Source organism: Thermobia domestica, chromosome 14 (genome assembly GCF_964235325.1).
Source record: "Thermobia domestica chromosome 14, izTheDome1.hap1.1, whole genome shotgun sequence".
Lineage (NCBI taxonomy): Eukaryota > Metazoa > Arthropoda > Insecta > Zygentoma > Lepismatidae > Thermobia > Thermobia domestica.
The window spans coordinates 70384118-70442485 of NC_137467.1; the positions used below are offsets into that span (position 1 = coordinate 70384118).

Consider the following 58368-nt stretch of genomic DNA (forward strand, 5'->3'; position numbering starts at 1 on the left):
GATTTTGCTTTGAGGGCGGGGCAAGACCTCTTGATATAAGTAAAATTTCGCATTTTTCACTGGTTTACTACTATTCTAATGATAAAATCTATATACATCTCAAACTCACGGGTGGCAAATGCCCCTCCCTGCCCCCCTAAATGACGCCCCTGTTTTAAACCCATTTTCAAAAAGAAATCCATTACCTAGGAAAACTTCACAAAGAATATGGCCCGCTATAAACAATACCAACTCCACCCCCCTGGTCTAGTGGCTAGCACGCCTGCCTTCTGTGGTACCGGGTCCAATTCCCGGTGGATTACTGTTGAACGAGAAAAGTGGTTCGGATTCCACTATAATTAGTATCCACATCTCCCTTGCCCATTAAGGCATAACCGTGGAACGCTAAACTCAAGCAAACAAACAAACAATACTTAATTCCCGGCACTCTTTATTCTACATGCCATCTCTCAATTTTTCGATACAGCCCCCTTAGTACTATGAAACTCTCTTCTTCCATAGTGAAATGGAAAAAGATCATATAATTGCCACTACTTTACAAGAATATAAACCAAAAACGTCAGTAGAAAGCACATTATAAAATTTACTTTTTGAGGCTCGTTTTGGTGCCCCTCTTTCTCTGGCGCCACGGGCAGTCGCCCGGCCCTTAGTCCGCCCTTGAAAGTACGGACGCATAACTAAGGACTGCGGAGGAGAGGTTAACCTTCATGTTATGCCACTGGTTTGACGTGTTTGAAATGTTCAGTAAGTGATCAGTTGGTGAAATAATTTCGACGGTTACTGATGTTTAAAGTTTAGCTAAGACAAAGCTACCTAATCAAATACATTTGATATCGCGATGTCACAATTTGATTTTTCCTCACATAAAAAAGATAAAAACAATAGTAATAAAAACCCTTACTCGTACTGGGCTCCTAACTAACTAACAACCTAATTCTTACAGACTAGTTGCTCTGACCAACTGAGTTTCGATTTCTTACGCGAAAGAAGTCTGTTATATTAAGAGGCATGCTTTTCATTATCAAAAGTGTTCGAAGTAATACGAACATGGCTTAAGAACAGAGACGGAACTGAATTACCACTCGATTGACCTTGAGGGCAAATCACCAAAGCGTAGCTATAAACGTAAGTTCAGCATGCATTTCTCTGGAGTTGTGTTCAGTATTCCTATCTGCCAGTCATGCTTGTTCGTAGGAGTAATATGTTACAAACCTAACCATTCGATAGAGCACAATGACAGAGAATCAAAATTAATGAATTCTTGCCCTTGTGAACTTAGGATACCACCATGTGCAATAAAACTGTCGCGTCTTCTGAAGTGATATTTTATCGAAAATAACTCGTTTTCCTTTATATATCCGAAGTTTTTGAGGGTTTCAAAATGAGGAAACGTTACTGACAAACAAGGACGCATTTAGGGGTGGGTCCAGGTGGTCCGGACTCCCCTCTGAAATCCCAACTTCTCTGTAAATTTAGCCTAAATTTAAGGATTATCTTTTAAATTTTATTATAATTTATCCTAATATTGAAGTCGGACTTCTCCCGAAATAAATTACTGCATACGTGCCTGCTGACAATTTTCAATATATTCCTTAAATAAGTAAAATAATTAAATTAGGAGCAAAAAGCTTCAACACGGGCTAACTTTTGTCCACTGCCAATATTGTTAGAAGGGATATTAATAGCAAAACCTGCTAGGCAATGCTGAACCTTGGAACTTCACTCCGAACAGCAAGCTTATTATTGAGAACTACATATGAAACATTTTATCAAAACTTATCTAGCTTTTACCTGGCATGAAATTATTATATACACCAAAATTCACTCTCCTAAAATGTGTATCTAAACATTGCTCTACGTATCTACGAAGCAATGAAAATTATTTATCGAAATATGTGAGCAGGGAATTCTAACAGCCAGCCATTTTATTTAAATCGTAGTAAACCCTGTAACCGGGCGTTAACGTGAAGACAAAGCTTGGTCCATTGGTAAAGTGTTGGAAGAATATAAACTCAATGTTCGTAGGTTCGAATCTATCCACTCACCATAACATTTTGTTCTTATGTGTAACGATGAAATAAGAAAGAAAAAAATTATAACCGTTAAGACAAAACTTCAACCAAGTCTGAAGAGAACAATACTAAAATAGTAATACAATGACGTCAACCAAAAATTATTTCATGTAGCGTTTGGACGAAATTACAGCTGTTAACAATTGCAGAAATAAAAACAGGCTGTAATGCAGTCTAGACTTCTGAATGCATTTACTTCCTGAAAACTTCCGTCTCGTCATTGGTATGCCGTTAATCATTGTAAAACCTTTCAATTGGAAGTGAAATGACACAAACTAAAACAGTTTTAAATCAATAAATGTCTATGTGTAAAAGTAGGTGTCTTTTATCTGTAGTTCTGAGATCCTTTTACTTTGAAGTGACAAATGAGAGAAGAAAGTATGGTGTTCGAAAAAAAAAATCAAATTTGAGATTTCAACGAATTTACACGTATTATAGCCCCTAACACCGAAAAAGTTATTTTTCGATACATGTCCATTAGTTCGTCCGTCCGTTCGCTACACTTTTCTGTGCACTCGCCTAAAAGCCATACCTGAAGCCATACCTCGCCTAGAAGCCATACTTGAACATACCGTAAATTAGTTGAAAAATTTACGGTATGTTCAACTTATCTGCACCAAATTTTAGTTTAAGATTTTCATAGTATTTCTTATAGTTTTTTTATTTCCCTCCTACTCCTAAAACAAGGGTAGTTTCCTGTACGATGAAAATAGAAAAAAGATATTTTCTCATAACTGGCTCTAACGATCTTGTTTTCTTTCTTTTTTTATAAATCAATATTTAATTAGCAACCCTATTTTGTGGTATAAGGCATTTATCTGAGAAAAATCTACAAGGGGTAGTTTATACTAAGGGGGTGAGTTTTTTCTGTGATTTTCTCAAAATGGACTCAAATGTTTTCGTTCATATTTCATAAATAAAGATTTCATTAATAACTTATCAATATGGCATAACTCGTTTGTCCTAAAAAATGGGAGGGGTAGTTTATTCTTGGTGGAGTGTTGTCTGGGCGATTTTCTCAAAAACGACTCAAAAGAGTTTATTCATATTTCAAAAATAAATATTTCGTTAATAACCGAACAATATGGCAAAACTCGTTTGTCCTGAAAAAATATGCGAGGGGTAGTTTACTCTTGGGGGTGTTTTTCCTCCACGGTTTTCTCAAAAATGAGTCAAGCAATTTTGTTCGTACTCAGAAATAAATATTTCATTAAAAACCTAGTAATATGGAATAACTCGCTTACCCTGAAAGAATCCTCAAGAGATAGTTTCTTCGGGGAGTTATTTTTCCCTCACGATTTTCTCAAAAATTACTCGGACAATTTTATTGATAATTCATAAATAAGTATTTCATTAATAACCCTATATTTTAGTATAAGTCATTTCTATGAAAAACAATTACAACGGATAGTTTATTTTTGGGGTCAAGGTTTTTTCCCCGACAATTTTCTCGAACGACAGGCGATTTTGTTCAAATTTCGCAAATAAATATTTCATTAATAACCAAAAGTATATCTTAACTCATTGTTCGAAACAATTCACAAGAGGTAGGTTACTCCTGACGTGTTCTTTTGAACGACTTTCCCAAAGTGACTCATTTGATTTTTTCATATTTCATAAACAATGATTGCATTAATTGGTCTATTATATGTCTAATGAAAATGTGCTCAAAGTGTGAGTTAGTTTTGTAGTATGGATTTTCTTCAATCGAAGTTTTTTATTCGATAATCTGACATTCGATGTATTTGAATAATATGATAATTTTATTCGTATTATCCAAATACACACTTCAGTAACAACTGCGGCCTAACACAGTTAAGAAATTGAATTGAAAAAGTTTAGTGCGGTGGCCCTGTAATTGAATATTTTTTGAGAAACTCCCTAGCTTTTTGTGGTAAACTCAGGCTTTTCTTTTTCGAGCGATAAAAGAGAGAAGAAAATATAGTGATTGTGAAAATAATATCAAATTCAGATTTCAACGGATTTACATGTTTCATGGCGTCTACATACCGAAAATGTGACTTTTCGACACCCGTCCTTCCGGTCCGTCCGTTCGGCACACTTTTATATGCACTCGCCTAGAGGCCATACCGTTCAACTTATCTACACCAAATTTTAAACGTAGGGTTTACTTAGTATTCTTACAGGAGCTTTTCCATTTTTTCCTACCACCTAAAACAAGTGTGGTTTACAAACAGCCGAAAATCGAAAAACGCTATTTTCTCAAAAATGGTTTTAACAATTTTGTTTATTTTTCATTAATCAATATTTAATTAACAACCCTATATTGCAGTATCAGATATTTCTCTTAGAAAAATTTACGAGGGGTAGTTTATTCTTGGAGGTGACTTTTTCTCGACGATTTTCTCAGAAAAGACCCTGGCGAATTTTGTACACACTTCATAAATAAATATTTGACCTTACAACATGTTATAAGTCAATTGACCTGAAAAATATATGAGTAGTAGTTTATTCTTGGACTTGAATTTATTCCCAGTGAGTTTCTCAAACACGACCAGTTGGCAACCCTGTATCTCGACAACGAAGCTGAATTCGAAAACTGCAAGAGGACCATTTGTCTCCTTTTGATGTCACGAATCACCTCCCGAAGTTTGTGGACATCTTTCAGGTTCACCCTTAATAAAGCTTCTTTTCGAAAAGTTAACTATTAACTTTAGGCATTGTTTATCTTTTTTTAAATCACAAATGTCGTTATTAATTTTAAGGCAGAGAACTACTTCTGAGAGAATAGATCTTGAAAAATAATTTTAAAACTTAGACTTTTGTTTTCGAGACATTCCAGACAAGACGAGACATTTTACAAGCTATCTCGTGTCCAAAACATTTGCCTCGTATTATCTTGGATGTCACAAAGCGCGTCTTGTATCTTTCTCGAGACATGTCTTATCTCGTGCGCATTCGTTAACACTTGGGAAGGATTATCTTTCTACTCAAAGCATTGTTTTTATAATGGTTGCATATTTATGATAATTGCTGTCCACATAAATTACAGTCCTTTCAGTTGAATTAATTTTTATTATTATTATTATTGAAATTGCAATATCTAGTTTAACGTTGGACGATTATGCACCTACGCAAAGGGAGAATGATGATGAATGAAATGGTGAAATGAAGAAAGTGGGAGGAAAATGGAAAATCTCAAGAAAACACATACCCATGCACACGGTATTTGTCCACCTCAAATTTCACTTGGCACGAAGTGGAATCGAGCCACGGACCCCCTGCACCAAAGGTCCCTGCAATGCTTTATTATTATTATTATTATTAATAATAATAATAACAATAATAATAATGTAACGTGGGTTCCTGTCACCACGGCATGGCGCGTCCTCAGGTTGCGGATCGAGGAGAAGGCCTCTAGATATAGAGGTTAGCTGCGAATATACTGAATAAGCAGTCGCGGACAGACGATTAGGAGTGGTCCTCCAGCTTGGGGGTTTGGGTAAGGCTAACACCCTCATCCTGTAAAAAAAGGTACTTGTTCAGAAACATTCACAAAAGCCTCGGACAAGGACTGATAACTTGGCACGACCTCGGCAAAAGAAAATGGACTTGAGATTTGGAACATGGAATATTAGAAGTCTTTATAGGGCAGGCGCGTTAAAATCTGTTACGAGTGAGTTAGAGAAATACAGGATGGACCTAGTAGGAGTTCAGGAAGTTAGATGGGAAGGAAATGGGTCTGAGAATTCCGGAAATTTTACGTTCTTTTACGGGGAAGGAAATAAAAATCACCAGTTAGGAACAGGGTTTTTCGTTCACAAACGAATATTACCAGCAATTAAACGGGTTGAATTTGTTACTGACAGACTTTCTTTTATTACTCTCAAGGGACGGTGGTGTGATATTATTGTTTTAAATGTACATGCTCCAACTGAAGATAAGGGTGACGATATAAAAGATAGTTTTTACGAAGAAGTGGAACGGATATTTGACCAACTCCCGCGATACCATATGAAGATTCTATTAGGGGATTTCAATGCCAAGGTAGGACGAGAGGATATTTTCAAACCGATCATAGGGAACGAAAGTTTGCATAAGGAAAGTAATGACAACGGTGTTAGACTCGTGAACTTTGCAACATCCAAAAACCTAATCGTAAAAAGTACAAAATTCCCACATCGCGACGTTCATAAATACACTTGGACATCACCAGACGGAAGAACACATAATCAAATTGATCACGTTTTAGTAGATAGAAGAAGGCAATCTAGCATAATTGACGTCCGGTCGTTTAGAGGGGCTGATTGTGACACTGATCACTACCTGGTAGTAGCGATAATACGGGAGAGGTTATCGTTCAATAAAGGTAATATTCAATGTCCGAAAACGGAGAGATTTAATTTAAAAAAATTAGAAGCGAGCCATGTAAGAAAGGAATACCAGATTGAAGTTTCGAATAGATTCTCGGTTTTAGAAGACTCGGAGTGCACTAGTGTTGAGGATACTTGGATTGAAATTAGAGATAGCATTAAAAGTTCAGCAGTAGAAAAATTGGGACACGCGGAAATACGTAGAAACAAACCATGGTTCGACCAAGAATGCATTAAACTAGCAGAGAAGAGAAAACAGGCAAAATTGCGGTGGCTACAAAATCCGAATGAAATAACTACACAAAATTTCGCAGATATCAGGCGGGAAACTTCCAAAACTTTTAGAACAAAGAAACGCGATTTTTTGAAAGCTAAAATTAAGGAACTTGAAGATAATAGTAAAAATAAAAATATTCGGGACATGTATAAGGGGATTAACGAATTTAAGAAAGGCTATCAACCTCGTGCTTATATATTAAAGAAAGCTGACGGAACAGTTCTCACCGATACGGATAGCCTCTTAAATAGATGGAAAGATTTCTTTGACGATTTGCTGAACACGCAGCCAAAAACTAATGCGCGTGGTGAAAAGGAGATACACACCGCAGAACCGTATATTCCAGAACCCAATCGAATAGAAGTAGAAGCCGCTATAAAGAAATTAAAGAAACACAAATCTCCGGGTGTGGATGAAATTCCGGCTGAGTTAATTTTAGCTGGAGGCGAAAAATTGTGGAACAAGATACACAAACTCATTCTCCTTATCTGGAACAAGGAAGAATTGCCACAAGAATGGAAAGAATCAATCATTGTTCCAATTCACAAGAAAGGCGACAAAACTGACTGTAATAATTATCGAGGCATTTCTCTTCTGTCAACATCCTATAAAATCCTTTCAAATATTCTATTAGCAAGACTGACCCCATACGCAGATGAAATTATTGGAGATTATCAGTGCGGATTTAGACGAAATCGATCAACTATTGACCAAATATTTACCATTCGCCAAATACTCGAAAAAAAGTGGGAATACAATACGCCGGTACATCAACTATTTATTGATTTTAGAAAGGCTTACGATTCGGTTAGGAGAGAAACATTGTACAACGTTCTTACAGAACTTGGAATACCGAGAAAGCTAATTGGATTAATTAAGTTATGCTTAAGTGAATCCCAAAGTAAAGTCCGGGTAGGAAAATTTTTGTCCACGAGCTTTCACGTCGAAAATGGCCTGAAACAAGGAGATGCGTTGTCGCCATTATTATTTAACTTTGTGCTGGAATACGCTATAAGGAAAATCAAAGATAGCAACCAGGGCCTAGAGTTGAACGGCATTCATCAGGTGATGGCATATGCTGATGATGTAAATTTAATAGGGGATGATAGGAGAACAGTAGAAATAAATGCAGAGATCTTATTAAATGCTTGCAGGGACATGGGTTTAGAAGTAAATGCAGAGAAAACTAAATACATGGAAGTGCGTCGGGACCGTAATACTGCAAATTGTGGAGGCGTTAAAATATTAAATAATACTTTTGATAAAGTGGATACTTTCAAATATTTAGGATCAATATTAACAGACGAAAATCATATTCACGAAGAAATTAAATGCCGACTAAAAGCAGGGAATTCGTGTTACTATTCGATTCAAAATCTCTTGTCGTCGCGAATTCTGTCGAAGAATTTGAAGCTTAAAATATATAAAACGATAATCATGCCTGTTGTTCTGTATGGTTGCGAAACATGGTCACTTACTCTGAGGGAAGAACATAGACTGAAAGTATTTGAGAACAAGATCCTGAGAAGAATATTCGGACCCAAGAGGAACGAGAATGGGGAATGGCGGAAACTTCATAACGAGGAACTACATAGTTTATACGGTTTACCCAACATTGTTAGGGTCGTCAAGTCTAGGAGGCTTAGGTGGGCAGGCCATGTAGCTAGAATGGAAGAAAGTAGAAACGCTTTCAAAGTCTTGACTGGAAGACCCATAGGAAAACGACCATTAGGAAGACCTAGGCGCAGATGGGAGGATAATATTAAGATGGATCTCGCAGAGACAGGAATACAAAGTAGAAACTGGATGCAGTTAGCTAAGGATAGAAGTCAGTGGAGAGCTTTTGTGAACGCGGCATTGAACCTCCGGGTTCCATAGGCCATAGAGTTAGTTAGTTTTAATAATAATAACAATAATAATAATAATAATAATAATAATAATAATAATAATAATAATAATAATAATAATTGAAGCAAGCTTAACGAGTTTCAACCGTACGACTCAACCAACGTTTGGGTGTCTGTTCGTTCGTCTGCTCCTCTCATAAAAGACATTTCATTTTAATGAAACTAGTAAGTGCCTTCTTTTAGCTCTGCGAAGTAACTATTGCTTGGAATATGAATCTGCAAAACATAAGAGGTAAAATTAACCAAATGGTGCAAGTTTCCACTTATATATACAAAACAATTTTGCAATATCAACTACGTGAATCTTGTCCCATAAAGAAGCCGAAACCCCTACACCGAAGAGCCCTCCGAGATTTGATCATTGTCCACACGGACTGAAATTGTCATTTGAAGCCAAGACTTTAATATGAAGCCAATAATTTCTTTAAAATAGACGGAAAATTCGGAAGTTATAAGCATTTTCATATTTTTGCCTTTTCCCATAAGGGACCCGTAGCCCCCTATACTGAAGACCCCCCCGGAGATTTGATCATTGTCCACTCGGACTGAGTTTGTCATTTGGAACCAACACTTTAATACGAAGCAAAATATTTCTTTAAAATAGACGAAAAATTCGAAAGTTATAAACATGTTAATAATTTTGCCTTTTCTCATAAGGGGGCCGTATTAGCCTACACTGAAGAGCCCCACGAGATTTGATCATTGACCACACGGACTGAAATTCTCATTTGAAACCAAAACTTTAATATGAATCCAAAAATTAAACTTTTATATCAATTTAAACAGACTGGGTTCCAGTTCCCCCCACTATTGTTTAGTTTAGTTAAGTGGTAATTTGTGACAGCTTCACATCATCAAAAGAATGTTTCACTTCCCCTCCCCTCCCCTTCGATTCCCGGCAGGAGCTCAAGTGGTTCGGAGTCCACGTTAATCAGTAGGTCCACGTCTCATATAGCCTCGCTGCTGAACGGGACGTTAAACTCAAAATCATCATCAACCCCTCCCCTCCCCCAGGAGTTCGTGCTGGATCCACCACTGGAATCAATAGACACTCTTCCTATTCTTTTTGTCACCCTTGATTGTGTAGGGGCTCCCTCGTACAAATAAAGAAGCGGTAATATTACAATCAAGGGGCGCTATATATTAGGTATTTTTTTAGTTACCTACCCCTAACCGCACAGGGCCATCTTTCGTAGAATAAAAAATATTACGTGATATTCCAATCATGAAAGGGGAGAGGATGCTGTAAATATATTTCTTATTCATTTTGTCTGTCCTGCTTATCAAAAATTACTTTCTGTTGGAAGGCTACTGAAATGAGAGGGGCAAAATAAAAAGTCGTACCCCCTCCTACATGGTTGCTCAAATAAGTACTAAAGAAAGCATTTTAAACTAAGATATTTAAGATTTAAACTAGGAAACTAAGATATCCTACATTATGTAAGGATGGCATATTCAGGATTATTATTATTATTATTATTATTATTATTATTATTATTATTATTATTATTATTATTATTATTATTATTATTATTATTATTGTTATTATTATTATTATTATTATTTGAATGTTTTTGGAGCACCGAAATTTTGTGAGACGAACAATGATATGTAGAGGTTTAAGATGGGTGGTCATAGAGGAGGAAAGACCAGGATTTTTCTCTGTCTGACTCTCTAACGTAAAGATTATGTGCTGAAGGTAAGAAGCATCATCATTCTACAATAGGTTGCTTTTACGTAGAATATCAATTACTTGAGTTCTCCTCCTTCGGTCTACTTACCTTATGTAGTAAATTCAAAACAATTTCAATTCAATACAAATACATTGTAAAACTTTTCCGTAATTAAACATCTAGGGAAAATTAAACATTTAATAGGGAAATCTGTTATCAAAATATCCAAACACGTAGATAGAAGACTATCTAGTGAGAAATATTGTGAAACTTTATAAAATTCTCCAAATTAGAATTAACATTTACTGGGAAACATTCGTTATGCGCCAGCGAGCATATGGTGAGCAGCGAGCACAGGGGAAATAATTACGAAACTGTTTGCAAACAAAATTAGGGACGCTAATGCAAGTGCGACAACAGCATTTTTTCTTTTTTTGGTATCGTCATGAGTTTTACACATACGTTACAATTTGATTCTTTCCCAAATAAAAAAATAAAAAAATAACCGTAGTGTAGCGATAAAAATGATAACGGCACTTCCACGGGATCGAACTCGCTACCTTCAGCATACAGATTCGTTGCTTTAACTAACTGAGCTATTTGTTTTTTTACGTGAACTGAGCCTGTTCCGGTAAAGACGATATTTCATTACGATCGTCCTACCAATTCGTCCTTTTCAATAGATAATTTCCACTATTTGCTCTATCTTTATGTTAATACTTAGCATATATTCATATATTTGGAGTTTGCAGATAATGCATATAATAAGACATACTAGAAATATTTCGTTAAAATTTTCGTTTGTAGATTTAATCCACATTCCTCTCAATGACATAGATGTCGCTGCTTCGTGTTGAAATGCAGAATTCCCTCGTGTTCTTGAAAATTTCCCACTTTAGCAGAGTTGGTAATTCTCGAGATTTCTGTCGATTTAATGTTTTTTGCTTCTAATTTCTTTATTTTAAGCTAATATCTAACACAAATATTAAAAACGGGTTTGTTATTAACCTGTCCTGTTGGGGAAACCTTCCGAAATTTTGAACATATAAAGAAAACGGAGATATTTTCAAAAAACTTCAAAATAAAGAGACGCGTCATTTATTTTGCTCATGGTAGTACAGTATAAGGGCAAACTTATTTTAATGAAAGAAGTTTAATGGAAATTTTAAAAAATAATCGTTAAATCACTTTGGATCTAAGGGCAAATTTATTTTAATGAAAGAAGTTTAATGAAAAATTTTAAAAAATAATCGTTAAATCACTTTCTGAATATTATTTTTAATATTATTTTAACAAAAGAAGTGTTATAAAAAGTTTTAAAAATAATATTTAAAAAATTTCCTTAGGAAACAGGGTTTCAACCCACGGTAAAAACGATTTTCCTTACTAGTATGTTGCGCTACCTCACTCGGCCACGAGTGCCGATAGCAGCTGGCGTTTACTTTGTGCTATACGTATGTCATAACTCGTGATGTATCTGTATCGGCCAATCAGATCAGAGGATATCTGAAGCTCTTGGGATCCGCGAAAATGCCAGCTGCGAAAGGTGTGAAAATTTTAAAAAGTAAACCCTGCTTTTCCTTGATTTTGAGCACTTTTTTATTAATTTTTTCCTTTTATTTTATATATATGCACATGTGTTTCAAACCTCATTTTTTCCTCTTTTTTCTTTCCTTCTTTTTTTTCCTTTTTCCCTCCTGAATTTTGCGCCCCTTACTTCGGCGTCCGGGGCCGTCGCCCCGCTTGTCCCTTCCCCATGGCACGGCACTGAGCAGGATCTTCATCATCTTCAATAGCAATATTTCACTTATATACTACAATTATATTGATAAATTCTATAAATCTCTAACCCAGGAGGGATAACTGTTCCTCCCTGATCCCTCTAAATGACGCCCTCTGAATCTCATCCTTTAACTGACTTATTTTTAATTAAAGAAAGTGTGTTTACTTTAACAATCGTAAAACACATTTACGTCTGTTACTTCCGATGGGAGAAATGGGATTTAGGCGCTCTATTTCAAATAATGCAAGAACTGTACATTTTCAAGAACTGAAGTCTGCTGACATCAGAGATCATATGGAATGATCGAAAGATCTTCCCTATCTTTCCTTTCCTATCTCAATCTGTGCTAGTGCTACCTACTAATATAGAGCGAGAGTATAGTATTTACTAAAATACAAACCTTACTTCAACAGTTAACAATTTCATGTTCTGCCAAACTCGATCATAGAGTTAAAAATACAAGTTTTATTGACTATTTGGTATTCTATTTAGATGTTACATGTTTACTATTTATATAGAATGAGTCTGCGTCATTTATATGTATATTGAGAGATCGAATTTCGTCTGCATGTCCACGGAAAGAAAAGCAAATAATTGGGTGAAGTAATTTCTACATTTTGTGAATGAAATTTTTTTGGTTTCTCCGGGGGGGAATGAATTTTCTTCGGGGGGGAGATTCCCCCCGGGCTACCCCCTGAATTCATCCCTGCTCACAGGTGTGCTACCTACATAACTTGAACTATTTTTCCTTTAAGATTTAAATTTTATCTCAAAATCAAATCAAAAGAAAAAGATACTGTTTCTAATCTGCTGCATTTATTATTTTCTTATTTTCCGTTACTTTTTTATTATTATTTTAACAAGTTCATAAAAGTTTCTTGCGTTTGTTGCATGTGGCACGCATTTTACCATTGTAGTTGCTGCATGCCATATTTACACTTCACCGAGTAGAATTGAGCTTCGGAGCATTACCTTCAACATTTTTGACACAATTTTAGCCTCACCCGAGGTGTAGCTAGACAAACCAACCCTCAGTGTTAACTGTACCTGAGGGATCACTTTGGAAGCTTTGTGCAATGCATAGTCAAGGGGAAGGTTGCGGTATCCCACAGGTACGGTTCGTCTAGGGGACCCCTACGGGCTCGACTATGCATATGGCCCTAAGTGAACGTGGTAATTCCAAATTTAAATGAAATAAAACCTTATCTCAAAAATATGTTGACATACTTGCTAATCCTAAAATTAAATGCAATGTAGTGTGTATCGATGAACTTTGACTAACTCCTTTATTACACTGGAATTAGTTGAAAAACAGACGTAAAACCTTAACTTGCAGAGTATTTTCTTTGTTTTGTTGTTTGTCTCTTCTTTGTGGGAAGCATTTTCTTGAGTCTTACAGGTTGAGACCCAGTAGTTTACCAAGCTAAGCTGCATGAGGGTACACTAGTGGAGAGAGACCAAACCATAGGTTATGAACTAGACCATCACCTAACTCAGTCCAGTGACCGATCGAGGCAACTACTGAAAGTACCAGAGCAATCCTAGACTATAGATCCAATGCAGAGAAGAGTTGCCACGGAGGAGGAAGATCACTTGCCATCATTATGACTACAAGTGACAAATCCTTCTTTCCACCACATTCTTAATGTAAAATCCCATTTTCTCTTAAAAACCAATTACAACAAGAAAGTTAATCCAAAACCCTCATAAGAACTGAAAGAACAAAACCTATTTATCTTTATTCTGGAAGGCTATATACTTTTTTACTATTATTGAACACTAGCATTGGATACCACTATTGAACATGATTTGGACAATCAGAATGATGCCCTTGGTGTACAACAGTAACTTAAAAACCATTTAACACTGTCGAGAATCTCTTTTAATCAATCAGAAGTAGTTTCTTATGTATTGAAGGAAATTCAAATTAAACAGTTATATAGGAAAGTTAATAAAATCAGCGAATAGAGAATTATTCATTAAAATAGCAACATTCCTTCTTTAACCAGATTTAATTAATAAATTAATTTAATGTAAATGAAGAACTTATGTTTCTAAGTACAGTAAACCGTTCCCGGAAATTAGTTGTAGAATAATAATTACATATCCTAGACATTTTGATTATATTTAAATTCTTTGCCATCTGGTTCGAGAAATAACCAATTAGATTCGGAGTTAAACATGTACGAAACGAGACAATAGTTAAATTATTAATTTATATGAAATCTTCTTTCCTTAATGAGATAAACGTAAAAGAGGAAAGGAGCTGTGTAACCTAACAAGAGAGAGGAAACACATTGCAATACATGGATGCTCCCCCAATAAAATGCAAATTCCTTATAAAAATGAAGTACTTTTTGTAGACTGGATTTGAACCCATGACAAAATAAACAACGCGTACAGCTCCATGACGGTAGCTACTACACTAAGAACTTATAACTCAATTTCTCCTACATTTGTTTCTGTTACTGTTGTGTTGACGATGTGCCCTCTATAGCTTTGAATCTTTCATCATCCACTATGCCAGTTGCTAACTTTTATCCCTTTTTGTCGTATTTTATGATTGTTTTCCACATACCACCTGTATATTTACTTACCAATTATGTCCAGATGGTCTAATTATGTTAAAGAATATACATGTTGTTCCATAACAGAATGGATGGAAAATAGATTTTCCTTGTAAGCAGATCCAAGGGACGTACAGGTTTAACTAGGTTTAACTTTTTGGATTTTGTCTCTGGAAGGCAGTTCAGGTTTCTGTGAACAGAAGTTTACCTGTAGTATAACCTCTTTCGAGAAAAATCTGTTGATTTCCAAAAAGGTTTCTATTGATCTTCATACCGTTCAAACTTGCCTTTAATGAATCGAAGTTCAGATATGGAACCTACGATTTCCTAACGACAATAAATATCCAATATCCCGCAAAAAGAAACCTTGTTATGCTTTTCAGGTTTTAGGAGGAAGATTCATTACAGCCTCCAACTTAGTGTCCATATGATGTTAGTTCCATCAACTATAAAGCCTAAGTATTTAATTCTTTCTTTAAAAAGACAATTTCTTCTTAAGGAATTAATTGCTCTTCCTTACTCCCAATGAGGATATCATGTAAGTAAACAGACACCATGTTTTTCTAGGTCTTCTAAAACTTCCCTCATGATTTTTTTTCTTTTCAAAATACTAGATCCCACTCTAATACATGAGAGTAATTTTTGTACTGGTTAGTACCTATTAGTGAACTATCCTTGGTAAGTCCTTACTACTTTCCTCAAAGTTCGAATTGAAAGTAGACCTTCTTCAAGTCACCATACTCATAAAAGGAACATCCAGAAATAATGTTAGAATATCGAGATGTTTGTTTGTTATAGCAGTTCAAAAGGGAATGCGGAAAATAACTGCCATGTAGAGGGTGCAGAAAACTTGATAAGTTTGCGCTTTTTTCCATAAATCTCATGTTTGTACGTATAATACTTTTGAAAATACAGCCTTTTGAAATAAAGTGAACTTTGTGGTGGACAAACACCGTGTGCGTGGGTTTTCTCGGGGTTCTCTCATTTCCTCCCACTTTCTTCATTCCACCATTTTTCATTCATTACTCATCATCACCGTCTCTTTTAGCCTAACCGGCATAATCGTGGGACGGTAAAACTCATAGATTTCATTTCATTTCATTTCCTTTTGAAATAAATTAATCATTTATAGTAGCCCTGTACTTTAAAGCTCTCACTTCCATTCAGATTTGGAAATGTTTTAAGTATAGCATTAACAATACTGCTTATTATTATCATTATTTTAATATTTGTTCGCAAAAGGTTCTAAATTCCTTTGCAAATAGCTGGTTTGACAAAGAAATACAACTACCGTATTTTATATTTCACTTTAGCAAACTTCAAACTCCTTTCACATTTTTGCACAGGTTAACTTATTTCTTAGCTTTGAATTAATTGTAAATTTATTTAAACTTTGACCTTTAACACGGTTAAGTTTAGACCACATTCATTGCACTGTGATTTAACCACATAAATTATCGACATTTTAACTTCTCGAAAAGCATAAAGCACTATTAAATCTACTTGATTTAAAGCTTCCGTTTTAAAGGAAATTTTAATTTCAGAAAGCAAAAGGAGAAACTTGATTGGTGAACATTAAACAACACTTTCAACTTTAGAATGTGATTAATTTGATATTTATACATAACTCTGAAGAGCTAGTATTTGAACTTTGTGACGATCCCTTATTTTGCCTCAAACGCTAGTTTTAAGATTTTGTAGCGATCGCATGATTTAGAAACTACAAAGTCTTGTAGCACTCCTAGCAGTCTACTTCGAAAGATAAATATGAGGAGGGCATATACGCTTCCAGCTAGTAACCTGCAGGTGATAACTCGTGAGAAGAAAAACTTTGCTTACATTTGATCAATGTTAGAAAACAAAACGCTGTTCCAACATTTTCGTTAATAACATTGTTATTCCTTAGCGTATGTTCAAGAAACAAACACCAAATTAACTATTATAGCCTCTACTTTGTAGCCATTGCTATAATTCATACCAAAACCCAACAGAATTTTTTCCTTTCATTCTGGGAAAATGAACACTTTGCAGAAAGATTACTTTAAAAAAAAAAAAAAAAGTAAAAATTCATTTCTTCCCGGTGTAATAATTTCATGGATTGTTACAGTGTACATCCCAGATTTAGACATGTTTAAGGACTACTTAATGGATCACTCAATTTGTGACAGGATGCAGAGGGTCAAAATTTAGGAATAGCGTTCGATAGTGGTGACCCACCTACCAAAACGGTAGAAATAAACTATTTCCGATTTTAAAATTGACCACTCTAAAGCAAAAACGATAATAGATAGCGAGAAGTCGTTTATTATAATCGATCCCAAGAATACATTTCATCTCCATCCTTAATTGTCTACTAAAACCTTGTTCCAATATTAACATAAAACTTAAAAAACGACAATGAGATAGGTTTTTTTTTTTTTTTTTTTTTTTTTTTTGAATCGCTTTATCGTACTTAGAATGGGTACCATCTTCTCTCTTGACCCTTAATTCAAACCGGAAGTGGGAAAAACAATCATTCCCAGTTTTAACGTTGATTGCTTTAAGAATAAAAACAGTAATCGGTAGTATGAGGCGATTTTCTACAATCTGCAGTCCCAATATTTCCATCTCCATTCTAGTATCAATATTATAATGATCGCGATAAGTCGTGAAGCTTAACCTAATTTAGCAATTTCACCACCCAATAGAACGCAAGGGTGTATCCTGGTCGTCAACCCTTATCCATGATATTTTGCCCTTGTGGTCTCTCGCGCTATACGGAGAACATTTTCTGAGGTGCAGTGTTGTTGGGTTGCCGCTAAGTTCCGTTTTGTTGTTGTTGTTTTATATTTTTGCTATTATTACTGTTACCGTATAATTCGAATAACTGTTAATGTTCGTGTTATAATTCTTTTCGCTAGTTTGCCATATCGTTTAAGTTTGGCAACTGTTGGTTCACTTCCGCTTTTTCACTTTTTTCTCAAGTGTCCATTCAGAAAGCACCTCTACGAATCGTACCGAATTCTTCCGATGCGCCACACGTGAGGGAAAGCAGTTCTATGATTCGATGTTCTTTACGACTCGTCGGCATCACTATAAAAATGGAAGCAGCAAAAATTTACTACCACTTACGATTTCAATATTAAGAAAATATCACTCTATTAGTAAATCTTTTAAAACATAATACAAATCAGTAGTCACGGCAACTCTGAACATTTTGAGTGGAAAATTCACGGTGAGGGGAAATTGGGAACGTGCAATTTAATTTGTACTGTCGCCTCCAGCTCTTCTCAATCATAGTTTATGCCTGATATGTGATGGGCAGAAAGAAATATGGAGAACTGTTGACGGGTAGACAGTAGTGGTGTAACTCCCATTATTGTATCGCTAAAAGATTCAAACTTCAATTCTCATTGTATGTACTGTGAGAAACCAAATTCCTTTACGTAGCGTAACAATGAGACTTGCTGTTAAGCTTCTGTCATGGTGTGGCACGCCATGAGACTTCATGCTTATTCTCCATTTATCTTCTCGCATATATAAAGCATCATTTAACACAATTTTCTTGTCACACTTGACTTTATACTTCCTGCCACTCTTACAATCAAAATTCTGCCGCGTTAGGGAAAACACTGAGTTCTATAATTCTAAACCAATCTCTCACTATCAAAACAGACACAAAAACTGATACCCTCTTACTGCTAAAATTTTACTAACTATTAAATTAATTCGGTCCAAATTTTCACTACTATAAAGATACCAAAAGAGTTCTGTCGCTTTTCCACCCACCAACTTCGAACATTCATGTCAACTAAGACGTACCTGGGAGATCAGAAATAGTCCCCATCAACATCGACGACCTGTCAACGTTCTGGAATGCCATGGATTCAATAGTGATAGAACTTGATGGGCCGTGAAGCGAAGAAGGTATCAAGTGCATTTTGCACCTCTACTAGGGATTTGAACTGGCGACCTCTAAGGTGATTGTCCAAGGAATGGAACAGGTGATAATCGGACGGTGCAATGTTCGGGGAGTATGCCGGCTACAATAGTGTTTACCATCCAAGATGCAGAATGGTGTTTCAGGTCATCCTAGCCACGTCAGCCTTAGCGTTGTATAACAACAGGAGGACCCCTTTACGATTCACATGTGCTGGCTCCAAAAGTTTCAGTTTTTCTTGAACACGGCTCAACTGCTGACAGTACACAGTTGCATTGATGCTCTGACCAGCTGGTAGCAGTTTGCAATGCACAATGCCGCAAACAGTCCACCAAACACAGAGCAGGACCTTCTTCTGGTGCAGTACTAGTTTTGGCTGTTTTGGAACCGGTTCATGGGATGCTCACCAAGGATGACGGCGGCGTGGAGCTCCGTACAGGAGCCACTTCTCATCACGTCAACACCCTCCTTTCTCAGGAAAAATGGCTCCTTCCTCAGACGAGACAGCAAAGAAATACAGATGTCTGCTCGCGTTGCCTTCTGGCCCGGAGTCAAATCATGTGGGACCCAACCTATAGTGCTTCCCAAGTTGATGGAGGTGCTGCCGAATGGTTTCTCCACTAGTCTCAGTTCTTTACATGTCTGGCCACTGTTCACCTCAATTGCTGTCTGAAGATCTTCATTTTATACATGTGTTGGTCTTCCGGCACGTGGTACGTCTTCGAGTGTTTCGTCACCTTCTCTAAACTTGTTAAACCATCGCTGCACTTTCCGCGTAGTCACGATACCCTTACCAAAGGCCTCGTATATCTTTCGCCCTGCTGCAGCAGCGTTTGACCTCAGTTTGAACTCGTACAGCATGCACGCCCTTATGATGCTCTGTGGAAGTTCCATATTCACTCTGTCCTTACGCACGTTCACGGTGTAACTGAACTGCCACAACCAGGTAGTATGTTAGATATACCCACACCAACAACTGACCGCCATATCTTCATTCGCATTCAACTCACTGTGTGAGGACCAATCGAACACAGACCTCCACAAAAATGAATTTCTGGAGCGCAATTGGTTTAGATCTACTGTTCGTTCGTATTTTCTTGCTTATATTGATTAGTAATAGCTTTTGTTTAACGAATATTCTATCTCTAATATGTTCTCGATCCATTTCTAACAATGATCGTTATAATAACTTCAAATATAATCGAATATAATAGAAAAACATAAGCTCACTTCGCCAATAAAGACATACAAAGTATCAAATAATAACGTTTAATCAAGTTCATATTCTATACATAACTTAGAAAGTCAAATTCTGGAAACATACGTACATGTATAGTTACAATTAAGCAGTATGTTTTAACACCGTAATTAAATTATCGCAGTGTAGTATTAATTTAATAAAAAATAATAAAAATGTCTCCAATTCTATCTGCTGTAACTATTTATACCATTAAATGTAGAAATGTGGTCAAAAAAATGTTCAACAATATTTATTCTTTTCTTATTAGTTCACACTGAATATTCACAAAATACACTTTTATTTTTTAATTTAAAATTTATACAATATGTCTTCTGCAATCTCGTGTAAATTCATTCACCGTTCCAGTACTTTTCTTTGCATATTATCAGTCAACCAATAATATTACAACGAACACCGAATTACTACGCACTTCTTATATCACATCATGTCCTCATGTGCGTGAAAGTCATTTCTTTCCCGATCCAAATCCTGAGAAACCCATGATAGCTGCAAGTTCAGAATTCTGATCACAGGTCTCGGTTTCTTCATGTTTTCTTTTCTTCTCTTTCCTTTTCTCCTTCCGATATTCCTTCAATTTCTCCTCCTACAGAGAGAGGGAGAAAATAAAAATAAAAACTTTTGTATCACTAACAAATATTTTAACATTTTGAAGTCTATTCAAATTTTTAACAATTCGTTAACTTTTCTTTAATGTGTTGTACAGCTCTTATGATGCGATTAACCCTGGATTCGTATACGTATGAGCGCAGCGCTAACTTGCTGGAAAACTCGTTCATTTCTCATATATTCTAACAGTAGCATGTGAAATTATTTCTAGTTGTCTTTTTTACTTTTTGTAGTCAAAGGGTATAGCCACTGTGGTGACGCAACCAGGTCAGCTGAAGATCAAGCATTTTTAAAATTGCATGTCGTAAACGTGAGCGTGGCGTTCACACGTATACCAACGGGGAGAATATTTTTTTCTAGACTCACATTTTGTTATTCTTTTCCCACTTGTGTAATTTTGCACTTTCATGGGATATAAGCAATCAAAAGGAAGTCCTACCATGGGTAAATGAAGTCAGTAAAGTTTAACGTGTCATTTTCAACGGGCTTAAGTACTGTCCTTTAAACTAAGATTTCTACATATAATTGCGCTTGAGTGTTTGTTCTGTTTTCTTCCATGTATCAACAAAGCGTTTGTTAGTATTATTTAGATATTCTCTGTCTTAAACTACAAATAAGTCTAATTCCTAATACAGAAAACAATGATCAATAATAATACAAATAATATTTTCTATAACATTAAAAATATTTTTGTGTTGTTAAATATAATAATTATATGTCTTTAAAAGGAGCCTGGGTATATTTACTAAGAAAAAACTATTATTTGGTTTTATCGAACAAAAATGTTGGACTACCGTACGTTATGCTGATTAATTTTTTTGAGTGAGCATGTGCTGCTAAGTCAATATAACAGTTTTTGAAAAGTTAAGTGACTTTTTGAGGTTGTGAATATATGGTAACATCATTTATTAAAAAAATAAAGTAATATTGTTAAAATACGATTCATTATTATTATTATTAATGGTTCTCATGTCTTTCTGTAAATACCATGGTTGTCAGAATCTTACAACAATACAAAAAAGAAAAGAAAAACAGATGTGAGCGTGGCGCTCACACGTATACCAACGGTATGACATCAGAGACGTATACTAATCCAGGGTTGAGTAAAGCTAGTCTCTGACAAGTAACTCCACGAAGTATTACGGAAACACTGACACAAAAGTTGCTAAAACTTGGAGTCATAATACTCCCAACACAATTAACTCTATAAAGTACTTAGATTATACTTTTTTTTTATTTTACTTTTTTAATGAACAGAAATTAAAAGTTCACGAAGGAAAAAATCTAACACCCACTTCACTTTCAATTCATGCTTCTACATCTAATGGGCTTAGTACCGGTACTGCTGTGTTACTTGTGCCTCTCTATGAAAGTTGTGCTATCTAAAGGACACTTAAAATTGGACTGTTCTTTGCCAAAGGACAAGGAGTAATAGAAAATGAAGAGGGATTACGGAGGGGTGGTCATGCTGTATACTTGCTGAAATCACCGTCGTTTTCGCTGGTTAATACAAACAAAAAGAAAGAAAACAAACATACATCGAAATTGCCTCGAACTAACAATGCTTGATTACAAAAGTTGTTTCCAGCACAAAAGTCAGTAGATTTGCAAGCCACGAAGTCGACATAAAAAACATCTCAAAAGAGACCCTAATCGTAAGTTTTTTTTTCTTTCTTTCTTTGTTGAAAGTTTATCAAATTTTTACCCGAAATTAGTAACACTGATTGCACGTGCTTCAAACAAAATGAAAGGGAAAATTATTTGCTAATGACTGCAGTATTCTTTCACGCTGTTCCTAGGTAACCAAGGTCAATGACTGCGCTGTTGACGGTACTTAAATGTTCAATCTTCTATCAATATTTCAAGTACAATTACTTTTGTTATTTTAAAATTATATACGATACAAATAATCCCGTTACACTATTACCATTATACATTTATGACTTGTTGGATGTTCTAAGTTTGCTGTCAATACTCTTGCCTATCGTTACAGAGCCGTTGGCAACAGTGCCTCCAATGCTCCACGTGCTGTACCCAACTGTAATAGTAATAGTCGAGTAGCAGTAAGTCAGATCTCGTATAAAGAATTCAAGACAAGCTGAAAACACTCTTATCAACACTCTGCTCTAAGCCATAAATAATGCTCATGATTATGTCTTAGTTATAGGGCATACGGATGAATAAAAGGAAGTGAATAATGATAGAAGAATTTGTCGAATGAGAGAAAATCGAGAAGCATCGAGGAAAAAACAAGCTGAAATGATGTTTCCACCAGAAACTCGCATGTCCTAGATTGAGGCGCGAACACCAGACGTAAGTGCTTTATCACTGAGTCAATAACCTAGCAATATTAGGCTCTAGCAACAATATGTTTACAAACTCCAAGGCCTATGGTCTTGTCTCTAAGAAACTGTGGTTAAGAGATTAGTCGGATCAAAAAGCAAGATGCACCTCAATTTAAAAGTAGTTGATTGCCTTTCATTGCATCTATCATTTTTTGTTGAAGCAAAAATCATAGGCAACCCTGCTAGTACGCTACACAAAGACAATATGGTGTCAGTGGGAGATCAGATTTCAAACAGAGAACAAATGTCAAGATTACTTGGAAGAAAGCCTAAGAACTTACCATATTTATATAAACGAAGCATTTTCACTCTTGTAAGCACCCACAGGAAAAAATGGCTATCTTGACCGTAAACATTTCAATGAAAGTGTGTCATCTTCTTCAGTAAAACTTCTTTGAGGAAACAATGTTGCTAGAACAATTATATTAATTTCCTTCCATGTTTAAACAAATTAAATCTAAAGTGTATGTGCTTCTTTGTTATGGAAATCAAATCTTAATGGGTTAATGCAGCACAATTCTATGTAGTCTGTCTTATATTTATGCTGCTTCCTCTTATGTGTGTTAAAGTTCGCTGAAAAAGCAGCCAATATATTATATCTGTCCCCTTAAAGATGGTGTACTGGACTGTCATTGAAACGTCTATGGTCAAAAGTGCCATTGTTACCTGAGTATACTTACGTGAGTAATAAACTTTGTTTATATTAAATGTGCACCCTACTGATACAGTAGGTAATTACTACACTTATACCTCTCTAATAAAGACAGTATATTTCCAATAACAACTCAGATGAACTTCTGTCTCTTCTCTTCCATTTTGGACATTAACAAAAAGGTCAAATTGACATTCAAATTCATAGTTGAATATCTCTGATAGAAACAATCCACACAAAAGAATACGACAAATTAAATCTAGCTGAAATTCCCGTTCTTTACATGAGAGAAATACGTTTATAAAATTATTCTCTGCAAAAAACTTAAACTCCTTTCTCCTTTAAGGTATGCATTTCAATTGAAGTGAAATTATAAAAATCAAGGTCAACCCAAGTGCTAACAATATTTAAAAATTCATTTTAAACGGTTGAAACGTCTCCTTGCTAGTAATACGCGTATCTTATGAACACAAAATGTGAAATTAAGGTATTTTAACACAAAGAGTTAAAAACTGACTGGATCGGGACTCGAATCCGGAACCTCCAGCATATCGTGCCGATGTGTTAACCACTATGACACCTAGTCCTCTTCGCAAAATAGCCACCTACTCTCTCACTCTCGAGGTCGGTGCTCTCATCTCGGACCACGTACATCGTACCACAGACCCCTGGTGTGATTGAACAACCCTACGGCCGTATACCGAGTACCTTACGACGGTTGTGATTTCATATATACTAATGAAAACACAAAATAGTCAATAGAGTCAGTCACTTTTTACTCTTTGTGTCAGAATTCGCACCTAAAGAGGATCTAGTGGGTTTTAAAAAAAAAAAATGTTTCCTCTTTTTATTAGTATGTATGAAATCACGACCGTCATTAGGTGCTCGGTATATGGGCATAGGATTGTTTAATCGCAGCAGGGGTCTGTGGTACAATCCACATGGTCCGAGATGAGAGCACCGATCTCGACAGTAAAAGAGTGGGAAGCGGACTGGGTGGCGTAGTGGATAACGCATCGGCATGGTATGCCGGAGGTCCCGGGTTCGAGTTTCGGTCCAGTCACTTTTTCACTCTTTGTATTAGAATTCGCACCTATAGAGAATTTGGTGTGTAAAATGAAAGAATCGGTTGTTTCCTTCTTTCATTATTATATAAGGTATTTTAGAAATTATCTACTTCATCCGAATACAGGCAGGATTTTTCAAAACGACAGAGTAGCATAGTTCTAATGAGTTTATTTGCTGAGTTTTATCTCAAACGATGAAAGATTCATTAGATATTCTATTTTTAGAGTGTATTTTTAGAGTGTCCTTAGGGTATACATTTTAATAAAAGTAACCTGATAAAAGCCTGACATGAAGCAAGTGCTAAGTATGTATGTTTAGAAATTCAATTTAAGCAGATGACCGTGACAATAAGACACAATCTCGATATTATCTCTCCATATATAAAGAAAAGAAGTCCTGAGTGAGTGAGCGACTGAATGATCAAGGCCCAAATCGCTTAAGACAGAAACTTCAAATTTGAACAGTGCATAAGATTTGTGGCGTAAGCTACCAGTAAAGAAGAATTTCTAGAAATTCGACAATGAAGGGGGAAAATAGGGGTGAAACATCATCAGTAGTTAAAAACTTTCCCTTTCCGAAGAAAAGAACGCCCCCTAAGACACCTGACGAGTAGCAGGCAGCAATTGAAGTATATCTTCACTACTCTTCCGTATTAAATCCACTTTATATTTCCTTTATGTTTTTATTCCTTCTAACTCCTTTCTTACCGATATCTTTGAAGATCAAACTTGTCAAGGTACTGGTGTTCCCACATCTTGACTATTGCGACTCAGTCTATTCTGATCTAACAGAAAATCAATCAAAGCGCTTGCAAAGAGTGCAAAATGCCTGCATTAGATTTATTTTCAATATAACTTACAGGGAACATCTCACATCTTTTTATAAAAAACTGTCATGGCTGACGTTAGTTGGAAGAAGAAATTTACATAATCTTACCCTATTGTACAAAATACTTACTACGTCAGAACCATTGGATCTAGCCCGTAGATTTTTATATTTATCAGGCTTTCATACTAGAAGCACAAGATCACAATATAATTTCTTGCTCTCCATACCCAGTCACAATTCTGATTTATACTCAAAATCCTTCACACTAAGTACTACACGCCTCTGGAACAGTTTACCTCAATTAATACACAACGTTTCCACAGTTGCCAAATTTTAAAAATCTGTAAATTCCCTTCTCTTAAGTAAAGGTAAGGATACTGGTAGCACATGAGGCATCTTCGTTTTACCAGATTATTAATAACCCACATATAAACACACAACCAATAGCCTATGTTAATTTGTACAGCTTATATATTCATACTTCTAGTACCGCTATATGCAATATGCAATTTTAGATTTCTCCATGTTATTTTTGTTTCCTCTATTGTATATTATTTTTCAATTTTTGTTTTTGAAGTGCTTAACCATTTTTTTTACTTAAGTAGTGTATTGTTTTTTTTTATGTGGTTCAATACTTTTCTTTTGTAATCATTAATATTTTCTATATATTGGTGTTTTTTTAAAAATATATAATGTCTGCACGTGGTTAAGTGCTCGGAGAAGGCTGCAGAGCCTTCTCTTCACCACGTAAAAGAAGTCATAAATAAATAAATAAATAAATAAATAAATAAAAACTCCTACTGCTATCCTCCGAGTGCCCGGCGTAGTGTAGTCGTTACCGCTCTCCGCCATTGGTACGAACGGTTCCGCGTTCAATTCCCAGTTAGGACATTTGGTCCAAAAGATGTAACAGCTCTTTCATGTTACCTTCATCCTGAGTGAGGTTTCTCCTGGGTTTGCCTCAAACCAGATAAATGCCGAGATGGTACCTAATATATAGGTCCCAGGTCCCTTCCTTCCCTCCCCGGATAGTGTGCTCGCCGAGGAACGTCATCCCTCAAGGCTATAGACACCGGTAATGCCCACAAATATGTATAAATAAATACATAAATCTTATCCTCTGAGAACAAGGCTTGCAAAACATTTTTCTTTCTTTAGTTTCAGGTCTTTTTATTCTTTTGTGTCAAAATGTAACAAAGCCTGAGCACAATAGTTTAAATTATCAAATGCCCAAAATTATATTAATTCAAATACCCTTCCTTCCTAACTGTTTTCTTCTATTGCTAAGTTTGTTTTTCTTTCCTTCCGTATGTTTTTTGTCGTCTTTTCTTTTTCATCCTCCCAAGTCCTGTTCGGGTTTTCCAAAAGCTTAATTAAAACTTATAGCTTACTATGGTTTGTAATACAATAAAATTAACTTACTTCTTCTCTCAGCTCCTTCATTCTCTGTTCAATATCATATTCTTTTTTCTTTTCTTCCAGTTTTCGCTTGTTAACCTCAAAGCGTTTCTTTACTTGGTCCAATGATGATCTCTCCACACGCATTGACATTCCCAAATTCCGCTGATCTGCAAGGAAAGAAATGTTTATAATGTGAATTATATATATAAACTCTTCACATTTTTCAGACGAATAAAACTCACTAATTTATTAAATTATTGATTTATATACTAAAAACATAATTCACAGTTAAATGTAGTAAGCTCCAACCCTAACATATTGAAACTATGAAGTATCTCACAAATCAATATTTGAACGCAAGAAACACATACTCCTTCGCAAGTGTATTTACCTAGTTTCACCACATTAATAATACTAAACAAAATCGCTATTAGTGCTAGCGCTAATATATAATTGAAACTGTTCAGTATGTATATATATCAGGGGTTTTCAAACTGTGCGGCGCGCCTCCCTAGGGTGGTGCCGAAGGTTGTCAGGAGAGGCGCGAGGACTTTTAAGAAAAGATCCTACAAAGGAATATATTTATAATGCAACACGCATACTTAAGTCTGCATCCTTCTTCTTTACTAATACATAGTGAACTAAGACTTTGTATCACCTCTGTTCCATATACGATCAGGGATGACCCTTTCACCATTCGCTTAAATATAAGTGAAACATAGCTTATCATACTGATAGTCTTTCTTTTAAGGACATGTATTTATGTTGTTGACATATTTCATTTTTGATAGGGGAGGCGTGTTCAGATTTTGGTGGCTGAGGGGAGCCTCAACTGCAAAATGTTTGAAAACCCCTTGTATATATCATATGTGTGTCTGCAAGAGTACGTAGATAAGCGAAGGTGGCTATTCGATTTTTCCACGCGTGAACAAAACTGTAATACAGTTTTTAAGCAAAGGTGATACTAATTAAATTTAAAATGCTACGTATTTGACGGCATATGCAATATACACGGTAACTCTGCTATTATAAGTTACAACAAAATGCAAGAGGGGAAACCTTCTCCAAATACGTTGTTTTCAATTTAAAGTGAAGGATTTTTTTTAAATTGGACGAGCTATTTGGGCTGTACACTTTTTATGCGCCCAATGTTAAATGAAAATTTAATGTTGCCATTTACCGGGAGGTGGATGAATTTTGTAAGAGTATGATGAATGGGGGCATGTTCGAAATGGGGGCTGGCCATCGACATGTTAGTGTAAGACAATAAGTACATTCACTTATGTTGTAAGTCCAGGTAAATGGCAACGTTGGATTTTCACTTAACATTGGACGCATAAAGAGTGTATATCCGAAAGGGTCCATGACATTTGGGTGCGGCCGTTTGAGTGCAGACATTTGGAAGATGCCGTTTAGGCGCGAGACATTTGGGCGCAAAACCTTTTATCCAAATAGGTTTACATACCTACATATGTTATAACGTATTTCATAACTAGAGCCTGAATGTTTAAACACTGGAAATTTCGAAAAACGACCACAAATAATTTTGCAAACACCGAAGTTTCTGCATATCATGCACAACTTGTCTCTACAAGTTGAAAAGAAATGGGAAGAAACCGTAGCAAACTAGTGACTGCTCGGTCGCCGTACTATGCAGCTTAGTTTTAGAAGAATATTTCCTTTTAATGAAATAAGACATATGTTATAAAGACACGTAATTTGTGTAAAAAAAATACATAAAAAAGACGTACGTTTTGCGTTAATGTTTAGTTATTTTAAAGATGTGACTATATATTAATATTGCACTGTGAATTTGATTTTTTGAGTCAGACATTTTTAAATTTATCTTAAAATCTGTACAATACTGTACATATTTTCATTTTCTATAATAAATTATTAAAATGTGTGGTACAAAGCATAAAAAATGTTTATTAAGTACTGGTCTGTATCAAAAGATCAGAAGAAACGAATACGAGCTGGTTTTGGAATAAAAATGGTATTTTTAATGTTATGGGTGATTCAGGAAGTATTTATTGAAAGTTTTTTTTTTTTTTTTTTTTTTTTTTTTTTTTTTCATTTGATGTGCCCATTAGACCGGATAGTTGATACTCTATTGTATTAATAAAAAGTTATTTCAGATTTCATAAAAGTAGGCACTAGTTATACATTGAAATAGGAAGAATAAGCCAAATATAATTTACTGTAGGCAGTCTGTGACACCTCAAAACAACTTTTTTCGAGGATACGATTGGGTGGCAAAAGAAGAATAGCATTATTTCCAGGGTTTGAAAAAACCCGGGCTTTTTTGAAAAAGCCCAACCCACCTGGGCCCATATGGGTTTTTTCGGGTATTTTCAGGTTTAATTGGGTTTTTTCGGGTTTAATCGGGTTTTTTCGAAATATCTCAATGTCTTTGGGGTAAAAGTGTTAAAATGTGATTTATATTTCAAGATTGTTATTGTCACAACTTGCAACAATTTTCTACTTACTGCTGTTTTGAAACAAATGGCCGCCAATTTGATATTTTACGTTGTTATGCCGCCAAAATCTATACAGGAATTTTAGTGTGTCTCGTGCTTGTATTCTGAAAATTTTAACTTAAAAGGCCAAAAGTTGTACCCTGTAGTGTGTGTGGTAGAGGCAGACAAACGAGTTGAGTTGATTTTGTGTTTAACGTCCCTTTCAGCAGCGAGGCTATATGAGACGGGACCTACTGATTAACGTAGAATCCGAACCACATGAGCTCCCTCCGGGAAGCAAACCCGGGTCCCACGCCGAAGACGCGTACACTAACCGCTTAGCCATGAAGGAGCTCAGCAGACAAACGAACAAATGTAGATCAAGTCATCCAGACGCCTGACTGACGATCGCCAAATATGAATACCAAAAGGGGTCTATTAATTTAAAGCAAAGATGCAATTCATGTTGTATGAAATAAATAAATGTTTTAAAATGTCTTATATGAAATTAAGATCTTCCAGCGTAAATAAACCTGCCATATTTTCTCCATGAGAATACGGGACACCTCAGATCCCCCCCCCCCCTTTCCTGAACTTTCCAACACAATGCAATGAACTGCAACCTGGTTATGAACAAAAGTATAGGCCACGGTGGCTCGGTGGTAGAGCGTTCACCTCTAGTGCATGGCATTTCTAATTCGAGCCTAGCTCCCGCCAAGTGAGCTTTGTGGTGGACAAACACCTTGTGCGTGGGTTTTCTCGAGATTCTCACGTTTCCTCCCACTTTCTTCATTCTGTCATTTCATTCATTTCTCATCATCACCGTCACCTTGAGCATAGCAGGCATAACCGTGAGACTAAAACTAAAAAATTTAATTTAATTTTCTTATTCAATAATATAATAGGCGAAAGTTCACTAAGCAGCAGCTGCTTTTCTCTGTTCGTTCCCTGCAATTAATTGTATAGACTGAAGATGCTTAGAAACTTAAGATGTGCTATAAAAATGCTTTACAGGAAAGCAATATGCAAATTATTTAAATCAGTGGTACAATCTACTTTCAATATTTTTCGCGCGTTTAGCAATATTTATTTACATGGCTGTATCTGCCAAAATTACGTTCGTCAGTTTAATCTGATGAAAAGCTTATTTTTCTCCTTGTGTCGTGTGTAATTGTGAGGACCAGGTTTACATTTTTCTAAGACCTGGACCAAAGCACAATTCTGTGCCCTAGCCTCTGAAAAAAATTATAATTCTTGTTAACTTATCTAATTTGTTGCTTAAGAAAAGTTAGTCATCTTCCCTGTGTTTGTAAATGTAGAAGCACTCAAAGCCTTTTTTTTTTTTTTTTTTTTTTTTAATGTTCCGGAGTATCCAAGTTTCCATCAAGTGCAATGGAAAAAGTAGCATTGCAAATTTCGCTCGCTATCAAGTCGAACAGGCTGGTGTTATAACTTCCTCGAAACTGTTACATGCAACAGCGTACTGTTCATTCACTAATTACAGGATTCCCAGCCAATGTCAGATTTTTTTTTTTTTTTTTTTTTTTTTCACTTTTCGAATAAGCTGATATTGATAGCAGAAATGGAACGGAGTTAAAATACATTTCCCTGTCCCGACTACATTTACGGGGACGCGGGACACTCGGGCCCAAAAACGGGACACTCCCGATTTTTACGGGACGTATGGCAGGCTTAAGCGTAAAATAAATAGTTTTATTGTTGAAGTATTCATTTCCGATCCTTCTGCGTTTAATTCGGGAATTTCCCGAGCACTTCTTTCACGGCGTGTACATCAAAACTTCCACTAGTACGGAAATTTGAGCTCGGCACTTGAAATAGTACGCGTTACATAGTCTTTGGAACCCCGAGCATTAAGCTTCTTAAATTTGACAAGAATGTTTACGTTATTGCTGGTGTTGATTCTACAGACTGCTTATTTGAAGAGTAGCAACAAATGACTGAATTAAACTGTTATTGTTGGAAAACCAAATTTTAGATAAAGAACCTTGTGTTTTACATCAAAGGTAAGAAATAATACTAATAGTTTTACTAATGTATTACATATGTAGTATTAGTACCGGCACCTATGACCTTAAACCCGTCAAACGTATGAGTGATAATGTCCCTCGGTGTCGCCAAGTCAACGAGCATACTATTGACGGAAAATATTTTCTAAAGTACAAAATGGATTATTTTACTTCAAATAGGCTATAAGCACAAATTTGTTCTATAACTATCTCAAGCTAAGGCAAGTCTTTTTTTTTTTTTTAAATTCATTTAGTGCATTCAGAACTTTATAAAGGTCTTATGTTGAACGTTGTTGTATACCTTAACGTGAAAACCTCTAATTCGCCCAAAGAAAGTCTAAAATCTGATAAAAATCACTTACAATGTGATCACTTTAGTTGTATCAATAATATACTAACAAATAGGTCAAAAACCCAGGTGGGTTTTTTCAGGTGGGTTTAACCCGAAAAAACCCACCGGGTTTTTTCGGGCTGGGCCCACTTGGGCAAACCCTGATTATTTCCGATAAGAATATGGAGTTTCTATGGCAGTATGACAGAGTTCTGAATGACCAGTTAAGAACGAACAACCACGCCGAAGCAGTTTATCGTGGGCTGCTTTGCGCCCAAACGGCCACGCCTACATGTCTGCGACCAAACGTCCTGCCCCCATCCCAAACGGCTCGTCCAATTTAAAAAAAAAAAAAAAAAAAAAAAACCTTCACTTTAGGTTGAAAACATGAAGATGGTTTCCCCTCTTGCATTTTCTTGTATCTCTGATAATAACAGTTACCCTTTCTTTGTCAGGGGACTTTTGAGACACCCTGTATGTGCGGTAATACTTGTTTTACGAAAAGGACAATGAACAAAGAAAATAAAGATTGTTCTTTAATATAAAAGAACAAATATGAAGTTTCTCAGTATTCTGTTAATATGTCATAATACTTGAACTTTATGCGACAAGGAAAGTTAGGCATTCTTCCTGTCTTTTCCTTTTATGAAGATTATGAATAGCTATTTTCCCATTCGAAGATTAACTAGTGAACAGTTTTCATTTACTTAATTTCAATAATTATTTCAAAATTACCTTCGTGGAGAATCACAAAGAATTATTAGTACAGTTCAATCAACTTATGATGTTCTCTAATGTAAGCGTGAAGTTGAAAACACTTACTTTTTTTTTTTTTTAAGTTTACAATATTATTAGCGTTTAACTAAAAATATGACCAAAGGTAAGATACACAGTAGAGTTCCGGTTATCCGAGTTTCGATTAATCGAGGTTCCGTGTTAACCGAGTTTAATCCAAACAAACAAAAATTTAAAAACAATCCGGTTACAACGATAAACAGTTTACAGGTTTTTGTTTCAGCAATAAAGCAAACATACGGCTGACGTAAAGATGACGACTCCGATATTACCATAATTAAGCTAGCGAGCTTTAATTGTTGCATGTTTTCAGTTTCAGTTTAATTAGGCACGTTCAAACACCAAGACGACAGTACATAGTATGATTAATGAGATGTAGCCTAAAATCATTATTAACTCTTAAATTTTAATTTCTGTTTAACTAAAACACTGCCCAAAGATAATCCACATGTCGGTCGAAAGATCGCATCAAGTTTAACAAAATAACATGCTAAAGCGTAAATTCCGGTGCGTAGTTTCCAAGAAAATTGACAAAAATGAAGTCTTCTGGATGTTGTTCGTTGTCAATAATAACTAGTAGTTCTGCTGGATTAGATTGTTCACATGTTTATGTATCGTATACGCTGTTAACTATCAGACCGCGTCTTCTTCTACCAGTGATGCAGCATTATTATAATGCCGGCGAAGACTGGTGAAACGTGAGCTTTACACGAATTATAGAAATGTTTTCCCTCACGTGTCATGAATCGGAAGAATTCAATACGATTCGTGGAGCTATCTTTCGAATGCACGCTTGAGATAAAGTGAAACAATAGGAGCGCACCAATATTGCCAAACTTAGAGGACATGACAAACAAGCGAAAGAAACAGCACTTTAAAAACTATAAAATGAACACTAATAATTATTCGGATTAATCGGTAACAGTAATAATAGCAAAAATGTAAAATAATAGCAAAAATAACGACAACAAGAGTAACAACAAAACTAAACTTAGCGGCAGTCCAACAACACTGCGCCTTCAGGTGTTCTCCGTACAGTACGAGAGACGACACTGACAAAATTTCAGGGGTGGGATTGACGACCGGGACACACCTTCGCGTTCTATTGGATGGTGAAATTGGTAAATCTAGGTGAAGCTTCACGAGTCCTCGCGAATACTATAGCAGTGACCAACATACTCCTAACAGTTACGAACATATCACTTGTAAACGACAAAGGTGGAGAGGACTTCAGTGTGAAAAGCAAAACATCCTAAAGACTTACGAATTACTCTATCCCCTGCTTTTAAATATCGTAGAAAACCTTTATATAGGTTATAGTAGTCCACGTACAAAACAAGTTTTAATTTGTTGTAATGTCTCTTTGATGTAATGTATATTGTTTATTCAGGCCAGAATCAAAGAGAAAAGATAAGAATTTTAATTGGGTGCATCCGCATAGACTGTTTAATTATTACTAGTACTACCATACTTCAAACAGAACTTTTTCTTTCTTTATCTTTCCTGATCGGGGGTTCATAGTTCGAATATTCGGAGACCGACAGCTATCTCTTCAGGTGCCTTCCATTTCAACTCAGGCAAAAAAATATAAAATTGTACCATCACCATCTCAGATATTGTTGAAACTTTTTTTTATAGCAACTAGACATGTTTTTAAGAGACCCATATTTTTTTGTTTTGTCGAAAAAAATTTTCCCGCCACGTAATGGGCCATCAAAGACGGGGAGTGCAATTTATGAATTGTAGAAGACATGAAAAATGGTCAACTTCGGAGCCTCACCATTCGGCTATGGAGACAGGTAGAGTTATAATTCTTGTTGTGGTATGTACATAGGGATATAAATAAACTATATTTTATTATAGTTTGGTTTGCGCATACGTATCTTTTTGTACATAAATTAACAAATGAACGTCAATTTATCTGAAAAGTCGAAGTTTGCGAATTTTTTTTCGAGTACTTCCGGTTCGAATTTTAAAATTCTATTTTCGCGGTTGGTAAGACCTAGCTACCCGCTTTCCGAAAAAAAAAATTGTATCGCTTCTGTGTGCAACCGTTTTGTCCCAAAAAATTCGAGAAATTGTAAAATTTTCAAAAATCGCCATTTTTGGGCGCCATTTTCTCGAAAACACCATCTTTTAAAATTCTGAAATTTTGTCAGATGGTTCAACTTTACATGAATAATAAACACACCAAATACCATTCTCGACCAATGCTTCATGAATTAATTGCAGCCTTTTAAAGTTAGCGAAGTTTCGTTAACTTTGATGTCACAGTTAGCAACACTGGGAACAATAAAAGTGCAATGATTTGATGATGTTTGTGGTTCACATTCATTAAATGAAGAATAAAAGGTTTTCTTGACTGTTTTTTATTATTATATTATTATTATTTTGATCAAGAAGGCTCTCTGAAATAGTAAAACGAACCTCCCCGTACTCCTCCGTTTTCTTAAACCGAAATAATCTGAGGTGGAAATTACGATTACGAAACGCACAAATTTCAAGTTCACTTACTTAAAATGGTCATCGGAAACCAAATTTCACTTTTTTTTTTTTTTTTAATTTTTTACATGGGCCAATCATTTGCTTGGTTGGTGTCTTCTTCGCTAATAGCATGTAACCGTGAAGGTACTCCAATAGGTGTTGGCTCACTCACAACTCGTCTAGGAGTGGATCTAGGGGAAGAAACTTGTTTATTTTATATATAAATAAAACCGATCTCAGATTTTGGAGCTCTTAAAAGTAGCTCTAAGTAGCAGTATTACCTGCCTCCCCCCCTTCCAGAAGTCCGTCCTGGATCCACCTCTGCTAGCACATTGTCGATAGTCACAAATGCTGAAGGTCCATGTGGAAGCATAAACAGCACTTCAACTTCACGTAATTCATGATTTATTCATAATATTTCTGCTACGCACCACTGGTTATCATACATATATGTATATAACAAAAGTTACTTTTTGCAAATTTCTTAGATCTACTCTTTGAATTGCAGAAGTTCGAAGTTTGGGGGAAGCATGAAGTTAGTTCATGGTGACCCGTTACTCCCATAAAAACTTCACCATTTTCCGAAAGCCAAAGATGACTTCGTTCAATACCAGTTCCCGCTCGCATACTTTCCCTTTTTTTTCTTCCGGAAGTCGTCGAATTCAGTTCCAGGTAACAAAACGGGGGTAATACCAGGAGTTTGTACTTGCACTATACTCACGAATTCTTCTGCGGTTCTAGTGGGGGCGCGGTGGCTCATTGGTAGAGCGTTCACCTCCGGTGCTTGGGGTCCCTGGTTCGATGCCAGATCGCGCCCTGTGGGCTTTGTGGTGGACAAACACCGTGCTCGTGGGTTTTCTCGGGGTTATCCCGTTTCCTTCCACTTTCTGCATTCCACCATTTCATTCATTTCTCATAATCACCGTCACCTTTAGCCTAACCGGCATAAGCGTCGGACGTAAAACTGAAAGATTTCATTTCATTTTTTTTCTTCTGCGGTTTTAACACTGTGTATCTGTATTTGCCTAAGGTTATGCCGCGTTGCCACATTCTTTACACCTCCCCCCTCCCCCATAATACCGTCGCAGAGACCCTTGCATGGCCAGTTTCACTGCAAAACCACTGCTTTATCGGAACTGTATGCATCTCGAACATCTGAAAGCGATTTTTAAAGTGGGATGCAGCACCATCAGAAATCACTGACACGGTTTGGGAAATTGTAGACACTTATTTTCTCGTATTCAAACCTTTTTCTATAAAATATATTTTCGCTTTTCTTCGAGTATTTTTAGAATCTTGTCTATGGCTATGAGTACATGAGCCGAATCGTGTGTTTTATCGTCGTTTATTACAAAAAAAAACTGTCAGTTGATTCATATTCCGGTGATAACTCTGAATTTCACTTTGCAGAATAACAGTCCAGTTTTCAGCGAAGTCCACATGAAGCAAAATAGAATTTGTATCTTGAAATTTTATACGGTGCTTTTCGGTAGCAATTAATTCTCTTTGGATTTTCTTGATGTAGTCATGAATTACAATTCTTACAGTTAAACCAGCAATGTACGATACGAAAACAGAAAGTGGCACAGTTTTTTTAACGAGATTATTGTTTTCCCATATAGCGTACGTAACACTTTCATTTTCATCAGGATCAATAATTAAAGACTCCACACTTATTCCTTCCACTCCAGGACATTCACCACACTCTTGAAGAAGACAGTTGTCATTTTCTACGGATTATACTACTAAAGGAAATAGGTCACTCATGACAGCTTCAATACAGGCTGCACCTTTGATTTGTAGCAACGCAGTAGCAGCTAACTTAAAATTTGCACAATACACACACACACATACACACTTCCCTCGCAGATTGCGGACTGACCCACTTTCGTCGAATACTGCAAAATTCCGAGTGACCCATTCTTATGTTTGGATTGTTCTGTTTATAAAGTCAGTAAATTTCTTTGGAACGCGTAAGAAAACGTTTCGATTTTTTTAACTTTTTGTCCTTTTTCGATCACTAATGACATCGCACTTAATTGAAACTTTGTCTGGAGCATTCCAAATCATCACTGAGGTAATAGTTCAGGCTTTTTGTAGATCATCAGAATTTATTGGATGGCCATTTCAAGTAAACTTAAAATTTGTGTATTTCGGTTTAAGAAAACGGAGGAGTAGGGGGAGGCTCATTTTACTATTTCAGAGAGCCTTCTTGATCAAAATAATAATAATAATAATAAAAACAGTCAAGAAAACCTTTTATTCTTCATTTAATGAATGTGAACCACAAACATCATCAAATCATTGCACTTTTATTGTTCCCAGTGTTGCTAACTGTGCCATCAAAGTTAACGAAACTTCGCTAACTTTAAAAGACTGCAGTTAATTCATGAAGCATTGGTCGAGAATGGTATCTGGTGTGTTTATTTTTCATGTAAAGTTGAACCATCTTACAAAATTTCAGAATTTTAAAAGATGGTGTTTTCGAGAAAATGGCGCCCAAAAATGGCGATTTTTGAAAATTTTACAATTTCTCGAATTTTTTGGGACAAAACGGTTGCACACAGAAGCGATACAAATTTTTTTTTCGGAAAGCGGTAGCTAGGTCTTACCAACCGTGAAAACAGAATTTTAAAATTCGAACCGAAAGTGCTCGAAAAAAATTCGCAAACTTCGACTTTTCAGATAAATTGACGTTCATTTGTTAATTTATGTACAAAAAGATACGTATGCGCAAACCAAACTATAATAAAATATAGTTTATTTATATCCCTATGTACATACCACAACAAGAATTATAACTCTATCTGTCTCCATAGCCGAATGATGAGGCTCCGAAGTTGATCATTTTCCATGTCTTCTACAATTCATAAATTGTACTCCCCGTCTTTGATGGCCCATTACTTGGCGGGAAAAATTTTTTTTCGACAAAACAAAAAAATCTGGGTCTCTTACAAACATGTCTAGTTGCTATAAAAAAAGTTTCAACAATATCTGAGATGGTGATGGTACCTGCTCTGCCTGAATTGAAATGGAAGGCACCTTCAAAGTATCTTCTCAGTCACACCAATCGAAAAATTATTTATATAGCCGCTTGTCGATTCTGAAAAAATCCTTTTAAACTCCCATCTAAACACAGTTTACGTCCATTTCTGATAATCAATTTTACATTGTCTCTTATAGCCTAGAGATAAGCTTGGAACAGAAATCTCTCGCCCAAAATCTGTCTCACGTCTAAGAGATAACCTATATATGTGTAATGGAGGCGACGAAATACCGAATCCTGTCACGTCTACTGTAGCAGAATGAGCCAAAGATTTTTCCAGTTACAAATTAATCACAAAATACTCAGTCCCTAATACTATGAACTTTTCTTTAAGTCTTCACAATTTCCGTAATAAAAAATACTCACGTTTCTTTCCATTGATGTGGTCCAAGAAGTTTATTGAGTCTTTTACTACACAATCACAGACATTACAGTAATACCTGCAAAAATAAAACAAGAAGTTAAAAAAAAAGTAATATTAGACTACAAAGAGCTTCCAGAATAGAAGAAAATTACTGTATTTAACAAATTTTAACATTGTTATTTTGGTTGTCATAAACAGAAGTCGCTATTGTTTATAGATTTAGCTATGAAACTTGACAAGTTTTACAAAATGACACAGTTATATTGTGCTATTAAAAAGTTAAAATTTATCTTTAAGATAACTTCATGAAAGTGGGTAATGTATCAATATGTATGGAACAACAATATCTAAACGAGAAATAATTAAGTAATTTTCACCCTTGTGGTTCCTTAAAATTTGATGTAGGCTGTGGAGTGATTTTTATCTCAAATATCATAATGATCCTGTCTATTGATAAGGTCTAAAAAAAACATATATATACTTAAATTCATGGTGTGTATATTTGGTGGCCTCTCTAAACTTCACCTGTGGATATTTGATTTAATCTTGTGTTGTGCTGTGAAATATCTTAGAAAAGGGAAAAAAGATGATTTATACGAAATTTTAACTCCCTACACAAATTGTCCTTGTTGGTGTTTTTGAGTAAGATCTCTTGCTTCAGTTCTCATTTATATAACTTTTCTTATACATACGAAATATGTTAGAAAAGTAAAGAGACCAGATTTTCTGTTAATGATGAATTTCCTTATTTTTACAAATCAGAGCTATCCTCTTCAAAATAGTCACATCGGGCAGCTACACAGCGATGGAGGGGTTCTTTCCCTTCTTTGTACCAATGCGGAAGGCTTCTGCTGAAATATCTTTCAGCTCGTCTGTTACGGTTACTTAGATATCGTATAAAGTACCAAAATAGCGCCCCTTCAACTGTTTTTTCAGCAAGGGAAATGAAAAGATATAACAGGGACTGAGATCCGGCAAAAAGGGGGATCTTTCCCTTTTCTTGAGTCTTTTAAAGACTTCCCCATAGAGTTTCATTGGTAGTTTGTCCTGGTTGCACAAATCCCTTTTGGACGATTTCCCAGCGATCTGACCTCAGAAGAGACTTCAATCTTTCAACACTGTCATCAATTTTTGAGGTTCACGGTCTTCATCTTCCACTTGTTCTCGGCCTTCTAAAAAAGGGCTTGTATCCTGGATAAAAAATGTTCTCCATAGGCCTTTTGTAACTTTTCAAAAGTCATAGTAGCGGATTCGTCAAGCTTTACACAAAATTTGATGACACAACGTTGCTCCACTTATGAGAGTCCATTTCCGTCACGCACCTCACAAATACAACTTCACTTCAGATACTCTCGACACTTACGTAGCAACTGACGCAAGTTCAACCTAGTACTAAGTCATCGGCAAGGCATCATCATAATGACATCTTGAAGTTTTACGTCCCACGGTTATTCCGGTTAGGCTAAAGGAGACGGTAATGATGAGAGATGAGTGAAATGGTGGAATGAAGAAAGTGGGAGGAAACGGGAGAACCCCGAGAACACACACGAGCACGGTGTTTGTCCACCACAAAGTCCACACGGCGCGAGCTGGGATCGAACCAGGGACCCCAAGCACCGGAGGTGAACGCTCTACCGCTGAGCCACCGCGCCCCCCAGTCATCGGCAAGGGTTAACTACTATGTGAAGGTGGAGGCAGCAGCGTTGTCAGTTCGTGCACAGCGTTGCCACACACATCGTAAGTGCATGTACGCATAACATTTTAAAACGTTGAATAGAACGATTTTGCCAGAACGAAATGCAATACAAAGAAGGTATTTAAAATACAGATACAACGCAGAAATCAAGTGAAGTATTCCGCATATGAAGCAATAAATAAATTAATTAATTATTTAAATGCATAAGACGACAATACAACAGTAAACGGGGACCAATAAGTAAAAACTAAAATAATCTGTTTATTTTCTGCTATCAAATCTTAATTTTTCAGTTTAGTTTACTTTAATTTTTCAGTATTGTCACCAAATGCTGCACTCATGTTAACATCTAAATGCAATTGGCATTTGGATTAATACTTCGTAAGCAAAGCAACTGACAATAAAAAAAGGAATGATTTATAGAAAGTAATCACTTGCAAGAACTAATTTCTCCTTCGACTTCTATTTTGTTACCTCCAAATAAGAAATCAATGGGTACAGACTTCAGTCGTTTAGCCTATGTCTCTCTTTAGATTAGTTATACAGCGCTTTTCCATTACTTTAACGATGATAGGTGTCTGATTTTTTTCTTTTTTAATGAAAATTTAGAGCACAAGTGAAACAAGATTTACTTTTTTTTTTTTTTTAAATGAATTGTTTTCAAAATAAAAGTAAAATTTCTGGTTAGGTAAATTTCAACAAATAGTATTTGTATCTCTATCTTTCTACATTTAAAACATAGTTTTCAGTTTATGTGCACTTGAAAACTTACTTGGAATAATATTTTTAAGAAATCTAGAACACACTTGACCAATGATTTCTAATAAGCTGCTAACTACCGAAGACTAAAATGTAATATACGGTATAGTATTGTTTCCTGCCAGAAGTTTCCTAGATAGCCAAACAAAAACATATACACGACAAAATTATATTATTTATCTATTTCACAACATAAGACGCAAGATGACGTTTCCTATCAGTGTCGTCTAGTCCACTATGTTCATTTAAGTTCTTTTACGAAGTATATAGCACCTTCAGAAAACGAGTTGAAGTTTTAATGTAAATCAAGCCGTTGACCTGAAGGACTCAATCCAGACTGTGTATTACATGGTGAAACAGTAACTTTTTTCTTTTTTCTCTTGAATAAACATATGGTCGAGCCCTTAAGTCTGATATTCGAACTATATCTGTTGAGGGGCTTCTCCAGAAAGCAAAGACTCTCTACTTTCCATATGTGTTACCGATCGGTTTTAGATAGAGAAACTCCACCACAAGAACGATTTTCATATCCCACAACATTTTAGTACAATTTTTTGAGTCAAATCGGTAACTCAATTTCCTCGGAGGCGGAAACGAAGAATATTTCTATGCCATACTGCATAGCTTTGTTTCGAATGAAACAAGCAGGACTCACATCGCCTATTAATATAAATTTCAGAACTCGCCTTCTTCGTGTGCGTAACGATCCAAGCGGTCCAAGGATGACATTATCCAGCAGTTCCGTTCTGTCAAGTTCTTGCGCATCTACCGTGCACTGACTTTGCGTTAAGTTTAATTTGCCATGCAAAATATCGTACGTCTACCATATGAAAAAATCAACTTTGTCAATGTTAGCATATGGATTCGTCGGTCACTTCCAATTGCCTCTTTCATGCTTCTGACTAACTGATGTCGCTGCGGTTACAAGTTTACTAGAACGAGGAGAATCAATAAAGTTTACCCAACACTCTTCAACGAACTCGCAGGATCTGTGGATGATGCTACGGTCCATGGATTCTACAGTATATATATATTGCAGTATTCTATACTTTCTTTTTACACCCACAAAAACCTCACTATTCCTCCACAGACAACACTAAAACACGCAACATTTTTATGGCAGCTATTCTTTTCCCACTAAGGAGATAAACAATGTAACGGAAAGTGTCTTTGTGAAAGAAACGTGTGTGTCTGCCCTCGTAACTAACGCCAACGTTTGCTGTTATAGGAGAAAGTTTCATATGAGATTTTGTGTTTCATCTCAACCTAAATTTAATAGATAGTACGTGGTCCGACTATAGATCAACTATAGGACTATTTACACGCGAGAAATTTCGCACCAGTTACTGAAGCGAAACATTTCATTTCACATTTGTCGTCAATTCGTATCGCAATTCAATTCGTGTCGTCATGATTTCCGTGACACAAAACGTTCTGATGCTTTCAATATATTTTTCTTGTGTAAATAGCATCTTCTACTATCTGAAAAGAAAAAATTCTTGTGGAATATGGAAGTATGATAATTAAAGTACTTCAAGTGTAAGAAGTTTAAATGTATAATAATGCATTCACAGCGTATTCACTGAAACTAGAAACACTGAACACCATATTTTGACATTAAGCTTTGCTCAAAGTATGATATATTGACGTAAAATATCTTCATTTACTCAAGAGCACATGAAACTATAGGAAACAGTAACTGGAAAACCTGACTATAAATTGCAGAAATGAATTCGCGCTTACCCTCCTGTTTGTGATGCTGGAGTATTTTTTGTTATGACTACACTTTTGCCAAGCTTGGATTCGAGATCCACTCGATAGTCTCGCTGGCGAAGAAGATCTCTCTTGATTGGTGGCTGCTTCTGTTTTGCCTTTTCCTGTGCATCCAACTCCGCCTGAATCCTTTCTGCTGCCAGCCGTTCATATTCATCCCTATCCCACTTACGACGATGGTCTTCAGGTCGCTGCAATAAAGGGAAAATTTATAAAACTCAAAGTAAGGCTAGAAAACTACTTACACACAAAAACGCACAAAAAATATACTGATACTTCCGGTCATAAATCAATCAACACGAGAGAAACATGTATAACAAGGTGGGTAGAAAGAAGTAAAAAAAATATATATATATATTTTTCAAGTTCTAATACCGCGGAAAAGTTGCGAGTTGGAGAGACTGAAATGGAGCAAAAAAAAAAAAATCAAATCGGTTTATATCTTCCGGTCACGCAGTGCTCTGAAGTTTGCCGAAATTTAGAAAAAGTTCACATTTATACGTTTTTTTTTTTTTATTATTTTTTTATTTTTTTTTTTTTTTTATTACAGCTCTTACTTAACTTGTCAATATTTAAATGTAGATAATAGTTCTAGTCTAATCTTACTTGAATCGATAATGATTTAAGTAAAAGAATTATTCAAATCGGTTAAGGTATTCCGCTCGAGCAAAGGCTGTTAATTTTAAGAAATTCAGATGCTCGTTGCAACTCGCTCGGATCACTGATCATGACGGTCTACCCACCCATAAATCAGATTTCAAAGTGCCTTCAGCTAAGAATGAGTGAAAACGGAAATGTTCAATTGTTCGTTCAACATGAGTTTTTTGGACGACTCATCACATAAAAATTTAGTTTTGTCAATAATAATAATAAAAAAATCTGTTTATAAACATTACTAATGATCTAAAATACTTTGTTTTAAAACATTTAAATTTCTATTCAACAAAGAAAGCAAAAAAAAAAAAAAACATCTTTTTTAAATACATTGAACTGTGATCTACCTTTATTTGTAACTTTTATTTCAAACTTTCATTAAATTCTAACTCGGTCGGGTGAATGATCACGATGCTCTACCCACCCATAAAACAGATTTAAAATTACCTTCAGCTACGAATACGTTAAATCGGAGATATTTAATTGTTCAACATGAGTTCCTTGAATTTACGACACATTTCACAGAAACTTAGTTTTGTCAATAAAAAAGAATCTGTAAATATTATATTGTAATTATTACTAACGGTCTACAATACTTTGTTCTAAATATTTTAACTTGTATTCAACAAAGAAAACCAAAAAAACAAAAGTACATTTTTTTTAACCTTGAACTGTGATCTACCTTTATTTGTAAATTTTGTTTCAAACTTTCATTAAATTAGAAGGCAATGCACAACCGGAAAAATGTTGATGGATTTGAAAATTTTTAAACATTATTTTCTGTGGTTCTAATATATATATATATATATATATATATATATATATATATATGAATTTAAGTTATTACATTCGGGAAGAGGCTAATTTAGAACTTAAAAATTATCGTATAAATGTTTTTTTTTTTTAATTTCAGCGAAATTTAGAGCACATACACGACCGGAAAACAAAAACTGGTATTATTTGTTTTTTTAAATTCTTGTTAGTCTCCATAATTCGCAGTTTTTCCGCGGTATTACGACTTGAAAAGAAAGAAAAAAAAAAGACTTTTTTCGGCCCACCCTACTGTATAATGTAGAATTAAATGAGAGAGGGAGTGGGTGAAATCGAACTGTCAATTAGTCTATGTAATTGAGAAACGGATTAATTTTTAATTGTACCATATTCTCTGAAATGAAATATTTTAGTTTAATGACTTACATTGATTAGGAAGACCTAGGCGCAGATGGGAGGACAATATTAAGATAGATCTCGCAGAGATAGGAATACAAAGTAGAAACTGGATGCAGTTAGCTAAGAATAGAAGTCAGTGGAGAGCTTTTGTGAACGATGCGTTGAACCTCCGGGTTCCATAGGCCATAGAGTGAGTTAGTTAGTTAGTCCTACATTGATATCCTTTAGGTCAAAGAAGACAGATGAAAAATGAAAGTTAGAATAATGATTAAGAAAGAATTGGTAGAATGAGAACACGAAAAAAAAATTAGAAAAACCCAAGAAAATATGAACACGGTAATAGTAAACAGAAATTCTTTCAAGTTAAAACATTCAAAAGCACGAAATCAACTTGAGGAGTAAGTTTCACCTATTAGGATTCAATTAAGACTTTCTATGTTAAAGAGACAAAATGAAAGAAAGAAAGTCCTCAAGAAAATTGTGTTTGTTGCAACGTTTTTGAGTAATCTGCAATCCTAGAATAGTCCAGTTCAGTCCAGTTCTAACATCTGCAAAATCACGAATTGGCATGCACTGCTCAACAAACATGACTGCCACTCGCAAACTGGCTGGGATTACAATTTTTAGAAAATAGTTTTCTGCTGCCAATGTATATGGTAATCTATCTATTAAAATGCTACAATAGCAATTAAAAGCGCCTGAGCTCCAACCTATAACTTTGGCTTTCAAATCTTTCATTTACGGTTATGTGTGATTTCACGTTTAACAGAGACAAACATTTTAAGTAACATCTATTTTTTTTTTGGGGGGGGGGGTTGTCAAATGAACACCATATACAATTGACATTATAATTAATTATATATGTATGTATTTGGTTATTACATACTGCATGCAAGAAGAAAGAAAACACTGGTCATACATGAATTAGAAACTCAAACCGGAAGTAGGCTCAAATCTTGCACAAACGGTGCGAGATATTGAGAAAAAATAATCGAAAAAATCTCCCCTTTATGATACCCCTTACCGATTTTTTTTTTAAATTAAGACGTCTTTCACTTGTGTCTGTAAAGGGACATGTACATATGTCTTGAGGATAGATTTATGCTCATATGCGAATGATGCGCTGTGTAGAGAGCGCAGGTTCAGCTAGTAGTATTTAAAAATTTTAAATGGTTAAACAATCCTCGTTGAATACTTTTACATGAATTGACTCTAGAGTAAATTTGAATTAGGTTAGTGTTTGTATTTTGCATTTACATGTCCTTTAATGTGGGTTTCGCTTCACATAGTAACGCTACACCTGTAAACATAAATATTCCTTTGTTTTACGTCCCATGCGTATGCCGGCCACGCTTAAGGAGACGGTAATGAGAAATGAATGCAATGGTGAAATGAATAAAGTGGCTGGAAACGGGAGAACCCCCGAGGAAATCCACACACACGGTATCTGTCCACCACAAAGTCCATTTAGCGCGAGCTGGAATCGAACCAGGGACCTCATACACTAGAGATGAACGCTCTACCACTGAGAGGATCTTATAGGATGTTGACAAAAGATAATAATTATTATTATCTTTTGTCCCGATAATTATTATAATAAGCCTTTTCTGTGAATTGGAACAACGATTGATTCTTTGCACTCTTGTGGCAATTCCTCCTTGTTACAGAGGAGGAGAATGAGACTATATCTTATTCCACAATCTTTTCTCTCCAGCTAAAATTAGCTCAGCCGGAATTTCATCTACAACAGATTTGTGTTTCTTCAGTTTCTTTATCGTTTTCTTTCTCTCTCTCTCTCTCTCTGTTTGCTAAGGTTCTGCTGTGTGCATTTTCCCTTCTTCTTCTCCACGAGCATTAGTTTATGGCTGCGTATTAAGTAAGTCGTGAAAGAATTCTTTCCATCTATGCTACTTGTATCAGTGATAAGTGTTCCATCGGCTTTCTTTAACATATAAGAGCGACGTTGATACCCTTTCTTAAATTTGTTGATGCCCTTATATATATATAGGATGGCCCAAAAGTAGGTATACAGACCAGCATCAATCAAGTATGACATTTTAATTTATTAAGATCAAGAGTTTACTTTCTTCGGTCTGTTCCGAGTTCAGGTATAAGCGAAAAGAAATTACGAACAACTAATGAAGAAACTAAACAATATATGTATGGATAACAATAAGTAAATGATATGCCATGAGCCGATCGGACTGTATACCTACTTTTGGTCCACCTTGTATATATGTCCCGAATGGTTTTATTTTTACTATAATCTTCAAGTTCATTCATTTTTGCTTTCAAAAAATCGTATTTCTTTCTTCTAAAAGTTTTCGAAGTTTCTCGTTTGATGTCAACGCAATTATGTGTAGTCATATTGATCGGATTTTGTAGCCAACGCAGTTTTGCCTGTTTTGTGTTCTCTACTAATTTAGTGCATTCCTGATCAAACCATGGTTTGTTCCCATGTATTTTCGCATGACCTTTTTCTTCCTGAAATTTTGATGCTATTCCTACTTTCAACCCAAGTACGTTTAACTCTAGTGCATTCCGAACCTTCTAAAACCGAGATCAACATCTTAATCTGGTATTCCCCTCTCGCTTGGTTCTCATCTAATTTTTTAAAATTAAACCTCTCCGTTTTTGGATATTAAATATTTCCTTTATTTAAGGATAACTTCTCTTTTATTAGTGCTGCTACCAGACAGTGATCAGTATCACAGTTAGCTCCTCTAAACGATCGAACATCAATTATTCTAGATTTTCTTCTTGTATCTACTAAAACATGATAGGTTTAATCATTAGTTTTTCCCTCTGGTAAGATCCAAGTATATTTTTGAACGTCTCGATGTGAGAATTTTGTACTGTTCACGATCAAGTTTATGGATGTTGCAAAGTTCACGACCCTAAAGCTGCTGTCATTACTTTCTTTGTGAAGACTTTCGTTCCGTATAATCGGTTTGAAAATATCCTCTCGTCTCACCTTGGCACTGAAATCCCCTAATAGAATTTTCATATGGTATCGCGGAAGTTAGTCAAATACTCGTTCTACTTCTCGTAAAAACTATCTTTTATATCGTCATCCTTATTTTCTGTTGGAGTATGTACATTTAGAACAATATCACACCACCGACCCTTAAGAGTAATAAAAGAAAGCCTATCATTAACAAATTCAACACGTTTAATTGCTGATATTATTCGTTTGTGAGCGGAAAACTCTGTTCCTAATTTGTGATTTTTATTTCCTTCCCCGTAAAAGGACGTAAAATTTATGACCGTACTACTCACTTTCCTTCCCATCTAACTACTACTCTCTACTCAGCACTACATCTAGATAATTGCACACACAAAACCGAAAAATAGTTGCATTAAAAAGGAGATCAGAAAACTCTCGAATTCTTGCATATCCGGTGGAATGTGTGACGTATAGTACGATTATCGCATGTCACAGAGGCCCTTTAATCCCAAGATACATTATAAGAAAGCAAACTGGCAACTGAAAATGAAATTCAAAAGATTTCTAACATTTCAGTTATTCCTGAAAACAAATCTTTTATTTATTAAAATGCTTTCTTGTATTTTTATTTTTTATTTTATTTATTTATTTTTTAAAATCTTTTTGGAGGAAAATGTCGACTTTCAGTTAAGTAGGTATTGCTTTAGTACTAGTCACCCGAGTAGCATAACTGACCCGTCATTCTCTCCAGAATAGAACAAGCTTTCAAATGGTATCATGCGCATGTGTGCATAATGAACGACAAAAGGGAAATTGGGGTAAAGCAGAGAAATGTCCCTCCAAAAAGTCCTTTTTTTTTTTAAATTTGGTGCCCCAAAGAGCGGCTTCAACTACAGGTACCCCAGCATAATCTATTCTGAAAAAGACTACGGTTTATATGTAATGCATGTGTCAAATTTTATTGTAATACCGGTATCTAGAAGTCACGACGGAAAAATATTTCTTAATCTTGTTTCCAACACCAAATTTCATGAAAAAGAAACGAAACGAAATCTTTCAGTTTAATGTCCCACGTTTATGCCTGTTAGGCTAAGGGAGACGGATGATTTAGGCAAGCGAATGATGATGGAAGAACTGGTGGAATGAGAAAGTGGGAGGAAACAGAAGTACCCCGACAAAATTCACGGACACAATGTTGTCAACCACAAACTTACTTGGCTGGGATCGAATCAGGAACCCAACGCACCAAAGTTAAGCACTTTACCACTAAGCCACTGTGCCCCTTACTATTTATCCAAGTATTATGGTTAGTATGTTATTCTCTTCAGAATGAAACAAGCTTTCAGATGACACCATGTATGTGTATATTCATAATCTACAAAAAAAGGGGAAATTTGGGAGAAACAGGGATTTGTATTTAATTTGGCACCCTCTAAAGCAGTCCCGGCTACAAATACCCGAATATAATCAACCCTGAAAAATATTTTAGCCTACACAAAATTCGTATGTCAAGTTTCGGTGCAATATCTAGAATAGTTACAAGAATCATATTTTTCAATCCTGTTTAACAATATAAATTAGATATTATCGCGGATCGAATCCTGTAACAATACTCTTAGGCTTCAAATATACCACACATTACACTCAAATTACACTACCCAATTAGCTACCATTCGCTAACACCAAACCTCACATAAGTAGCAGCTAAAAGAGCATTTACTTTCCTTACTTTGCTTAGAACTAAATCATATAAAATTTTCTGGATGTGAGGAGGGAAATGGGGAGAATAGAAGAGGGAAAATCCTATAATGTTCATTTCTTTATATATGTGCATAGACTATGGACTTCCTTTTCCTTCCGCTTTTGAGAAGCAAAGACAGAAATATTTCTATGCAACCTCGAAACACGTGGCTTCTTTTCAAGCCCAAACTTAAAGGAGCGTCATCACCCTATATCGTCAAACGCCAAGAGCAGAAAACGGATATTGTTGTAACATTATACCCTATAGACATTTAAAAAAAAAAAAAAAAATCACTTTGAAGAAATGAGTTTCACGGGACCATAATTGATAGTATGTATGCGTGACACAACATTTGTGCCAAAAGGATTAATAAAACCGCTTTAGGCTAAGGGAGATGATGATTGAGACAAGTGAATGATAAGGGAAGACTTGGTGGAATAATATGGAAGGAAACGGGAGTATCCCGAGAAGACCCACGAACGCAATGTTGTCCACCACAACTTATTTGGCCAGGGATCAAACCAGTGACCTCACGTACCAAAGTTAAGCACTGTATCACTGAGACAGTCATCCCCCGTCTGAAATGTTTAGAGGGAAGTTAAAAAATCTTCAGTCAGGACGGCTGACTCTTGAATTCTGAGTGTAATAGAAGGACTTTATTTCTATTCTATATTATACAGAATTAGCCACCTCTTTCTTACTCTATAAGTAGGAATACAACGTTAAATACACATACAAAATTTAATAAAACCCGCTGAGCTGGCGTTTAAGAAAAAAAAAAATACTATGGGTTTTTCATAATCCAGATATTAATTCTGTACATGACACATACCGAAGCTTATTTGATTTAAGTATCTACACTTGCATACGCAAATTACTAAATCAAGTACTTGGGTTAAGTTACGTAATTGGCCTCCTAAAATTACAAAATTTACTAGGAAATTGACAGAATTATATGAAATGTACGCGTCACACTAATGAAAAAGGTAATAAAGGTCATAACTGTATGAAGGGGCATAGTGAACCAATATAGGTTAAACTAACAATAGGTCACAGTCTATCAGTGATTCAAACCCACTGTCTTAGTAACTAACGCAGAAAGCGTGTGATGAGATAGGAGAGTGAAAGGTACCGATTGATTCTAGCAACAGTCGAAAGTGCCCTACAACGCATCGCCCCTAGGGGCGCTCGTATTTTAGGGGGCCATAAATTTGTACACATTACATCAGAAATGTGAGAACTGACTTCACAGTACGATTACATATGCAATCAAAACATATCGAAATCTTATCTCTTATATCTATAAGGAAAAAGTACGAAATGCAAAGGTGCTCCTTACCACATAGTACTCTATAAGAAAAACATCAAGTGTTACAAAACTGTGCCACAAGCGTCTTTTTTTTTAATCATTATCCTATGTAAAGTGTTATTCAAATATCCACATTTATGCATATGCATATATCCATCGCGTTGAAGCGAATGCACCCTGCGGACACCCCCCCCCCTCCCGACGGTCCCCTCATGCGTTCCTGCCCTAACTACGTTAGATAGCATTCGTACTTTTTAGTGACCTCCTAGCACAAGTTGGTTTGTGTTTTAAGTTGGTTCGTGTATTATGTACTTCAATTCTTATCTATATGTCCTCACGCTGTATTTATATTTTAGTAGTCTCAGTGTTGAAGCTATATCCTCCCTCGCAATGATAAAGTAAAGTAAATGAAATGAAATCTTTTAAGCTTTATGTCCTACGCTTATGCCGGTTAGGCTGAAGGAGACGGTGATGAGCAGAAATGAGTGAAACGGTGGAACAAAGAAAGTGGGAGGAAATGGCAGAATTGTGTTTGTCCACCACAAAGCTCATTAGATTTGAAGTAGGGAATGAAACAGGAGTAACTGTGATTAAGGTATATTAACATAACCACAATTAGGAAAATAACTTGTAAACCAGCTTTAGGCAAGCTTTATTTTGGTCATTTAATCCGATTCCTCGATTCAGTCATTTGATTCTTTTGGTTCTGGTTTTGAAAATGTATTCGTTCCAGTACGTTAGTGCTTTCGCTGTAGATAAGCGGCCACAGGCAGGGTGCAAAAAAATCATGATCTTAAAACCCAAACCCAATGTTACGAAAAGAAGAACACAGGGTTGCTCCGTTACCTGTTCAAAACGGGATTTTCCCTAATCATCCTCTGCATGACATTTGTTTTCATACTATACTGTACATTTGAGTCTCATTATATTATGATTATTAGTTTCATAATCGAAATAACAAAACAGAAACGGGATTTTACTTATTTTCACTTTAAATTAATTTATTTCGGAATTCGATTTAAATCAACGACTTTTATTTAAAAAATCAAATGATTTAAATCAGACTGATTTAAATCAATCCACCCTGTCCACAGGTAAGAGTACACCTTGAGCAGAACATTCATAGGAGCCAATACTTAAACAAGCCCTGCAGCGCTACTAACCCCCTTCGCTCGCTCCGCTATGTTTTGTTAATCTAAGTAACACTCGAGATCTTATATTTGCAAGATTGGGGGAGAAACTAAAAGATATCCAAAATCACTTGTTCTGCACAAAGTGCACTCTTACCCAGTCACGTGATGCCATACTGTTGGTTCTCTTCTGTCTGCGCGTACGATTTGACGTCGTGTGCTGTGACAGTGTTCTGTTCATGTTGTCTTGGTTTTGTTGCTACTGATGCATTTCGTGCGTGTTGGTTGCTACTGTGTTACTGTGTTTACCTGGCGGTACATGTCTAATGAGATGCATTTAGTTTTGAATTTATATAGGTTACGAAGTACCTTGCTATAGATTTTGTTTGGCCTATGTTTAACAGAAGGGGTCCAGCTCTTTTCTCTAAAACAGTTTAGTTTAGGTAATTTCTGTTCACACTAGGTTAGTTTAGGTTAGTTTATGTTAGATTAGTTTGTTATATTAGTTTGTTATATTAGTGTATGGTATAGCATAATTTTCCGACAAATGATAGAATTTCGCTTATTTCCACTAATATTAGGTTAGTTCAGGTTAGCTTAGGTTACTTTAGGTTAGATTTGGTTACGTTCTGTTACGTCTAAGTACTTGCATCATTCATTTCTCCTGTAAATTTTGCGTTTTTTACGTGCTTCTGGACCCCTTGTACTAAACATACTCCTTTTGTTTTAGTTTGTTTATTACAGCTTAACTCAAGTTAGAGTGTATATGAAAAAGGATAAAAATCATAATATCTGCTTCTATTTTTTTATTATATAGCATGTGTCCTTTTCAGCAGTCACGACATGAGGTGCTCTTTGCTGTACTTTTCTCTAGTATTATTATATACATTACTGTGTTACGGTAGGAAGTTGGCATGGTTCTAAATTTATCAGCAACTGAAACATGCTACGTTTAAAATAACTACAACATTACAGTCCGAATCAACATGATTTCTACCCGATTTGATTCCTGGGGAACTGGTTCCTGATGATAATTAAGGAACATATTTCGAGGAACCAGTTCCTAAGAAATCGATTCACTGTATGAATTTACGGTCAATGTTCCGTTAAGGGGGTCCAGTGTCTTTGACACCACTTCTTTCTATTGATTTTCGTTTGATCACATAATATAACGGTATTATTAGGTTAGCTTAGGTCAGGTCAGGTTAGGTTAGGTTAGGTTCGCTTAGGTCAGGCTAGGTTAGGTTAGCTTAAGGGGGTTCAATGTAGTTTTGGACCCCCTTAACGGAACATGGACCGAATTTACTAAAAAACTTGCCAAACTGTATGCTTCTCCGATCACGGTTAGCCATAAGCAGAACCTTAGCCAAGTATTGCATTCACATAGAAAGCTCTTGGGTTAATTACACGACATAATGAACGAAGTGCAAGGCTTATTCCACATAAAGGCAGTGGTTTCCGAAAGCTGTTCACATAAAAACACTTAAAAATCAATTTAAGAACCAATACCATTACGGTCCTTCACCCGTAATTTGTACTTGAAATTACAAAGAATTTCTTTAATATTATCTCGTAGTTCAAAAACAATGCAATAGCACAGAGAAAGTGGCACTAGTTCTGTTTTTGTCATCTCGTATCACTATTGTGTTGAGAAAATATTTCGTATTGCTTTCACAAAAGAACTGTTCCTTGATCACTACCACTGTAATTATTTTCTATGTCATAAATAACTGTATAAATTTTTACTAATTAAAGAAAAATGATCTATTTTTATTACATTGTAAACATATACGTACCGTAGTGGATGCCATTTTTAAACTGCCAGTGTTGGTATGTGTATATATAAATATCACTAAATTTAAAAATCGTATTCAGTGAGCAGAAAATTTCGGTGCAAACCTACGTGTACTTCATTTGGTAACAGATTATATCAATGTAACAAATCGGGAATCAATGCAAATAATGCAATAACTAATTGGCAGGCAATTATGACTATATGCCGAATATCACAAACTAAATAGCAAATTCAGCGTTGCGTTAACGCAAATCTTTGCGGAATGAAGTACCGTGAACTCTCGGGTTTAGCTCCTAGGTCCTTTATAAAATTACACTGTTCATAGGCAATATCTTCTGTCTCTCTCTTTTTTTTTTTTTTTTTTTTTTTTTTTTTTTCAATGAAATATCATACCCAATCTTAGGGATCCTCAGGACCTTTTATTTTCATTAAATGTTATCTTTTCATATTACCCTTCAACCAACTGAGAAGAATACTCGCATAATACAAAAAGATAAATAAATAGCAAAATCAGCAATCAAGACTGAAATATATTTCATGCAAATGCATAAAAGAAATGCAAAAGACATTTCAGCATCAAGAACTTAAGCTGTTAATACAAAGAAGCAGTGCCTGATGCAACAACGGATTAATAAACTAGAGTGGCTCCACACCGTATGTCTTTGAAATGAAAAGAGCTCTTGAAGAAGGAATAAAAATTATCAACTTTATTAGAACCTGTCCTCCTAACAATCTATTATTTTCCGCTTATTGTAATGAAGTGGGAAGTGATCAGGAAAACTTACTATTACACTCAGAAGTTAATTGGCTGTTTCAGGATAAGGCTCTTTTTGTGGTTGTTTGAGCTACGTGACGAATTAAGGCTGCTTCTTATTAATTCTAAATTTGAGTTAATACCAGTTTAAACGATTTCACATTACTTTTATATTTTGCTAATTTGGCTGTCATTTCTAACAATTTCTCTGGTGCATGGGGACCCTGGTACGATCGCAACTCGCACCAAGTGAACTTTCTGGTAGGCAAACACCGTGTGCGTAGGTTTCCTCGGGGTTCTCCCGTTTCCTTCCACTTTCTTCGCTTCATCATTTCATTCCATTTCTCATATCACCGTCTTCCTTAGCCTACCGGCATAACCGTGAACAGAGTCTGAGCCTGGGTAGGACGAGCGTGGCGGTCGCCCCGGTTGCTGATAGCAAGGGGGCGCCGAACGAGCAAAAACGAAAAAGTGTTGGAAATGAGGAAACGACCCGAAAGGGTATTGAGGCCCTATTAAATCAATATTGTTATCGGTTCCAAAGGAATATATTGAAAATGTTGTTGCCCGCTACGCTCGCAATCCAAACGTTTCAATAATTGTCACAACAAGTTTTTACTTATTACTTAAAGAAAGTTATTATATATGATTTCTTATATTTTATATATGACAGAGTTTCTCAAAGTGTGTTCCGCGGAACCCAGGGGTTCCGCAAAGAGTTCCTAAGGCTTCCGTATAAACTGACCTAGAGGAAGCGAATACGCAAGTCTCTATCTCATCTATAAGTTGGTTTGAATTTTTTGACCTGCGGAATTTATTTTTGGAAGTAGCCTATTATCGTCAAAGGATCTAGATTCCTACCTAAGTAGGAAATATTTATTTTCGATTCAAGTTCAGAATATTATTCCAAACCTCACAAAATATATCTATTTTTACAGAAGAATATCCAGCCATTCTATCAACAACGGTAATCAGCGCCAAAGGTTATAATCACTAATTGCAATTATAATGTTTCCACACTTTCGTTTCTCAAATCCTTTGACAATCGTCCACGATAGTAAATGCGCTCTAAAGTAGTTCTAAAACTATCAAAAACCTAAGCCTGCCATACGTCCATAAAAAAAAAGCGCCCGAGTGTCCCGCGTTCCCGTAAATTTAGTCGGGACAGGCAAATGTCCCGTATTTTAATCCGGTCCCATTTCTGCTATCAATCAGCTTATTCGAAAGGTGAAAAGTCAAAAAATCTGCCGTTGGCTGGGAATTTTGTAATTAGTGAATGAACAACAATCTGTAACATGTAACAGCTTCGAGATAGTTGTCACATCACCCTCTCCAATTTGATAGAGAGCAAGCCAATAGACTCACAGCGCAGTTGTAGTAGACCGTCAGCAGTCAATGGGATCTGCAATCTTTGATAAAGTACACAAGCTGAGCTGTCGTTGATAATACTGTACATTACAAGTGAAGTGTTCCAATTTAGTATCAACAAAACTGTCGTTTGTCTGTGCGTTCAAACCAAGCTGATTTAAGCGCCGCGAAATAATTTGCCAGGTATATGTGTATCGGCAGCGGTTGCAATGTCTGCAGCTATCTGACGCAGAGTCTGTTCGTTTTCGCCATTAGGAATATACAGCGATCGTTTTGAGGTGTGATTTTCCTTCGATAACAATCGGCATGCTTTCGCATCGCATTTTCACCTTCCACGACCTTTTCCAATTGCGAGATGGCACTTTTGACACTCGCATTACTGTCGCCAGCAGTGACATTTAAACCAGCTTCCAGTGTCCAACTGCACGTCCCCGATCGTACGCACTCAAACGCTGTCTTGAAGCCATTTTACACTTAATTATTGCCCTACACACTGAATTTCACAGAAGTGATTTCCACCACCTACGCCGCTATTTACGATAAATAACTCAATGGATGCTCTTTCGACTGGTCACAAAGCTTTCGTGCACTGCCTTTTATACAGATAAGAGATTTTACTCAACTACGCCTTCTGCAATGCATTTGACTGTAATTGGTCGGCTGCTGAGAATTCTACGTGGCACAAATCAGTTGTTCCTTGGCAATTGTCAAGCAGTGTAAATATCTTCATTCCGTATAATTAATTGTAGAGAACGAGGAGAGAGAAGTAGCTGTAGTTTAGAGAACTTTCGTCTATTATACTGTAGTTCATGACCAGAGCAAACATTCATTGGATCATGTTGTAAAGTTTGAGAGGAGGGGGGAAAGAGATCGAAGGTGTCCCGTATTCTCATGAAAAAAAAAAAAATATGGTAGGTTTAACCCTTTGGGGATCTTATCGTACATTTTGTACGATACGCATTTTTCATGGTACAATCCGCGGCAAAAAACCTGCAACATGAGCATATAAGTTTATTGTGAAATGACGAAGTCTTTTGCTCCAAAATAAGTGTGCACAGGAGGAGGCCGAGGTTTATCCTGGCGTGATTCGTTCTATTTAGACGTTATGTTCATTCCCTGTGCTGTTAGGCGTAGTTTCACAATAAACTTACATCCTCATGTTGCAGGTTTTTTACCGCAGATTGTACATTGCGTTATTTCTCTTCTATTTGAGCTTTTTCGTCCGGTTTTTTTTTTTCAAGTCCAGATACATTGTAGAAGACATTACGTATGGTTTCAGACCGTCCTGCGTCCAGACATAGGAGGTGATGACGTCATAATTTTGAAATAGAAATTTTCCCTTATGAAGCCTATGTTCATTATTTTTTGGCGGGCTTATTTTTTCACGTAGAAGATTGAAATTTTGCACAAACATTCAGTCCACCGAGTACTATTTACCAGATTTTTTGTTCCGATGTCAGTGCTAAAACAGGGGGGGAACCAGAGGGGCAAAGGGGTGAAAAAGGGATATTTTTACCCCAAAAATCCGGTTTCTAGTCATTTTTCCGCCTCACATACATGATGGGGACACGTGAGTCATACCGTCTGAAAGGCAGTTCCATTCTGAAGAGAATGACGGCCGAATCATTATCCTAGGGTAATTAGGGTCGTCTCAGGGATTTTTTGAAAAATATAATTCTATATAGGGAAAAATGGGACATGGTGGGTATATATTTTTGGCGGGCTTACTTTTGCACCTAGAAGATTGAAATTGTGCACAAACATTCAGCCCACCTAGTAGTATTTCCCAGATTTTTTTCAGATCTCTGCATTAAAACAGGGGGGTTCAGGAGGGGAAAAATTGAAAAAAGGGATTTTTTAGACAAAAAATCCCATTTTTCATGATTTTCCCGTCCCACATACATGATGGAGACACGTGAGTCATACCGTCTGAAAGGCAGTTCCATTCTGCAGAGAATGACGGTCGAATTACTATTCTAGGGTAATTAGGGACGTCTCAGTGAATTTTTTTCAAAATATACTTCTGTATAGGGTAACATGGGGAATTTTCTGAATTTTTTTTTGGCGGGCTTATTTTTGCACCTAGAAGATTGAAATTGTGCACAAACATTCAGTCCACCGAGTAGCATTTAACAGATTTTTTTCAGATTTCTGCGTTAAAACGGGGGGTCCAGAGGGGCTAAAAGTTGAAAAAAGGGAAATTTAGACCAAGAAATCCCTTTTTCTGGAATTTCCCGCCTTAGATACATGATGGAGATATGCGAATGGTACCGCCTGAAAGGTAGTTCTATTCAGAAGAGAATATGGGCGACACATGTCCCTAGGGTAATTAGGGATGTCTCAGGATTTTTTTTCCTGAGATCATACTGTTTTGTGTTAATTTGGGGCATTGTGGGAATTTTTGATAAAATTTCTCCCGCCCTTACTATTCAAGATAGAAACTTGAAATTTGGCACACACATTCAGTATAGCAAGTACTATTTATCAGATTTTTTTAGATGGCTACGTTCACACAGGGGGGTGTCCAGGGGGGCCAAAGTTTGAGGAAAAGAATTTTCCCTCCGAAATTTTCACTTTGACATTTTTGTTCCCGCTTCTGGTATATGGTATGAGCATGCAAGTGGTACCATTTGAAAGCCAGCTCTATTCTGAAGAGAATGAGGTATGAACCATGATCCTAGGATAAATAGTGACGATGCAGTAGCTGCTTGACTGAAAGTCTAAAAAAATAGCCCAAAAAGCCAGCATCCCAAAAGGGTTAAGAAACCCGCTGTAGACAGAGATGTTTTAATTATGCTCTCTACAACCAGGACAATAATTCTATGATATACGAATGTTTCTTTTTCTTCTTCTTCTTCTTGATGGGAACAAATGTCTGCAGATTTGTAACGTTCAGTTTTATCTCTTCAATTAAGCTTGAATTTCATTGCATTCAGTTCTACATTTAATCTCAATCAAGATGGATCGGTGGCTCAAAACAGGGTCATTAAAGGTTTGTAAAAAAAAAAAAAAAAAAAAAAAAAAAAAAAAAAAAAAAAAACTTCAACGTCTTCTAATGCGGCTGAAGCAAAAA

General features: G+C 36.0%; 1 protein-coding gene across 1 annotated transcript; it reads right to left on the bottom strand.

Annotated features, from left to right (window-relative positions):
* Positions 1-19785: 19785 nt before the first annotated feature.
* LOC145669710 (zinc finger matrin-type protein 2) lies at positions 19786-53328 on the bottom strand. The gene is made up of 5 exons (XM_081738021.1): positions 53175-53328; positions 42398-42618; positions 38202-38275; positions 26715-26860; positions 19786-20376 (listed from the first exon to the last, which is right to left on the bottom strand). The coding sequence occupies exons 1-5, from the start codon at positions 53187-53189 to the stop codon at positions 20239-20241; spliced, it is 594 nt and encodes a 197-aa protein (XP_081594147.1). The 5' UTR covers positions 53190-53328; the 3' UTR covers positions 19786-20238.
* Positions 53329-58368: the final 5040 nt, after the last annotated feature.

What these genes read in the sequence shown, in the direction of transcription:
- LOC145669710 (XM_081738021.1), bottom strand. An exon ending in CCAGCATCACAAACAGGAGG is followed by an intron (nt 38,276 to 42,397) that starts GTAAGCGCGAAT and finishes TTATTTTTGCAG; the next exon opens with GTATTACTGTAATGTCTGTG. An exon ending in CCACATCAATGGAAAGAAAC is followed by an intron (nt 26,861 to 38,201) that starts GTGAGTATTTTT and finishes CTTTCCTTGCAG; the next exon opens with ATCAGCGGAATTTGGGAATG.